At 44.0% G+C, this 54728-nt stretch overlaps 1 protein-coding gene across 2 annotated transcripts; it reads right to left on the bottom strand.

Moving 5' to 3' along the window:
• Nucleotides 1–2868: 2868 nt before the first annotated feature.
• LIMS1 (LIM zinc finger domain containing 1) lies at nucleotides 2869–23512 on the bottom strand. Of its 2 annotated transcripts, XM_082485514.1 has the most exons (11): nucleotides 23200–23512; nucleotides 20753–20912; nucleotides 14448–14514; nucleotides 12314–12434; nucleotides 11287–11436; nucleotides 9942–10092; nucleotides 9028–9120; nucleotides 7591–7639; nucleotides 5321–5396; nucleotides 4876–5067; nucleotides 4359–4484 (listed from the first exon to the last, which is right to left on the bottom strand). In XM_082485514.1, exons 1-10 carry the CDS (start codon nucleotides 23379–23381, stop codon nucleotides 4920–4922), a joined length of 1197 nt encoding a protein of 398 aa, XP_082341640.1. In that variant the 5' UTR covers nucleotides 23382–23512; the 3' UTR covers nucleotides 4359–4484; nucleotides 4876–4919. The 2 variants fall into 2 exon arrangements, with proteins under 2 accessions (XP_082341641.1, XP_082341640.1); XM_082485515.1 differs by lacking the exon at nucleotides 4876–5067 and having other exon boundaries at nucleotides 2869–4484.
• Nucleotides 23513–54728: the final 31216 nt, after the last annotated feature.

Raw genomic sequence — 54728 nt, 5'->3', positions numbered from 1 at the left:
GCGAGCGGGGCCGGGGCCGGGGCCGGGGCCGAGGTAAGGGCTTCGGGCTGCCTTGTCTTTGGATCCCCCTCAGCTTTAAGCGGCGACTGATGTTCGCTCCGTTGTTACTAGACCGGCTTCCCTTCGTGCGTGGGCCTTAACTGCCACAGGAGATCTTTGCCTGTATGGAACCGAGCTTCAGTGTTGTCTCACCTGAAACTGCATCTTGCGGCCAACCACAACTATAAATTTAAGTTTAATCCATAACCATGGGCCTCATCGCTGAGATCCAGTGCTCTAGAAAATGAGTTTCCAAATATTCTAGTAGTTAATGGTGAGAAACTTTTGTTTTCCAGGCACTGCAAATAGCATAATTACACTCTTTGTTATCGTCCTGAAGCATAGCTGGGAATGTGGATCAGAAGATAATGAGATCAGCAGCCCTCGAGACAGGAGAAATTTGCAAGTGGCAGCTGTGAGAGTTTGGTGGTGCTGAGCACCGGTGGTGCAATTCCCAGCTGGCAGCATCAGATTCTGCTCGCTGGAATTGCCCATCTCATCTCTCCTCTGCCAGTTCACACACTTTGGTCAAAATGAGGCCACTGGGCTCTGTCTCTGGAGAGATCTGTCCCATTCTCAATCTGAAGCAACCCATTGACAGCCATACGATTCCTGCTACACCTAAAAAATATTGACATCACCAAAGCTCTTGCCATCTTTGCCAGAAAAATAAACATAACCCAACTTGTTTCCTGTAAGGAGACCAGCAGCATCCATGTAACACCCTGGCTGAAAGGATTAACCTTCTTTTTTATTGTTTGCTCTATTAATGGTGATTTATTTAGATGTTGGATTTAATTCCCTAAGAAGAAAGATCTTTTTTCTCTGTACCTTTTTGAATAGTGTTTCTACAGCTGGCGTTACCAAATAATTTATCAGCACCTTCCAGGCTAAGTAATGAAAGTCTTGGTGCTAGTGCCGAGGAGAATGCTGATTTGGCTCCACTGGGTCACTGGAGGAAATCTCTTCAGCTGATGGGAAGGCATGGGAAATTGCCTTCACACAGACAAGGTCCAGTGCCTTGACACTGGTCACCATCTCTTGCCCATCCCTGTGGAAAGTGGCATGCCCCGTGTTGTCCCTGGTGGTTGCAACACCAGGAAGGCAGCTCATATGGTAAGACAGCAGTTGACTTTAGTGCTGTCCGTGCAACCCGACTGTGCTCAGCTTGGCTCGCTGTCTAGCCATTGGAACAGGGCACAGGGCCTGCCACTGCCAGCAGCAGAAGGGCTTTAGGCTCAGCTTCTTCCACCTATAGCTACATCCATTGTGATTTCTGAAGTGTTCCTGACTTATTCTAAGCAGGGGCTTCAAAAGGAATCTTGCCCATGTGTGACTGATCCCACGCAGCAGAAAGGGGCAAAGCTTCTGAGGCATCCATTCCCCCATCCCAGGCTCACAGCCACCTTTGAGAGACCTAGAAGGGGTCATGGGTAGAAAACCAATAATAAACTCTGCCTCTTTCAGAAGTATGTCCAGCTATGCAAAACATTTGTAATACTGACAGGCCAGGAAGTCAGCTTCAACACCAGACTAGTAATTTTCCAGGCTGCCTAATTGCTAGCTTGCTCCCTGACTCTGTTTTGCAACTGCTTTTAATTAATCCTCTTCATAACAATGTCCAGGGGTAATATTTCAATGACAGTTCACTCCAAACACAGCTCCTAAGAGAGCAGTGTGGATTTGGGGAGCCCGCCACTCGAGATAGGACTCCAATAATAAAAAAAATTCACCATGAGGGTGACTAAGCACTGGAACATATTGCCCACAAAGGTCTGGGAAATCTCCCTCCGTGGAGATGCTCACAGCTTGGCTGAGCAAGACCTTCAGTACTGATCCAGCACTGAAGTTAGACCTGCTTTGAGCAGATGGTTGGGCTAGCCGACCTCTAGCGGTCCCTTCCAACCAACATTTTTCTGTGATTCCTCAGGCTTTGAACTCTCAAGTACCCTCAGATGCTCTCAGCCCTACATTGCAGGGTCTGAGATACGCATGCTCATGTTCGTGAAATAGAAACCGCTGCCTTGGTGAACTGCAGGACAGTGTTCACCATCAGGAACTTGGAAACAGAAAACAACCCCATCCTGTGTTAGGGCCACACGGCTACTGCAGAGTCAAGAGGAGACCTGCGGCTGCACAGCACAAACGAGGCGGCTGTGTTGTAGATGGATGTAACCCCAAGCAATGTGGACGTAAGCCAAGTCTTGCTGTTCAGCCTCAGGGTCAGGGACCCTTCCCAACTCCTTGAGCAGTAAGGCTGTGCATGCATAGAGTGAAGGAAAAGGTGTACAGTCAGTGTAACATGAAAAACCTAGAACAAGAAGGTACAATTTCAAGGAAGCATGGCTGAGTATGGTCTACTGCATCCATGGCATGGTCCAAAATCCCAACAGTGCTACCATGCTAGTTATGTAAACGTTTTTTGGGGACATTTTAAGCTTTTCCAGTCTTTAACACAGTCAGGACTGCATTCAGTTACTGAACTGTTATGACATTCAATAACTACGTAGGATAAAATAGTTGAAAAATACCCTACCTAGCACTACACTGGAAGTTTACAATGACAGTTTCATTACGATGAAAGGAGGAGAGGAAAAATTGATAGGAAAGTGTACATTTTAAACTCAGTCAAGATCTTTTCTTTAGGAAAACCTAGTGACCATGCCAATTCAGAAAACATCCAGAAGAATCAAGCTATTCTTTACAAAACAAACTGCCATTTCTTTCATGAACCTAAGAATTACAGAGGGATATTTAGGATAAGAATTACAGAGGGATATTTAGGAAAGGCATATGTCTCCTTTAAATCAGGATAATAAGGAAGTATTTACATAAAGTCACAGGTAAAAGCATAAGGAGCCAAGATAGCCTAGTTGCTTTCCCACCCTTCACAGCACTCATTTAAGAGAGGTGATACAAGGTTTAATAACATAGCCTTTATTGATGACACTGGAAAGCAGATGTTTTAAAGCAACTAATTTTTCATAAACAGGAAAGAAAATTTTACTTCCTATGAGGTAATTACATAAAATCTGTTTAAGTCACTAATATAAAAAAAAATAAAAAAATGTTTGCGTACTTCATAATGTAGTACCATCAAGAAGCCCTAAGTAACTGTATTTTCTATAAGAAAGGGAAAAACAAAACAGATTTGCATGGACAGAAGTCAAGAGTATAAAACAATTACATGTATGTTATAAGGAATTCTGATGATTTGTGAGCTCAGTTCTTGAGGATGGCTAAAGAAACAGATCCTAGCAGGATCAAACCTTTTATATTTACACTCATAGGTGTAAAAGTAATATCACCAGTTAATTGTAATAGGCATTTTCAGTATTATTCTGAAAATTAAGGAAGTCTAGAAGCTGTATTTTAAGCTCAGGTGTTCACATTTGAAATAAAATACTTCTCACATCCTTTATAATTAAGGCAAAGTATGTTATCTTTTGAAAATACCTTGTATATAGTTTCTGCATAAAAATATGAAATAAAAAATAAAACTATATATATATTTAATGGAACACTGTTATGTATGGTCCAGCAGAGTAAGGCACAAAAAGTAAATAGAATGCAAAAGCATATATAAAAGTTAATGTGTTATTTTGAGTGGAATATAGCAAAATTCAAGTAGTTCTGAGTATGCTCATTTCTTGCAATGGGAATATACATTTCATATAGGTATTTCATGCTAAGCCTGATGTACAAAGATTCACCATGTAAGCGTAATCATTCAGAAGTAGGTCATTTGTACAGTGACTGTACTTAGAAATCTGATACTTTTCAAACCATCTGAAACAAAGCTCCTTTAATGAGATGACTTGGCCTGAAATCCAAGTGTGAATTTTTCCGTGAGGCAAAGTATGTTGGTTTCTTGCCCAAGTCACTTGACTTGGGCAATTTTTGTGTGCATGCTTAATTTGAAGGTTAATACTTTCAGTAATATAAATGACAATACATGCCCCTAAAGTTGAACACATTTGCACAGTTTGTTTTCGCAGGTATTCATTCACAAGCAAATTTTCTGTCTGTAAATTTCTGCAGAGATTACTGTGCAGAATGGGCCACTTGCATCAGTTCAACTGTATTATCAGGGTCAGAAACCTTTCAGGTGAGCTACTATTTAATTTAGTTTGGAAATAAGGTCTGTTTATCAACAAATGTTGATAAATGTTGATACATGTATAGAAAGCAGAGAATCTCACAATATTTCAATTTGATCTCCTTCTGGCATACTCATTATTTGTTGTCTGATTGCAGCGTCAAAGCAGCCCCTCTCCCCAAGTAATATATATAAGATTTTCACAAAGGAAGGGGAGAGCAGATGAAGTCTTTACTTCCTTCCCAAAGTTTCAGCTAGTTTCTTCAGTCTTTTCTTCAGCTCTAGAGGAAACTTCTCATAACACTTTTTGCAGACAGGCTTCATATCAAACTCAACAAATTTATTCCTAAAATGACAAGGCAAAAAGCAGAAAAAGTTTTAGCAGCAGGGATAGTGAAAAAAATTTTTAAAAGTATCCTATTAAATGTGCACAGGCAAAACATTACAACTGCAATTTATACACATATATGGAGTTACTTTCACAAGGTTATACAAAGTTAGACAGTAGTTAAAATACCCTGTTGAGTGAGTTATGCAGTTTTTACCCAAATGTCCATTTTTATTAACCATGTCATTTAAAAAGCCTTTCAAACCTAATTGTAGAGCTAAACAGAATAAATGCAAGATAACGAAATAACAAGTTAATATTTCAAGTTGCAATTGTGTGAAAAATATTTAAGGTTTGCTTGCCATAAATTCATGCAAAAACTTAAAAAAAAAGCATCCTTAGCACTGACCAAAGAAGAAAGGAGCAGAGGTGGTGGTGAGAAGGAAAAAAAGTTTACAAACAGATTGGCTTTTTCTTTTTCTGCTTCTCTTTATCCTTTGCTTCACGTTCCCGTTTGGCAAGTCGTCGCTTAAATTCATCTGGCATTTTCTCATAACAGTGTTTGCAGACAGGTTTTAGATCAATTTCAACAAACTTATCCCTTTAGAGTTAAACGCAGGAAAAATAAAGGACAGAAAAGAAGAAGAGTTAAGAAGACCAACTGAAAGAAGACCTGAACAGACAGCTAAAAGAGATGTACATTAGTAAGTGGAGCAAGAGGAAGAAAGGTAAACATATTTTTTCTCAATGCTTATATGGTTTTCATACTGTAACAGTTACAGGATAGCAACATCTACACTTCAAAGATAACCACTGATATGTTTTGAAGGCATCACACTTATTGATAAACTTACTTGAGAGTTAACTTAGTGTTGCAAGTTGAACAAGCAAAACAGTTCACACACCATGCCTTATTCAGAGCAGACACAACTAGAAGAAACAAAAAGAAATAATTAGCATTACAGAAAAGAAAAAAAAGGTATTACAAAAATGTTAAGCTTACATGTTCACGAGGCATGAAGAACAGTCATTTGATTCTTGTAACAAGTATTAAGGAGCGTAACAATAATGTGGCACGGCGAGGAAGGTACACGTGAGTGTAGTGTAGCAGGACAGTGAAGCATTGATAAAGCTGTCTCTGAGGGTACATACAACTGTGTTCACCAGCAAGACCAGTTTAGCCTATTTCTGCCTCCTGTTGCCTGCTTCCACCTCATCTCATAGCATGCTGACCTCAGGCAACTGTTTCATGAGGCTGTGTTTCCAACTTTATCAGGAGACTTTTTCAGCTGAAAAGCAATCCAGCAAGAAGGTGCTTATGTTTTCATTCAGTTTAATTTCCCAGCTCCTGTTCCGACTGCAGTGCCATCAACATTAGCACTCACCTGAAAATAACTCGAAGCCAACAGTCAGGACACTGCTGGTAACTCAGCACTACCAAGGTGAAAAAATTATAGACCCATGGGATAAATTACTTGATCAAGACAAACTTAGATATATTTTTATTCTTTGCTTTGGCGAGAAAGTAACTATTTTCTCTTTGTTGTATATCTCAATCCGTTTTCTGTTGTTCCTCTTTCTCAATGTACCTTTCCACTTTTCCCTGCCAAAATTTGCCTCTTTTCTTAATCTAAGTTAGAAGATGCAGGAGAATGGCTTTCTCATAAAATACAGCATTTTGTCAACAACAAATAGAGCCAGAGCATTGTCATGTAGAGCTTTTCTTCCTGCACCATGGGGCCACATCCACAGAAGCATAGTTATTCCACTGCTTGCGAAAATAATACTAGTCAGACAAAAGCTCCCAAGCAACCTCTGTAATAGTCATAGACACCCTCCTGAAAAACTGCTGCCACAGATGTTTGTTTGACCCGAGAGAGAACAATACCAGATACTCATCATTTCTGACAGCAGTGTCAAATTTGTGTGCAGAAATGAAAGAAGAAATGTAAACTAATTGACAACGTACATTGAAAATAAAGAAATTACTGCATTACACCACGTTCTGTTCAGTTCAGAGACTGAAACATACAATATGCGTGTCAGATTATGTGGTGTAATATTAGAAACATACAGAAATGCAGTTATCAGACATGGATGAATTTATTCATTCACCTTAAGATCCAGTTCTACTCATTCTAGTAGGATTTTAATGAAAAGGAGGACACTGTTTCCTCCAAGGCATTCTGGATTGTTGTTCTGCAGGTATAGTCCAGTCCAGAATATGTGGGGAAAGCACATCTCTGGAATGTACGTCCCACCCTATATTTACATGACTGTAAACTACTTTATGTCTTTTTTTACATGCTAGAGGCTTCCTCCCACTTTGCTAATGGCTTCGGCTTAGGTGAGGCTAACGCTAGTATTACAGTATTTACTTCAGGCAGGGGTAAATAGGCACATAATAATGTTGCATTATTTCAGGTAGAATAATTTGCTTTTTGGCATTTAATCATAGCTGGTTGTCCAAAAAAAAAACCAAACCCAACCTTCAAAACACTTCCTCCACCCCCAAAATAAAACCCCAAACTTAAAACAGTTGCATCCAGTTCTCTCTCTTTATAGGACACATCTTTCCTGGTTTTGTGACATTACCATCAGCCTAGATTTTCAAAAGACAGGTGCCTGTGATAGACAGGTAGATATCTCTAGGATCCAAACTGAAATAATGGAAACTAGGCACTTTAAAAGTATCCCTTAGACTGCCCACCCACATCTTTCAATATTGAAATACTTTTTCAAATTTGGTTCATAATCTCTAAATTTGTTGAGGAGATGCCTGTGTGGTCATCCTCGCCTTCGCCCGTGTTCTCTTTTGAAGCTGGTGGGGCAGGAAGCTACCTCTGTGCATCTCCCAGCATCCCTGGCCTTTGCACGTTACTGAAGGGTTTCCAGTTGACCACAGTTCTCTTCCGTCGCTGGGTGGTCTTCCACACCATCATGAAACACCACTTGGTCTCTGACTAATCAGCTTTAACCTAATTTCCAATTGAGAGAATGGCTGGTTTTGTTTTAATGAGAACAATCAATGATTCAACAGGGAGCTGCTTTCCCCTTATTTCCACTTTTAAAGAGAACTTCCATCAGAAAGGAAAATTAAGGAAACAGTTAGAACAGTGCTTACCATCTCCTTCAATCACACGGTTGCAATGGAAACAAACATCACCAAACAGCTGAAGATGAAAGAGAATTAATGTAATTATTTTATCGAGGGTAGATTCTCAAATTAACAAAATAACTGTATTTCAGCTGATGAGAGTAATAGCTTTCCTATTTATTTCAGTAAAAAGAATGCTGGAAAGTCTGGTTTAGTTTGCCAAGTATGTTTTGCATCATCTCATCACAAAAGATCGTTAAAATATTAAAGATTTGTTTACATCTGTTTGATCCTCTGTAAATAGAATATTGTTTTGTTTTAACATTTCTTTAATCCTGAATATTTGAAACACAGCAGTCGGTGTCACATACACATCATTACTAATCAGCCAATTTAACATTTGGACTTGCCTGCATGACTAGAACAAAATATTGCTGTTTCTGGCAAAAACTGTAAATAAATGTTATTTTTAATTAAAAAAAAAAAAAAGGAAATTTAGGCCAAAAATTATTCATTCTATTTCCAGGATTAACATTTGTCCACAATGTAACAGTTAAATGTTCCCAAAACTTCATGTATTTTTTCCAGTCTACACACAGCTCTTGTCTGGTATATGTACTTGCCCCATGACAGCTGCAACACTATTACTACTAATGTCATGGCATTTATTGTCTACGAGTATGCCGGCAACATTTCAATCATCTGCCCTTAATCAGTGACAAATTAAGAATCCATCTGTAATTAGCAGATGCCTTACAACTCCCCAGTGTAACCCCTAGTCTTGTGTTTATACAAGCAAAGAGGTGGACGTGGCACAAGGCAGATGGCTTCCAAACAAAAAGGTCTATACATCGTGGTGCTGGACAACACAAGCAAGGGAGTCTGGAGAGAGATGGTATATAACTCCTATATGAATGCAAGTGGTCACTAGGTGGTGTTCTCTGACAAAGGTAGTCTTCACAGTCTTCAGCAACCTCATGAATGAGCTGGGTGATGCAGCCTATGTTAACACGCGGTCATCTTAGAGGAGCAGCTGTAGGGAAAACCACACTACTCACGAGGACCTCGTCTTAAACTGCATCTACTGAGCGGCAAATCTTTAGCTTCTCGGGAAAGACTGGGTGTCATTAACTGCTCTGATCCCACAGACATGTAGAAGCTCGTAAAAGCTCTACTTAAGTACTACTAAGCTTGAAGAACAACTTGATACTGATTGTCCTGGCTAGCCTTTGTGGAATACCTGCAGTTCTCTTTCTCAATACCAGAATGATGTATAGAGAAACCCACATAAATTATAAATTAACTGCAACAGAACAGTTGCAGAACAGTTGCAGAACATCTGCATCTACACCCACAGGGGCCTATAAGAAAACAGAAGAATGTCCACGGGTTTTGATCTCTATCTAATAAAACCAATTACCGAGTTTACCAATTAACACTGCTTTAAAAAACATACAACCTTACCTGATTGTAGTGGGTTTCACAATACGCCAAGCCTTTTCTCTCGTAATGACGATGACCCAGGAATGGCTTTTCACATTTTGCACAAACGAAATGCTACAAAGAAAATTACATACATTTTCTTTTTTTTTGTTTATTTGGAAGTAATGGTATTTTTTTCTGGAAAGCAAACCAACCAAGCCCAGTACTGAACATGACTGAAGTCTACTGAGCTAGCTGTGCCATCTTGAAAATGAAAAGTAAAACTTTGTACATTTTAAACCACTGAAATAACGCTCCTTTTAATGTATTCAACATTTCAATCCAAAAGTTACCAAAACCAAAAATCAAGTAAAGGGATTCTTGTATGTTATTAATGAACAAAACGATGAGATTTTACAGAATTTGCACCAACATTACTCTCTCATGAAGAAAGCATTTGCTGGAGGAGATTTTCAAAACCACAGAAAGAACAGGCTGTTTATTTTCCTAATTATATGGAAGATGTGGAACTGAATCTTGTACATGGCCTCGAAATACAAACTCTCACATGAAGTGCTTTAGAGATATTTACATGGTAGGTGAATATGGGAGACATAAGGGTATTATGACGCTCAGTAACATTATGGTTGCCACAGAATTTACTGCCTTTCCACATATACTGCTTTGCACTCTGAAATTTTCTTTTGTAAGGATCTCACAGTGCTTCCTTTGATTACTGATTTTAGTTTCACAGTCAAAGCTCTCTGTAAGGTAAGAAATAACTCCTATTTCACAGCGGAAGATCAGCCACAAGAAGGCTGAAGATGGGATTAGGAGAAGGCATTTACTAACCATTGCTGCATGCTTTGCTAATCCTTTCATTGAAATTGATCAGCAAAACCTCAGGTAAGTATGTTTACATTTGTAAAAGACAATATAAATCATCTGATGTTTACCTCCACGTGCCATTGTTTGCCCATGGCATTCACCACACGGCCTTCAATTGGTCTTCTACATGCCCCACAGATGGGGACACCCATTTTGTCATGGCAGGGTAAGCAGTACAATTCTCCCTTCAACTCACGAGCATCAGCAGTCAGCTCCTTCCTGTTCAAAAGTTAATGAATTGAAAGCATGAATAAAGGCACTGAATGATGTCAACTCTTGAGAGTTTCTGAAAAGAAAAAAAAGAAATTTTAGCATTTGTTTTAGAAATTGCGTTTGTACTACAGTAATGCAGCAGCAGCAAATATGAGATAGTTCAACATAGTTCAAGACCGATCAAATCCACAGTAACCTGAGAAGAGGCTGCTAAGCGAGATGGACTAAGGCTCTCTGAAAACAGCTACTGAGCTATTGTCATTTTGCATTCTGCTTATGTAGCACAAATGTGTGTGTGCAAGCTGCAGACATGTTTGGCTTATATTCTGGCAGCACTCACCACCGGTTTCTTTTAGATTTGCTTAACTGTAACTGAAAGTAAACGGTAGTCCTCTACATCTAGGTACATTTTCCCCGTTGCATCAAACATCAGAGAAAGAAAACTATGGACCCACATGAGCTAGCGATGTTTATTCACTGCGAATTGCAGAATCTCATGTACTCCTTAGTAATTTGCATGGTTAGAATACTGAGAACAAAGCGTGACTGCACTCACTAATGCTCTCAACTGGTTGCCACTGACACAATACCGCGTTGTTATTCAAATCAGCCTTTGCTACGGCACTGAAACAATAGCTTCCTTTGCACCAGATCTAAACGACTAATAATCTGTGCTATATCCTACTATGCCCCCGGATCTCTGCATCAGGGCAGGATGTAGAAATGTGCAGCTTCACGTACTGCAGTTGCAGAAGCCGATAAAATGAGGTGGCAGAAAGCTTCTAAGGAAAAGAGGGGCCTTAAAAGGAGAGAACAAAGTTTGCATGCCACTCAACTAAAAAGAAATAACATAGGCAAGATGGTAACTCCAGCAGCCAAAGAGGACCGCTTTTTTTCCTCTCAGAGCAGAATAACAAGCTGTCATTTCACTGCTACAGAAACTGTTATGTGCATCCGTACTTCGTGTTTTGTAAGGTACCACTTTTTCCTGCAGAGTCCAACCTTTCTTTACACCCCAGGCAGTCAGCTGGTGTTGGAACTAAAGGCCCAACTCCACCATCCCAAAAGCAGTAACACACATCTGGCCCAAACCCCATCCCTCCTGCTGGTTCTACAGGACAGGTTTTCACTTTAAAATGTAAATTGATAAAGCAAATAAACCCAGCATTTTCCTGTCTTCTTTTGCAGAACTCAAGTTACCCGCAGTTTGCACAGTTGAAATGATCAGGGTGATAAGGATCATTTTTGAATATGAGAGGCTGTTCGTCAATAATGGCATGACACTTCTGGCAAATGTACTTTCCCAGGCCTCTGGCTTTTTCCCTGTTATGGCAAGGACGGCAGAGATGTCTGAAACAGCACAAAAAAGAGAGATAAGTAAGGTAAGTACTGGTACCACATACTGCAGTGCAAAATATAAACAAAAAAATCTATTAGAATCTCATTTCAATCAGCCCTTTTTGGAGGGAAAACAGTCTTTAAAACAATTTCCTTGTTAGGGAAACCAAGTTCAGGAGAGGGAGGGCTATAATTTTGTTTTCTGTCACCCCAGGGATATAATTTCTTCAGCTTATTTGAGTTTAAGATGTGTTGAAACACAGAAAACAAAGTTTATGATAAGTTCTCATAGCTGAATGTTTTACTCTCAAAATCTTAAAAATTTAGATTGGGAGCTGCATGACCACACAGGTTCTAATTCTGTAATTAACTATGTATATCATATTATACATTTGAAGCCAATGGCCATAGAATCCACTTATAAAACATTCTTGTGATCATCACAGCTGGTAAAAATATCCTACTCTGTGAAGTGTCCCACTGAACTTAAAGCAATTATTAATAAATAAGGTGCTAGACTAGATCAAAAATTGGAAACCCAAGTTGGAAAGAGAAAGTAAAAATTGATATTAAAAAAATGAAGACAATGCTTCTGCATCTGAATATTTTCTCTCATACTGTGTATCACAATGGCCCCAAAATGTTACTAGGTAGAGAACATGTTTGCTGAGAAATCTGGTGTTGAAGTAGGCAAACTGTTACTATTTTAAGTGTATATTTTACAATACCTATTCTTAGTTTTGCAATGCACTCTTAGACCTTTTCCCCACAAAAGATGCTTCAGTTTTGTCCAACTCAGCTGCAAAGCTTCAGGAACCAAAACCTCTCAGTCCCCACTCTTAGTTAATTTTATTCATGACCAGTAACAGAAGGAAGGGTGAAGATCTACCTGCCAGCATTCTTGACAAATCCAATATCGGCCAATACTTGTTGGCAGATATCACAGCAGAAGCAGTTTGGATGCCAACTATTGTTCATCGCTTTAATAACACGACCAATAATGAACTCACCTGTAAGAAACACAACACCAGGATGTAAAAAACCATGCTAGACAAAAGTTAAAAGCAACCCACAACTGACATTCCTCCCCCCAAATATTGTAGGATACATTGCTTTCCATATCCCAGTTTTGGTTCTAAATTCTGTAATCTGGGTTTTTTTGCTATGGGTCAGAAGAAAACGTCCTTGCTGATGTATGTAAAGAACCTTCTGTTCTTTACCTACAAGCCCTTCTACACTCACACTCCACCTTCTCTCTGCAATCATTCTTTTTCAGTCCCTTCCCTGTTTTTACTCATCTGTTCTCAAGCTGTAAAGAAATATATGTAGTTCTTCATATAATATAGCTTTCTTGTGTCCTAGTCATATTTCTCCTTCTTTTATTTTAGAAGATGACAATTTTAACTTGTCATGTACATAGTAGTGGTTTCTACTCCACTAGGACCAAGCCTTGAAGGGGCTCTATACTCAAAGCACAACAGAACTGAGCTTGGGTTGCTGTGGACCTCCTGCCAAAAAAAACCTCCATGGAGTCAAAACACAAAGCCACGGTGAAGCTGCAGAACAGTCAATCCAACACACATAAATTCTGGTGTACCATGAGGACCCCTGTCCTGCGAAGCATTAAAAAAATAGTGAGACAACTACTGTTTTGCATGCGCGGTGTGACTGTAGCACGCAGGCAGCCGAGCCACGGCCACCACACGTGATTTAGTCATTCTCTATGAGGACGATGTAGCTAAGGCCCCTGTTCAGGGCAAAGGCTCTGCCTAAAATGTGTCGGGAGCTCAGCTTCCCAGTGCTGCGGGAGGCTGATTCCTGGCTTTGGAGAACGTACAACTCAAACAGCTGTCAAAGGCCAGAGATGGGGCAGGTAACCGATGTCGACTCTGTGGTGCTCCCACGCAGTCACACCTTTTCAAGAACACGACTCACTGGACCCCAGAAATGTCAGGAATGCTCAAGGCCTCATCACTGACAACAGCCCCATCGATTTTGGCTGCGCTTACTAAATCCAAGCAGTGGCAAAGCCCAGCTCTGCACAGGACCTTGATGAGGTTTTAAGAGAGATGGTGCTACATACAAGGAGCCAGGGCAGGAGCGGTGGGAGCTGTGTCGGCTGGGCAGGAGAAATCCTCGAGATAGGCAGAGCATAGCTCCTCAGAAATCACCACTGACCCCTTTCTTCTTCTTCCCCTTCCCCAGCTTGTTCGCATCCACAGCTTTAAATTCAAAAGTCCGTAACATCTGCTTCCCCCTCCCTTGGTGCTCAACCCCTCCCTCCACACGGGGAAAGGCCTCACTGAGGTAGGTGAAAGCTGTAGCACCTTCCCAAGCTGCCTCAGAAACACAAGAGCTTCCAGACCAGTTTAAGCAATAGTCAAGTAATGACTTCCCAGCCCTGCCCGAGCACGACATGTCACACACAGGGGTAAAAAAAAAAACATACAAATGATCACAGCGCGGCGGACGTGCAAGCATTTACATCCACGGTGGCAAATAAAACGCGGCCCTCAGTGTTACATAGGGTTGACTTCAGACGCTGAAGTCTTATACATATTTGTTTCAAAAATATAAAGGGGGACCATGTGGCCCATCAGTTATTATAACATTGGATGGTAAAGACTGTCGCCGCTTCTGTGGAGCAGGACAGCACAGGTGGGTTACAATAGTCAAAGCGGATGACAAAGACTTGTTGCAGAGTTTCAGCTGCATGAGCACATGCACGTAGATGTATATAACCAGGAGTCATGAATGGGCTGTTCATTGGATCACTGGATCAACAGCTAAACTACTCACTCAAATAATGCAAACTTTTTTTTTTTTTTTTAAATCCCATTGTTTGATGAACTATAGGAAAAGCAGCTGCCCAAATTCTCTGAAGCCAAGTTCATTCTGGAAGTTCACATACTCAGCCGTACAGGGCCACCTCTCAGAGAAGATACACAAGGGCTGCACATCTTCCCCAGTGACGTTCCTATTTGGGATCAGTGTGAAGTGCTTCACCTCGATGGAAAACTTACCACATTGATGGCAGCAAGGGGCAAAAAGCATTTGAAAATCATGTTCGCAGTACTTCCTCCCTTCAAACTGCAAATGGAAAAAAATCTGAGCGTTAGAGGGATGAGGAGCATGCCCTTAACATAAATGCAGCAACATACCTGTTTGTTTCCAGATGCAATTAGATAGTAAAACATGAGGGGCTGCACAAAAAAACAGACCATGTGCTAGGCATTAAATCTACCCACCTTAATTCAGCTACTCGTTAGCATGCAGTGTTAATAGCTCACCATTCCTCTCATACTGCTGAGAGTGTAAGGCATGTTTTGTCACCCACTTACATCACAAGAGACGTCTGAATTTTTACAGACTGCTGACACTCTGATGAAACTGAGCAAATTCTGGGCAGGAAATTAGCTTACAAAAACGTTTCCTGGGGGGGAAGTGTTTTCCCTGAACCCATTTGATCCCTTCCCCACTCTACATTTCCTGTAGGAACGGCCCAGTATGGCAGAGGAAGAAAGTATGAGGGAGGAAGAACACCCAGGGACAGAAATCTTTGCAATTTATGGAGCAATACAGCCAAAACGTAAAGGGAAATAAGGCTTTCCCTTCATGATGCTTATTTCACAGAATCATTTAGGTTGGAAAAGACCCTTAAGCTCATTGAGTCCAGATTTTAAGGATCAAAGTTCACTACGTTGACCAGATGAAATAGGGAACCAGTCTTAAGGGATTTGGATTTGAATCTGAATTTTCTCACAGCTTAGAGTAAGTTCAGCTGCAGTTCAAGCTCACATAGAAAAAAAAAAAACATGGTAACAAAAAAAAGTTCTACAGCATTGCATTAGCAACTTAGCTGGAGAATATGTAAAAACATGTAGGCAAGTATGTCCTGAAATGAGGGGAAATGTTTAGATACCTTTAGGCACATCATTACTAGACACACATGCCAACTAGCATGTCAAAACCAGACAGACAATATTAGGTATGCTATGAAATGTTTGGATTTGAATGTCTCAGTTTAAAACACTGGAAAAAGGGGGATAGCAGGAAATCCCACTCCTTTCTTTTTACTGGGTCTAACACAAAACAAAGCGAATAGCATAAAATAACTACCCACAAATACAGGTTTTGTGCATGGACAGAAAATACAGCAATGTGCTTCAAGATAGCCTGTTTTATACTATGAAATTCTAAGGATTAAATACAATATAAGTATAGTAATTACTCATGCAATATACAGAGCCACTGGCAGGATGGGAATCTAATGAAACACTCTAGAAGTCACTGGATACTTGAGATCAGAAACTTAATTCCTGTGCCCAACCTGAATTGCACCTACTAGGAACAGAAAGACAAGAGATCAATACAGACTCTTCCAGAAGTCTCTACTAGCAATTTATCAAGTGTTTTTCTGGTGTGATACTCTAAAATAATTACTTTTTTAATTGGAGATTTTGATTTTTTTAAAATTGACACAGAGAGGGCTATTACTGTCTCAAAGAGTACCGGAAATTACTGGTTCATTGAGAATTGTGCTTGCTTCCTGCTGGATAAAATCCTTTTTAAACTGAAAAAAAAAAATCCAAAAGCTTCCTGTTTTCTGTAAACAGGTGGTCCAGTGGGAGATGCTTAGGTTTGCTTGGATTTCAGAGACACTACAGGTTGATCTGGGCAGACCAAACAGGTTTTCTTCTCCTCTGGTTTGCATCAGGCAGGTTGGTTACCAGTCTTGTTTATATTTTCAACCTTCTTGGCTCGTTTGTGCTGCCTTTTGTGGATGACCCAGCAGTTCATCCGTCAGAGAGAGCCTTGAGCTTCTATGACAAATCCCACAGCACATATTTTAAAAGCAAGGTCATTTGACTGTTGTTTGCCGAAGGTCCATGAGTTAAATGGCTCTGCATAGAACGTTTCACCATGACAAAGCCTCCAGCTGATCTCCACCGTTTCAGCTAACCTAGTGGAAAGACACGCTCAAAAACTGAGTCTTTAAAGACCTCTCCTCTAAGGCGGTTTCTGGTAAAGTCCATTTTAAGAAAACACTCCAGGTGCAACTGGAATAGAAACAAATCTGACAAGTGCATTGCAGCTGCACCTTCCTTTAATCTTCCCATAAGTTATTACAAACATCTTAGAAAAACCCCAAAACTGAAAGGACCTCCATCTCATTCGTGAGACAAAAGTCCTGATGTAATAACAACAACAACAACAAAAACAACAACAATAATAATAGTAACAGTAATAGTAATGATAATAATAACAATAATAAAAAAATAATTAACAACAATAGTGATACAGATTCCCCAATTATAGCTCTTGCGAGTACTCCATAAGGATTTTGCTGTTTTTCTTCTATTGTGGGATGCACACCTCTAAGCCCTTCCATCTCCCCCACCTCAGCACAGTGCAGACAGAACAGGTTGGGCTTCTTCTGAAAGCACCCAGCAAGAGGCTCTTAACTAACAGCTGGACCAGGGGTAGGAGTTACCTCTCCTAACCTCCCCTGTCTGAAGGTGAGGTGCCCACACTCCCCAGTGGGAGCAACAGGCAGCCTCTAGTAGGAAGAAGCCATTCTTGGACCCAAGAGTAATGTGGGTTGGAGGAAATGCCTGCTGATTGATTACAGTGTGGCCAACCTGTCCCTCTGGGTGCGCTGCCGCTGAAGCTCTCCATTTAAGCCGGCTGTTCTGCTGCTGTTAGCACAGGACTGTGCGCTGCTACCCTGTTCTAAGACTGCAACAGCAACTCTAGGGAATGCACAGCTCCTGGGCGATGGAGTAAAATCAGGCCAGAACTGCTGTCACTTCACACCTGATGGCAAAGCATGGTGAGTTCGGAAGTTCTGCTGGCATGTGCTTGTGCAATTTCTGTTTAGGATGAGTGCGTAAGAAAACAGGCTAAACTGATAATACCAAGCAAACTGGAACACAAATAAACCCTAGCAGGTCCCATGCAACGTTAGGCACAGAGCTCTTGCTTACACCCTTATGCAACAGGGCCAACACTGGCTGGTTACAAATCCATATTATCATTTCTAACATAGGCTCATGAGGACCCCAACAAAGTCCCCGCTACCCGGTGCAAACTCCCAGCTGTGGATGGGCGCTGCTCCAGCGGGGCACTGCTAGTGCCTGCAAGCAGCTTGGCTCCAATGCCAGACCATGGGGTTATGTGCTGACGGGAGTCCCTGCAGGCAGCCTGGAGAAATATCCTGCGGCGCAGGAGACCGGCATTGGCATTTCTTCCTGCATAGCCTGACCAGTTCAGTCCCTACCCATGGAACAGAGTGTGAAAGCTTATCACAGCAGCGTTTGACAGCAAATGTGATAAGCAGCTTAATGACTAACTGGGGGAACTCAGCAAGGCTTGCGATAGGCAGAGGAAGAATATTTGACTTTCCGATTCCTAAGAGCTGGAAATCATTTTCAAGAAACACTAGCTTAGCTAAACCGGACACAGAATAAACATGAAGTCATGCTGAGCGACCAACAATGCCCGTGTTTACCCATGGGGAGCCTGCTCAGAAAGACACATTACTTGGCCACACCTCCAAACATATCCATCTTTTCAGAGTGCATTAAGCCAGCCAGAGGAAGATATCCTTTCTGCCCATCCTCTCCAGTCACTTTTTCTTGACAGTGACACAGATGATCTCAAGTCCTCAGAGCACTGTCAGCCATCTCCTGGGCATCAGCCAACCTGAGCCCATGCTCTACTTGCTGAGGGCTGTCCCTTCCTCTCCCTCAAACCTTGCCACCCTGTATGTTCCTAACGCTCATGCCAAGGTGTCAAATGAAAGAAGAGCAAGCCGTACCCTTGTCACCCTTTCTCCCTGAGCAGCACCACCAGGAAAAATGCTGAGGTTTCCACTGCAATCACCTTACTGACCACTTCAGTACTAGGTCAGAGCCATTCTGGCAGCATGGGACGTGTGGATACCCTAAAGGATGCAGAGATAGAGGAGAACGCCCTGCTGCAGATTTCCCTGCTCAAACAGCCTTAAAGGCACGAGGGCTGGGACAGCAGGGATATCCAGTGGCCTCTCCACTCTCTAAAAGATGCTCAGGACAGGCCAGTTATAGATGGGGGAGGAAGGCTGGGTAAAATTTTATGAGCCATCACCTGAAGGCTGTCAGAGGGCTTAAAACAGGCCAAAAAGTACCTCTCTTCAACAGCAGCAGACAGACTTGCTGGTGCAGAGAGAAACTGAGAGATCTTGTGGTGGACACTGGAAAGGCTAGAGGCAGAAGGGTGATATGAATTCAAGCAACACACGAGTCTTTACGTATTTATTTAATCCTCGGCACAATTATTTTACCTCTAATAGCTGTGGCAAAAAGTGTCTATTCTTAACTGAAACTTTCCACTTTCTATGTAACATTTCTCAAGAACAAAGCGCCTACCCAGCCGGAAAAAAACCTCTAGCAATGTTAACCAAAACACGTTTAGTACATAAGGCTATTTTCATTCCCAAGACAATGTATTAGCACTCACTTCTGACTTACTGTCTTTAACAGGGAGCATTGCTTTGCAGTAAGAGAATGCTCGAAGACCAATATGAATATGAATGTTAACAAGGTCGCACTAGGAAACAAAATGCCCACATCCAATATATCTAAACACTACCAGGATACTTGCCCCCGCCAAGGACATTCAGATATGGCCACTGTGAGCAACAGAGACATTGTAATATTCCTGGATTCGGTGTAAACTTAAGACTTTATTTCCATGGTGGTCCTCCTCCACCCCGTAGGAGATACAGACTGCCTAGAGCATGATTTCTCAAACTTTTATCTCAAACAAAGGACCATTCAGCCTTCCGAAAGAGGTCCCTGGATTGTCCCACTGTTTTTTGAGTCAGAAAAAGCATGAATAAAGTACTCATTATGTAGAGAAAATATACATTATTGCTTTAAGACAATTTTATTAACACAGTTACAAATATTTTAGTTTTAAACCTATATCACTTTATGTTTGCCTCGGGTCTTAACACGTCAGGGCTCACCACCACACCTGCAAGCAGGCAGCAGCTCAGTATATACTAACAATCGTAATGTAATGTATAAGTATCTAGGGGGTGTTTTGTTTTGTTGGTTTTTAATTGCTACTGCCTTGCAGCTTACCTTTTGATGTCTTCTGGAACACTAGTGCCTCATTTACCACAATTTGTGCAACACTATGCCTACAGCACTGAAAAGCCTTTTGATCCTCAAACAAGGTGAGAGAAAGCAAACCCCAGGAATCCCCTTTGCCAGTCTCTTTTCCAATCCACACTCCTCGCTCAGCCTCTCCTCGTCAACATGGTAAAATGAGAAGTACTACTGTGGAAGATAAGACTGCTGTGCTCTTGCCACAAGGATGGCAAGAATGTATGTGAAAGCACAGCACTGTGCTTTTAGCACACTGCTAGCACGCTGCTTACTTACCTTCCTTTTCAGATCACAGTATGACATAAATCCTGTAACCACTACTGTAAGCATGCTGGAGTATAAGCTACTTGAGCAGGACCTTATCTCTCCGACAATGATTCCCTGTCTCGCATTATCTACCCTTCCTTATACCAGTCACTTCGTATTTTATGAACTAGTCTAAAGCTTTCACTAAAGTCACTTTGTGCTTGAGATATATTATGAATACCCACAATAGAGGAAGGCAAAAGAAAATGACATCGATATCAAAAAACCCATCTGACTTGGGGGCAATCTACCTGGGGCTGACAAATATGAGTGAGAGCAGGCTTAAAGCCTTGAAAGCGTGTAAGAACTGCCCATTTTCAATGCTCCAGTTTGTTTAACCTGGAGTTGACTCTAGATAGGCCCCGTCTGGTTTGGGCTGTCTGCACACCCCAATCTCAGCATGCTGACTTACAGGTCATCTCTACCAGCAACTTTTCACATTCCGTGCTGGCCTCACTCAACTCAGCAATAAGCTTCCTATGAACGGCAGGATGCTGGGGTTTCCTTCTATATGACTGTTCTTCTCCAAGAAGTATGCTTTCTCTGTATTTCTGGTATGATACACAGATTGTCCGCACAGATTTTGGCGGGGAAAAGGCTGCACGGAGGCAGACAGCTCCAGCAGCTCTTTCTCAGCTCTGATAACATGAAGCTACACGTTTAAATAAGGTTATACACACTGATGTCCTCCAAATTGGCATAGAAACATTTCTGCTTTTTTCTCCCTCTATTGGGCTCCTCTCTTTCTCCTCTCTTTTGGAGACCCATTCTTACCATGGAAGTGATCACTGCTGATCTGCCTGTAGTTGCTTCTTCTATGAGAAGGAGGGCACAAAGCAAAGGCTAGAGACGAGACAGGGGCTTACCTCGTAGAAGAGCCCTTCGGGGAACTGCTGAAAGCACTGGGCGCAGACGAAGCACTGCTCGTGGTACAGCTCACCGTTGCTGTTGACAATTTTCTCAGCAGGGGCGAAGCCACCTCTGCAGCGCTCGCAGATCGCATTTGCAAGTGCGTTCGCCATGTTGCTGAAAAAAAGAAACAGAAAGAAAATTAGACCAAATAGGCAACACCACTGGTTGTGGGGCTCTTTTTTTTCTTTTCCAAAGCTAACTGCATCAGCCTAATGTTAGGCTGCTCAACACAAGTTTTTCAAAGGACTTAACAACTCGCGGCATTGCCTCAGAAATAAAATTGCCATTTCTCCCTGCTTCTTAACTCTTCAGAAACAACCCCCCTGCAACGTTCTCTAATAACTATTAATTCAAAAAAACAGAGGCGTCATTACTACAGATACATTTACAGGCTTTTTATGGTAAGAAAAGGCAGGCAATTCAAAGAAGTACTACAAAAATGATGAAATACATTAGAATTACAGAAAACAGGGACAAATATTAACAAGAACTGAGGACCGGCATCACATGGGAAAACATAAATGGTACTTCCAAAATAATTCCTAATTCTAAAACAACATTCTAATTCTAATTAAATTCTAATTCTAAAACAACAAGCTCTAAATAAGCAATGTGTATGGTACCGGCAGATAGAACTGAAAACCAGAGCAGGTAAGCAATTATTCCTCATATAAGCTTCGCATAGCTTGAAGTAATTTTACAGATTTAGTTTGAAGTCATGGAATTTTTTGTTGGTTTGTTAGGGTTCATCTCAGGGAGGTCAGCTCACGGCACGCCAGTGTCGGTCCCGGGCAAAGGGGGAAGGTGGGAATGCTCTGGCTGCCCCACTGCAAGCCACATGCAAGCCAAGACAAGCTGGCAACCCCATGCCAGAAAGGCAAAAACTACTCAAATTGCAACCTTGGTTACTTCTCAAAGGCTTGTGACCATAAAATGACAGTGCAGTAGCTGCAAAATATCAGAGGAATTAACTACTTCATTAGGATCATGTCTACCTCTGCAACAGCAGTTTTTAAGTTAACGAAGGCTCCTGAGACAGAAGAAAGCTCACTCGATTTTTCCTTTGCAAGCATTTTCTTACTCGTATCTAGACTCTCAAAGCTATGCCTTTCAGGATCACCTCTCTGCCCCGCTGCAGAGAGCAAATACAGGGCAATGGTCTAGTTTCATTACAATCTGATCACAGCTGACAAAACCACTGACTCCAAATTCTATCTGGAAGCTTATTAAACAACTGACATCATTTTAAACGCATGTGCACGCATGTACACATTTCAACACAGAAAAGAGCTATCATGCTGAGCCTGTCCCTGCAGGAGCCCTCAGTCCTCTGCAAGAGGCCAAGCCTTGTCCCCCCAAGGGGTAAGGACTCTTGGATCCCACCAGGTTCAATAGGAACCGAATTCCTTCCTTGCCCAGCATCCGAGGCAGCAAGCAAACACCTAGCATGTGGTTCAAAAAGGAATGTGCTTTATCTATTTCTTACGCTGTCTCACAGAAGAGCCCTATGCAAGGTCACATCTGACCAGTTATTATTAGCTGGCTTCCACCCCCCCCCCAACATCTTTGCAGAAGAGGAAAACAGTAACTGCTATCCAAATATTCATGACAAGTGGGCAAGTTCCACAAAGGAGATCAGATGGAGAATGGTCTACCCGCTACTATCCCAACAGACAAGCCTACAAACTGCAGTGATTATATGTATAAACTGTGGTTAAGTATAAACCTCGCTGATGGTCTCCATGGATTTTGTATGCATTCAGGGGGGTGTGGAGTGTGGTGTGGTGTGGAAACCTCAGACACTTCACCCATCCTCCTTATCAATCTAAATGAAGAATAATCAGAACAGAAACTGGAATCTTTCATCATCACCTCAATATCTCTAAAGCACTAAGGATATTAAACTTAAAACATTATTTAATGCTAAGAGCTGTCAGACACAAGGTGTAATCCAAACAAAAACATGAAACAAAGTTCAAAACCAAATGAAAGCATAAAGATTTCCTCCTTAGTATGCAAAAGTACTTCACTCCAATCTGAAACACATCATATTCGTAAAAACAGCCAGGTACATAATGCTTCTGCATTAATGAAGCAGTTTATCCATTTGCCCAAAATAACAGGCAAATAACCCAAAGTCAGAGAGACTACTTGACAAATTTCAACCCCGTTTCAACTGCTGATAAAAACTTCTGATGCAACTAATGATGAAATTTAAAGCAACAGCTCTAATTTTAGCTGATGATTACAAATGGCAAAGTATCAAGCAGAACAGTGGCAAAGGCTGCATTACAGAATGGCTTACACAGCCTACCTGGAGCTCAGATAATAAAATAAATATGTACAATACGCCAATAATGTCACCATAGTTACACCCGGAAGCCAAAGAGAATGAACTTACAATTTTGCATAAAAGTCACAAAACTCTTTGTAGAGTTTTATGTCACTGTGCCTACGTTGCAATTTTGACACCGGTTTCTCGCCTTCATTTCCTGCGGAGTTGTGGGCATCAGGAGCGACCTTGTGCGCAACCTCTTCATCCTCCGGGATGGGGTAAGGGTGAGCTCTGCGCTGGAAGTCCATCCCTCTCCAACTGCCTTCCCAGGTGGATATATTCTACGCTTATACTGGAAAGAAGCTGTAAGCAAGGTCTGCAAAACAATATGCTGGACTTCCCCTTGTTCCCAGCGAAGTGATTTACTTTCACAGCTCCGTGTCATGTAGCCGGAGCTACTCAGCGCCCTGCTAGAGCTTCAAGTTAAAAGTTCAGCGGCGGGGCGGTGAGCCCGTCACGCTGTGATTTACTGATGCTGGCTGCGAGCGCAGGAGCACATTCCCCTGCCAGGCCCTCATGCAAACTCGGATGCTGGAAAGGGGCTTCGCTGCTGCCAGCTGCTCATAGAAGCCACCCAGTAGAGTCGTGGTGTGAGTAACCTCTGTGAGCAAACGTGTTCACCACCAACCTTGTCCGCAGCTACTTTCTGCTGAGGGGGGGTGGGTGGAGGCGGATTCCAATAACATTTTATCGTGGGCAAACCAGCAGTGGAAAGGACGAAGAGAAGACTTCTGCCATGAGGTAAATATTGCTTTAATGATACAGTATACTAATTACATTGTAAAAAGGGCCTATAATGTTCCACTGTGACTTCTAGGTCACATGTGCTGAATTTATCTATAGGCATCTATCTTCTTGTCAGCACTTCAGAGAGGGGGTAGGTACAGACGCATAGTTTCGTTTCTGTTGTGCTTCACAGGCCGTTAACTGAACTGTCAGGTATGCTGTAATGGGCAATATATGAAGGAGGAAAAATGAAGCTTGATTTGCAGTGGTGTGCTGCGTTTATAACGATTATCTAATGTAAGGACACTTACCGAAGTAATTTACTGTGGATATTAGGGAACTGAGAGGGCGGGCGAGACCAGGAAGAATGAATAAAATTAATCATTCCTTCACCACAGAATGCCTTCCTAATGTTGCAATTATTTCATGGCTATATCCTATTTAAAAAGCCCTTTGTGCACCACTTACTCGGGAAGGCAGGGTCGATTAGCTGCAGATCTGCAGCTAATAATTACAGTCCTGCAAGCTCTCCCCGCTGGAAGCACCATGCTGGTGGCAGACGTGGGCTGCTCGGCTTCTGGTGACTGGTAACTGCAGATAACACCAGGTTTTTGGGAAGCTGTCCTTGAGTAACTATCATCTCTTGCGCTGAACTGACTCAGCCCTCTGAGCAACCGACTGAACTGCGAAAACGCGTGAACTTTGTGCTCGTGACACATGGAGTCTTGGTATCTCAAGAATCTGCCAGTCTGCAAGGCAGCGTGAGAAGGCAGAGGAGGACAGGAAGGCAACAACTAGAGGGGACAAGTAGAGAAATTAGGACTAGACAACAACAAAGGATGTGACAGGGAGCCCAGTCAAGGCTACCACTTCTTCATATGCCTTCACCGCCCTAGGACCTACTGCAGAGGGTCTGGTTTATGCCAGTTTTGGGGCACATCTCTCACCACAAGTTGGGATCACGTGCACGGTAGGCATACAGCGGTGCAGACGCCGCTCTCCGGGCGCGCAGGCCTGGGCTCGCACGCCGTCCCGCAGCCTGGCCAGCTACACATCTGCTGCTGCACAGCAATGCCAAACGGGCCAAATTTCTGGGATGGGTTTGGTCAGGTTTCCTTCACCTCCCCTGGGTAGGAAGCAACCTCTGGGCAAGCTACTCTCCTGCACTACAGGACATCATGGTAGGTGGGACCCCAGCAGCACGACCCTGTTAATTCACCCATCCGGAGGTGTCATTATCCCTCTTGCACCAGAGCTACCGGGAGTCACAAGCTGTAACAGGCTGTGGAGGCTGCACCCTCACCACTGACAGGGCTTGGCGGGAGCTCAAGCCCTATTTTTATCTGTCACGGAGCAAGCTCCAGACCAAGCAATGCTCAGGCTGTAGCCCTAGGCCATGATGATCTTGCCAGAGCACTGTGGCAGGAAACAGCGCTGGAGGAAAAGGCTTCTGAGTCTGCCGGAGCACCAACGATGAAACCGAGCGCTGTTTGCTAATGGAGATGCAGGCATGGCGATGCCGGCTCTTCTTCTCCATCCTGCTTCCCAACTTCTCCTGCACAAGTCAGTGCTGGGTTTTTGTGGATATGAGAAACTCCAGGGAGACTGCAACAAACCATACAGATCCATCCAGGCTTAGTACAGGTGCACCAAGCTACTCAGATGAGAAGCAGCAGGCTAGTCTGCCTCTTCCCCTTATCACTGATGTCTCCTCGCTTGTTTTCTTGTCATTTTGTCCCAGATCGCAGGCAATTCTCTTGGGAGGCTACTGCTGCAAATCAGAGAGCCCTTTAAGTGTTTCCTTCTCCCAGTGGACTACTTCAGTCCTTGCAGTAACCTGAAATCCAGAAGCTACCAATGTGGCTGGAAACCATCTCTGCTGCCTTGTGTTTTCTCTTGTCAACAGGAAAATAGCCACCCAGGGGCTTGGTTTTTTGGCTTGCTACTGCACAGTCTTTTGCAGGGCTGTAGCAAAGCAAGTAGTACAGTAAGTCAGTGCAATAAGATGTCCACACAAGCAGCCTGTTTTAATCTTCCTGAATTTTTGGGAGCAGTCCTCCAAGGTAACGGGACTCCATATGTGCAATAAGTAGAAGCTGCCTGGTTCTTGAGGCCTACTGCCATTTCTGCTGGTGGCATTACTCTCAATTTGTTTTCCATTAAGCAAGAAAGGAGCTTGTCAGGAGTTAAAAAGGCCTTTCTGCTACTGAAGCAAAACATAGTTTCTACTGTGAAACTATGGTAGTCCACAAATCCAGGGCAGCTGACAACCTTTCTCTTTTCTGTCATTTTGCTGGAGGCATGCTGCCAAGATCTGAAATGCGCTGTTAAAAATACACGGCATTTTCATTAGGGAATTCTAGGTTACTCTGAGGTGAAGCCATCCACAGGGAGCGAGAAGCTTGTAGGGAGTTTTTGATTTGCAGCAGCAGCTTCCCAAGGGCATTCCCTGGGATCTGGGACAAAACCTACCAGCCTGCTGTTAAGGAGGCAGCGATAAGGAGAAGAGTGAAGGGAGAAGTTGAGTGCTTAACTGGAAAAGGTATGTAGGAAGGAAGAAGACAGAGAGGCTGCTCATGGCACATGGAGGCTCTTATCAGAAGCCAAAGCTGATGGCAGGGAAGGCGCTAAAGGAAACGGCAGAAGAGGGGGGTGGAAGGGTCCCAGTGCAGCTACGGAGAAGGGCTTTGGAAAACAACAGCAAAAATAGCTGCATTGCTTTATCGTCCCTGACGGACAACTGCCGCCCTGCTCACACGCCGCTTTCTCTGGAGAGCTTTCAAATCCGGCTACCCGCGCCAGTGGCTGCCAGAGGCAGACGGGGACTCTTACAGAGAAGGCTCGGTGGCCGGCCAGCCCCGCTGAGCGTTTTGCTCCATGCCACAAATAGACGTGCCGAGCAGTCACGGCTCCAAACAAGGTGCTTGGCAAAAGCAGCTGCTGCTTGGCAACCTACTCATGCCACCGTGAAATATCACTGCGTCACCGGAGCTGTCGGGAGGCCACGTGCCCCGTCGGGTTACGTGGGAGGGGGTGGGGTGGGGTAAGTGATCACAGTGCATCCTTCCCCTTCCCACATAGGTAAGGGTGATTTCATTTTAATTATGTTTAACACAGATGCTACTCAACGGCTCTCACACGCAAAATGCAGAACAACTAGAACAGAAGTTTTGCTGCAAAATTTGCATGAACTTGCAGTGCCCTGCACTGATTTCTGCACCAACCTTTTAAAGCGCTCATTGACCTTTTGCCTCTTTTTTTATTGAAATTAGAAACACTCTTGGGTTCTGGTTGCTGCAGTTGTTTATCTCTTAAGCAACAAAATACTTGGCATGTTAAGCTGGTCTCCTAAGGCAATTTGAAAGAAGGTATAAATCTTTTCCACAATAAAGATGCACATTAATGGTAGGATTTTCACATGTGCCCAGCACTGCTCTGACTTCTGTTTCTGTTAAAAAGGATGGAAAACCATCTCGAAACCACTGCAATAAAGACCAGTTGAATTCTCTATGCTCCTAAAAGTTTCATCCTTTAGTCTTTGCCACAAAAAGCACGATTAAGCTTATGCGGTGGGAGTTTAAACGGGGCAAACAAAAAGGCAACTCTAGCTGTTTCATATACTTCGGTATAAATTTATGCTAGTATAAACATGTCCAAAAAATGCTTTGGTCTCCGCAAACAGAGAAGGTTCACATTCCATCTCTCCATAAGGAAATGAATATAACTGGAATAAACAGGTAAGCAGCACCTTCCCACACAATTTTTTATCGGCCATACAAGCACAGTGAAAAATCAGTGTCTGACAGAATTCATATAAAGAGAGTGCAATATCTAACTATAGCACTTTCTATTGCAAGTAATATTTAAAAAAATTACTGTATTTTCTTCCTGCTGGTTACAAACATTACCGAATGAACCCATGCTTCCTGTAAAACAAGAAACAACTTCTTCTGTGTACAGACACCTGATCCTCTTTACAACAGCCATCTTTTGAATCCTATACAGACAGGAGAAACAAAACAACAAAAAGACACGGTATCCCATATATGAAGCTCACAAGAGCTCTAGTGAATTTGTGTTACACGATATACAGCACACTATTGGTTATTCTTCAAATGTGTGCCCTGTGTAGTTGACTGCATATATACTTCACTAAGGTAAATATACCGCACCTAAACTCTTCCAACTCAATATATTAAAGATGCATTTGCACTAATGTATTTCATATAACAGCATTTATATTCCCATTTCTAATTTAGGTATATTAAAAAAGGTCAGCTACTCAATAGTAGGGGCTGCACACCTGCTACCTCTGAGAGACTCACTCTGAAAAGAACCATCTTTTCAAGACCGATGAGCCAATATCAGGCCTTCTATTTGGACATACGCATGGTGAACTTCACAACACCAAAGTCATCAGTTCTAAAATATGAAAGTGTTTGGGCAGAATAATATTTATCCTGCTGGAAATCAAGCCACTGGAAAGTCAAGGGATACACAATAGATTGTTATCAGGCAATTGCAAGCAAATCACAACTAAGTATACGTGTGCTCCTTGTCCACTGCTTAAGGAACGGATTTAAAGTTCAAATATGTAAAAATGTATGAGGTTGATCTTTGCTTTTTCTGACATTTCAGAAAAATAGCATCCTGGCTTGTATCAGGAATAGTGTGGCCAGCGGGACTAGGGCAGTGATCATCCCCCTGTACTCGGGACTGGTGAGGCCGCACCTCGAGTACTGTGTTCAGTTTTGGGCCCCTCACTTCAAGAAAGAGATTGAGGTGCTGGAGCAGGTCCAGAGAAGGGCAATGAAGCTGGTGAGGGGTCTGGAGTGGTGGTGGACTTGGCAGTGTTAGGTTTACGGTTGGACTCGATGATCATAAAGGTCCTTTCCAACCTAAATGATTCTATGATTCTAAAATGCTGCACTACCATATTTCTCTTCAGAGTAACAGTTTCCTAGCACCAATATTCAGTTCACAACATCTGCCACTGAAATCCACCAAAAATCTTTCACTGAATCCTTAGTATAAAGGCAAATGCCAGCCTTTGCTTCTGCCTTAGCCATATGCCCACGCTAGCTGGGACCAATGTTTTCACAAGCCAAACACCACGACCTGAGCGATTCATCCAGGAGCTATAATTAACACCATGACTCAACATAACACCCCGGCTACCAGGAGAGACTTCCAGTGCGTCCACGTAGTTCCTTGTAGGGCAGAGATAACTGCAACGCCAGGCTTCCCGGCTCACAGCGACATCCTCATTACAGTAACATCTCCACTGGAGACACCACGCTGAGGACTGACCTTCAGCCTTACTAACCAACATGCCACTTCCACACGTCTCCTCTCAAGTATTACTATTAATCTATAGCACCAGCAACATAGCCTCTTGAGCCATTTTTCACCTTCATGAAGTTTGTTTTCTCTATTTGAGAAAGGGCAAAGTTTTTCATTGCCTGAATTCATTTGTTTTGGGCAGAAGCAGAATGCGGTAAAGAAAACACCTCCTCAGCTGTTGCTCTTCTCTCACACGCATATTAAGTTGTAGTTATTAGTCACTCTACGTTTTGGTTTCACATTTTTCTCTTCCCACATTCACTGCAGCATCACCAGGCTTTAAAACCAGCAGAGGATGGCGGACAGCTTAGCCATCTGCAGTTAACATTGCAGAATTAAGTAATGGCCCTAATACTCAACCGCTGAAACAGAATACTCAGAGGCAATTTATGTTCCTAAGAGTTGAGCATGAGTAATGTATTGACATATAAAGCTAATATAAAATAGCATTGCTTTCATATTTCATTATGATGGTCTTAACATTTTGGGTAACACAAACTGAAGGTCTTCATCTTGTATTTTATATTTATTAGCTATTCAATACTAGTAGCAGACCTGTCAAGTAGGCACAAATTAATTTCAGTAGCATTTAGTGCAAAGCAAGACTTCCACGCATTTTACAAACCAAAGGCTTTGGTACCTATTTCAAGGGTTTTTTTTTAAAGTAATGGTTTCCACCCCAACAACTGACTAATCCTGAATGAGTACAGGAGGAGTGAACGGTTATAATATATATCATAAGACTTGTGAGGGAAGACATAGAAGTTAGCCCTTGGAGCAGCGTATTGCTGGGATTATCTGAAGGAGAGGCCTGGGGCAGAGAGCCCGGGTTATTTGCTTGACAGAATAGAAGCAAAGGGAAAAGGGAAGATGGCAGGGTTTTGTGTTTTGGATCAGAGTGGTGCCAAACCTCCTTCCCCTTTGCTGTGCATCACAGAGAAGTGGGTATACTTTCAAGATCAGCTTTAGAAAGGAATGAAGTTTAAAACTAAGCAATTACTGGTACACTTTGGGCAAAATTCATGACCTGCAACCTGGTAACTCATGGAGCTATCCTATCCCAAAGCTGCACAGCTGCTATGTCCTTAAAAAAAAAAAAAAAAAATATATATATATATCAGGAGCAGCTTTTTTAATATATCAGAAATATAATGTATGCTTCAGTTTCTGAAGTCAGCAAGGAGAAACGTACAAAACTAACTGAAAAGCCAAACATCAAGCAAGACAAACAGCTTTCAATGCAAACTTTCCGTCCTGGAACAACTAGCCAGGGCAGTTTTGAGTCATGCCTCTGAGTGGGTAACATTTCTCCAATAGCTGCATAGAAACAGAGTTCAAAAGGTAGACTCAACTTGGGATCCAGAACTTTATGGTCTATGAAGAGCACGGCATGCATGAATTTAACATGCTGGGAACGACAAACGCCATTTCACATTTGCTTCACTTTTGTCCGTTCATTGCTTGTTGGAACACCTTGAATCTTTTGAATCTTTCATTTTAAAATGTTCAGCTGAGAAATGCTGACAGGTACTGCTAGCTGTGTCTGCCAATATGTTACTTCCTTTGAGGCTAACAGCTAATAGGTTTTAATTAATTTTCTTCAAGCTCCCGTCATGGTCATTAGAGGAGACAGAAAAAGCAGAAAAGCTACAGGGAAGTATGTCATAAACCAAACCTCTCTTGTTGCAGAAAGACTCCAAAAGATCATGAAGCTTCATCTTGTTGATATATACAGACGAATCACAGGTTGACTTACAATCTGCTGGAAAAAGCTGAGCATATCATCCAGAACAACTGCTCACAGCGCGTTATATATGAAACCATGATTTCAGAATGCTACCAGGAACAACTTAAAATTGGAAGTTTCTACAAAGCTGGCAGATACAAAGATGAAAAATGAACAATGCCTAAAGCTGCTATGACAAATCAAGCAAAGAAAACATAACTACGCAACCATGTGCACTACGGCATCAGATAATACATGTGGAAACTCAAAAGCATCACTCATGTTTGGGAAATGCCCTGAGACTCCTGGGTGCGAGGTGAGACTGGAGGAGTTAACTGAAGGGAAAAACACTGAATGTCACAAACTCTGTAGGAAGTCCCTGAGCCACAGCCGGTGGCAAGCTGGGATTACTACCAAGGGAAATCCCATAAAAGGCCCACTTTTCCCTTACACCTCCCTCTGCAGGCATCAGCTTTTGGCCACCGTCAGAGCCAACATACTTGGTAAGCCAGAGCTGTTCCCATGCCTGGAGAGCATCATGTAAAAGGCTCATGGTCCTCTCGAGGACACTGTGTCTGTTAGCTTTGCATTTCCTACAACAGGTCAGAGACCACAGGAAAACAAAATAAACAGAAAGGGAACCCAAAGTTACAGCCTTTAAGCTTGTTCTCCCCCATGCCTGCAAGTTGGTAATTTTTATTAAGTGGTGACACTGACATAATTTTGTGGAGACCAGTGACGAGTGGTGTTCCTCAGGGGCCGGTACTGGCTCCAGTGCTGTTTAACATCTTTGTCAGCGACATGGACAGTGGGATGGAGTGCACCCTCAGCAAGTTTGCTGATGACACCAAGCTGTTTGGCGAGGTAGACACGCTGGAGGGGAGGGATGCCATCCAGAGGGACCTGCACAGGCTGCAGAGGTGGGCCCAAGCCAACCTCATACAGTTCAACAAGGCCAAGTGCAAGGTCCTACATTTGGGTCAGGGCAATCCCAAGCACAAATACAGGCTCAGCGGAGAATGGATCGAGAGCAGCCCTGATGAGAAGGATCGGTGGGTGCTGATTGACAAGAAGCTCAACATGAGCCAGCAATGTGCGATCACAGCTCAGAAAGCCAACCGCGTCCTGTGCTGCATCAAAAGAAGTGTGACCAGCAGGTCAAGGGAGGCGATTCTGCCCTTCTACTCTGCTCTCCTGAGACCCCACCTGGAGTACTCCGTCCAGCTCTGGAGCCCCCAGCATAGGAAAGACATGGACCTGTTGGAGGAGGGCCACAAATATGATCAGAGGTCTGGAGCACCTCTCCTCTGAGGAGAGGCTGAGAGAGTTGGGGTTGTTCAGCCTGGAGAAGAGAAGGCTCCTGGAGACCTTATAGCAGCTTTCCAGTACTTAAAGGGGGCCTACAGGAAAGATCGGGAGGGACTCTTTATCAGGGAGCACAGTGATAGGACAAGGGGTAACAGTTTTAAACTGAAAGAGGGTAGATTTAGATTAGATATTAGGAAGAAATTCTTTACTCTGAGAGTGGTGAGGCACTGGAACAGGTTGTCCAGGGAAGCTGTGGATGCCCCATCCCTGGAAGTGTTCAAGGACAGGTTAGATGAAGCTTTGAGCAATCTGGTCTAGTGGAAGGTGTCCCTGCCCATGGCAGGGGGGGTGGAACTAGATTATCTTTAAGGTTCCTTCCAACCCAAACCATACTATGATAATTTAGTCTTTCTCTCCTCTGCAGAATACTTCTGTGCGTAAATTCACTTCAGTGTGAGACTGCATTCAAAGGAGAACTTAATTATAATGAAAAATAATGAGCAATCATGGTACGTTTTCAGTAGAGAGCACCTCTGATGAGGTACTATCAAAACACATGAAAACAAAAGCAAAAAAGTAACCAACTTATCTTTAGCCAGCTAATCCTGTAAGACAGAGCAATAAAAATCCTAATTGCTATAATCATTGAATCTTAACCATTTACTGAAATCATAGATTATTACAATGAGAAAAGCATAAGAGGAACAGTAGTAATTGCCTGGGTTTCTGTTATGCAAGCCATTACCTCTGGTCATTTGGAGTCACGGGAAGTGATAGGGTGAGCAAGACAAACAAAATCGCTTAGGAGCTATTACGCAATGCAGGAGACAAGGGGTGAGAGAGAAGGCAGGAAAAAAGGGTGTGTTCCTCCTGTTATTTTAACCCCTAGAGCAATGAAAAGTACAGCGCAAATGAAAAGTAAAGCCTCTAGTCATTTGGATACCTCAAACCAAGTCTCAACACAAATTCTAAGTATAAATATTAAAATATAACCGTGAAGCACATTTTTGCTGGCTGGAAGTTACTATAATTAATAATAATAATTCAGTGCTGCGTTTACATGGACAAATCCTCTCTTCAAATTAGAGCACCTACCAGATGAGCCAAAGTGTTTTTAATCAAGAGTTCCCAAGCATCTGATTCAAATGAGTATTTCTAGATCCCAACTCTCTACTATTCCAGCAGAGTTCATAACCACAACAAATGAAGAAGCGTAATTTTTTTTTGTGGCTTAACATTTATTTTCAAGCTCTTCCTGGTTTAATAAATTAGTCTCTTTTTTTTTTTTTACCAATGTATTGAATAATTACTGTTTTACCTGCTGACACTGGCACTGTGAGCAAGTGAAATATCTACTTACAGAAAGCGGCTATATAAATATCAACATTTGTGATGCTATTAAGAAATGCTACCAGTGGAAATCAAATTTAAGAATGCTTCCAGGCGCAGACAGATCTTTTCTTTCCACCTTCCCCTGCCCTCCCTACCCTGAGGCGTCTGAAAGCCCAACAGGGTCCCTGGTTTCCCAGACAGTCCCTGAGCAGCATCTTCTTCTCTCCCTCCCAGTAAGAGCAGGAGATCTTCAGGGAGGACGTGCAGCTGGAAACAGATGCACACCTTGGCTGGCTGCTACACATGGGTTTTTGATGGCAGGCTGAGGAGATTTGTGACCTCGCACAACGCCCAAATGCTGTATCTCATAAAGAAAGGGAGGCACTCAGCCCTACCGCATTGCCGATGTTTTGGGAATTTTATTCATTTGGTTCTTTTTATACTCACCTACGAGCTTTGCTGCGCAGAGCCTATCCCCCCAAGGCTCAGTGGGACGTAAGAATGTGCTTATTTCTCCTACTTCATCTGCGAGGGAGTCTTTGTGCATGAAATTTTGGGGCACATCCACATGCCTTCCAGCCTGGAGTCAGTGCACAGAGGCAGGCGGGAGCCTGAACGGACCCAGCAGAAGATTGCCTGCACCTACTCACCCAGATGCACCCACCAGCTTGAGCAGCCAACTGAAGCTTGACACTGATTATTTGTTGCAAATGCTAAAATTTACTGTTTGGTAAAAGAAACTCTTCAAAAGTTGTTTACATTTTTAATCGCATTTGAGCCCACATGAACTTTAAAGGAGAGCTATGGACAACACTTTGATCAAATTTACTTTAAGTGTAGTTGTCAAAAAACAAAAAAGAGAATTGCCCCTGCTTTTCCCAGTAGCTTGTATTGAGCTTTGGAAATTAGTAGCATCATTTTTTTTTAGAGAAATGATTCTAATTCTATTTTTACAAAGGCCATGGGATGAGACGGGGAAAGAGCAAGAATAGCAAGCATACTACTACTGTTAAGTGACTCCTAATGATTAATCATAAATGTATGCATACGATTTCCTTTTCACCCTGTTTGCTGAGAAAAGCAAGAAAGGATAGCTCAGCATACAGTCAGAACTTTTCACATGCCATTTCTAAAGACAAGGCAAGGCAAGATTTATCAGAGATGTCATTTTTTTTCCACCAAATCAATATAGCTGGAAAAGAACAACTCTTCCCCTCTATTCTGAAAAGCGGGTTTCTCAGATTCCATTTACTTCAGTGACCGTTGCGTCTGGTGCAGAGAGTGGAGATGAAGGTGCCAGGCAGCCCCCTGCACTTTGAACTCTGCACCTGGGGAGCACCCCGCGTCGTTAAGGTCTATGCACTGGTAAGCCGAGCTCAAGCAGAGGAAGAGAGGACTGCATTCAGCATCCCTACCCTATCAGAGGTGAAAACCGAGCACGTTCTTGTACCATGCAAGCTCAAGAAAAGGATAAGCTATCCAGACCACCTTTTACATTGGTTGGGCAGCCTCCAGCTCCCTGTAAGGTCGGTAAAGCACCAGTACGCCTATAGCAGCAGATTAAAAGGCTCCCAGAGAAGTTATGAGGTTTGTGAAGTGATACATGGAGTGGGAGAGGTAGAAAGAGAAGCTGAAGTTGCCATCCCCCTCAATGCGCTGTGCTGTCAGGACAAGAGCTGGGGCTCCTTTCACCTCACCACAGCTGATGGGACAACCTGAGCATGGGTTAGGCCAAGAGGAGGTGGGGTGGAAGAGACAAGAGAGGGTCCCTGGGAGGGCAGCTCACTCATCCTACGACAGGTTTCTAAAACAAGGGGATGAATCCTACACTCCCATCCCAGTCCCAGTCTCAGTTGAGCTTAGGGCTTGGTATTTATAGGTATAGGTGGCTTCCCTTGAAACGCCCTTGCTCTCCTCAACTGGAAGGACTCCGGCAGTCCCCTCCAGCCCTCTCAGGCCCTCATCGCTGCTGGTGGGACAGCTCAGCTACTCAGCCACCGCACTGTACCACCTGCAACACCGAGGTGGCTGGGGCAGATGTTAAGCACCAGTCTGTAAGCGGCAGCGAAGCAGTAGCTGCGATGCAAGGCATCAAACCCCATCTGCAGTAGGATGAGGAATCACAGTGACTGGGTAGCCAAAATGAGCAAAACCATGCACTAAAGTAAGCTCTGCTGCTTGCGAATCAGGCCCTGCTGATAGCCACAGCTGCATGACATGAGTTCCCCTCAAGATGACCTGGCACCTACTCGCTAGAGCAAGAGATGTGGGGAAAGACTCTGTTAATTTTAAACATTTATTTAGGGGCTTCTACCATAAACAGATATCTGACAAGCTACTAAACTTAATGGAAACGGCCAAACTACATTCCTGCAGTCTTTGCTGCAAAAGACTGAGTGAAATGGGCATAGAGACTGACTCATCATAAACTGAATAGAAGATGTGGAAGACAATGATGGGGGGTCAAACCTCTGGGTGAAGTGACATCAGTGAACACAGATGCAGAAGCTAAAGCTCTCCTTCCTGTTGTGGAGCTCAGAGTCCCACGACACGCGACATATCGTGAAGTTATGTCAACATAGGAAATAATTTTTATACGGTAAAGGTAATCGTTTCAAGAAATTTTGGTTCCTGGAAAATAAAATGCATGTGATACACTATATGACAAACATATGCTCTGTACACATTTAGGAGTTCCAGCACACTGCTTCGCTGTGCCCTAACTTAGTAATCTCAGGTGGTTTAGGAACAAATGACTCTAACATTCCCAGGAAAGAGCAAAGGCAGAATTTCGGCACCAAGTCGTCCTCCCCCGCCCCAGCTCCTTTCCAGCATTGGCACTGCCAGCACTTGGCGAGGTCTGCACCGCAGTTTGCGGGCACACAAGCCCCCATCCTACTGAGCAGCGTCCGGCTCCTGCTGCGATGGCTGAGCCCGGCAGCCGCAGCTACAGCGGTGCGTGCAGCAGCAGAGCGGAGGCAGTCCAGGACACCCCGCAGCCAAGGCGAAAGGGTGTGAACGGCTGTCCGCTGAGTTTATTACTGCTGTTTTGAGCCTTACCAGGGGAACACCCCAGCCTGGATCCCAGGAAACTGCTACCGAAGGAGACACAGACCTCAAAAAGGGCAGGAGAGAGAAATGCCATACTGGAGTAAGATGCAAAAGGCTGTGAACTGAGAACTGGCATATATCATGTATGACTTTAACAAAGGGCGATTTTCATTTTCATTCTTTTAAACACAGAAATTCTCACAGGATACCCTGAGGACATTGGCATCTCGAGTACGTTTTGGCCCAGGATTAGAAAAATATGGTACTTGAACCAAGAAAGCAGCTTTTAGTAAACTGTTCCTCAAGGGCTGATATTATTTAACACATGTGGATTAATATGTATGTAAAACGAAATGCAAAGGCACTAGAACAAAGAACCGGAGAGAGAAACTACAGGAGGGCATTGCGAAGCCATGCAGGATGGCAAGCTATATTTAGCAGACATAAAAGAAACCTCTTGTCTTTCTTGTGGACTCTGGATATTCTGAAAGTATTCACGAAGAACAGGCACCTAAGTGTCACTGGGGAGAGCACATAAAAAAAGCTAGAGGTTTCCAGTTTTAAAAAACTAACAAACTTTTTCTCTTTGTTCCTGATTGCTCTTTGCCCTGTTGTTATGCTATTATTTTGTATTTACAATGCCACAGCCTTTTGTCATGCAGAATGCAGTGAAAATGACAAATAAGGCTGCCTGGCAACACACCGAAATATCACAAAATGGGTTAGGAAGGAGCAAGGTTTAGTTTGAGTAAGAACCAGCTTAAGCTGTTAGCAAATATAAGAGCAGCTCTGTCTCTGTCTGTTGGAACGGGTTGTCCCCCTGCTCTAGGAGCATCATCTCACCATGCTCTATTCACCTTCTTTCATCTCTAATACCCTGCTCTGAGTTGATTCCTAAGTCCCCCAATTTCCTATTTCCTCTGCTCACATTTTGCTGCTCACGACCCATCCCTGTTTCACATATTTCTTGACTTTAACCAGCAGAGGCTCAGGAAAGGATGAAAACACCTAGGCTTTTACTGGTACAGACAACCCCTTCGCCCCACACAGCCCTCAAAGGGCCTCATTCCCATCTTGGATGCGCACGTAAGTAAGAGAAACAACAAGACAACCAAAGAGAGCTAGCAATCATTTTTACGTATATGCTTTAAAAAGCAGCTTTCTCTTCCCTAACAACATCCATTCTTCCTCATTGCTAGTTTTGTATAAAAGCAACTAAACACAAAAAATGTCAAGAAACTCTGCACACCTCTACCTAGTCTGATTATTCTTCCATCTATAGTCATATGAGTATAATACATACTGCTAATGCTATTAGAAATCCATCTAGGAAATCAATGCAGAATTAATACTATAAATAGACACCAACCACACTCATCATACCTGCAAGTTAACACATTCCTAGAACTGATTCGATATAGCTGATATCTCATAGCAAATATTCTCAGTAGATTACAATCATACATTTTGCCACAATAATTTTTAATTAAGGTGCTTAGGTGTAACAAAAGGCAAAATACCCCAAATCTGAATACCCATCCTTCTGAAATCGGTAACTCAGGTAATGAAAGCGCAACAACAAAAACCCTTTCAATTGCACAGCACTCCAATCCCATGCACAAGCACCACCAACAAAAAGTAATCTAAAAATACAACCAGGGAACAGGCATTAGGATATAGGAAGTACTTCCTCTCCACTGAGGCTTTTGTTAGCATTTACACAGGGATCCTTTTCTGTGGAGCTTGAAGCGGGAACTGATTGCTTTAAGGCCAAGCACACTTAGGAAAAAACCTTTGCATTTTTCCTTTTTTTTGGTGTGTCTGCTCTTACTCAGGTTACAAACAATTCTTTAATCTTCCTGCTCCAAACAGAGGCTTTTTAAAAATTCACTGTTAACTCTTTCAAACGGCACATAGCATCAGGAAGATAACCCCAGCCATTTAATGTCTTTCCGATTTTTGGTCACCTTTCCTGGGTAAGGTCAGGCTAAGTGGTCCTGCTGCATTCTTTTGTCTAACCCCCTTTCCACAACAAAGAACACCCCCCCTGAAGAAAGCCAGAGCCCAGGAGCAGCCCCAGCCCCTCCGCAACAAAACCAGCCCCGCAGAGGGGCTGCCCCAAGACCCCCCGAGAAGCAGCACAACCCGCAGCGCCTGCGTCACCCCAAACCGATTTCAAACCAGACCGAGCAAAGCTGTCAGGCCGCGGAAAGTTATTTACCGCTGGTGTCAGAAGGGATCCAGAAGCAACCACTGGCTAACATTTGCCCTTCCCAGAGCCGGGGAAGGGAGTCACACCATCACCAAAACCCACAAGGTCACCATACGGCTCCCGTTATCCCTCCTTCGGGGGCTCTTTCCGTAGCGCTTTGGGACTGCTTCTCGATGCATGTGTTTTGCAGTGACTTTCCAGAGCCGGGTTTGCATTTTGTCTGCTGAAACCACCAAAGCAAGCAGGCTGCCGAGGCGGGCTCGGCGCCCCGGCGGTACCCGTCCATTCGCACTCACCTCAGCTTCTCCTCGTGCGAGCCGGGCAGTCCCACGCTATCAGGGCGATCCCGTCTCCTCCTGTACAGACCTGAATGTGACAACTCTTTCAGCTGCAAGGCCGTCATATTTCTCTACCTGGAGGGTTGGTTGTTGTTTTTTGGGGTTTTTTTTTGAAGGGGAAAGGAGGGGTTGGGGGGAGGGGGGGGGTTGTTGGCTATGGGTTGGGTTTCTCTTCCTCCCCTCTGCCTCTTCCAGATGTTGCTGCCAAGATGCCTGGAGAGAAGAGGCTGGGCGGCGTGTCGGCACACCTGCGCCCGCCCGAGCGACCAACCTCTGCAGGCAGGGCAGGCAGGGCAGGCAGGCGGCCGCTGCTGGGCTTCCTGTTTCTCAAAGGTACACACCCTCCCGAAGGGCACCACATTTCCTTTATCACTCCGTCACACCTAAAGGGATGTCTGCCACAAGCTCACCGGCTTTTCCCCCTTTCGGCTTTCGGCTAACTCCTGCCGCCCCGGAGAGGAGCCACGCTGGGGGTGTGCGATGGCTGAGAGGAGCTGCACATTTCCCAGGCTGACACGAGCTGTTAACTCTTTCCCACTATGATTTATGACGAAAAGAAAGTTATTAGCGCTATGAAAATGCAGAGCTGCATTTTCAGAGCTTGCATGCATCAAGCACGTCAGCAAACCCCGATAGGGAGACGAACGCGGCAAAGTGTACGGCAAAGTAACTTCAGCTGAAATACTCTTTCCCTTGTCAGAAATTGCTCTTTTCCACACATCTTGAGAATCAGAAGAAAACCGCAGTGTTTTTTTCTTCCTGCTCTCAGCTATCAAAACACAAGCACCCTGAGTATTTGTCACGTTTGGTAGTGATGGAGTGTCCTGCGTAATTGTAAAACAGGAATGAAAGCGCTTAAGGTTTCCTGTAAGACAGGAAGGTGACTAGCAGGGGATTCGCAAGCTCTGTGTCTCATCTCACTCAGTAATATTTTAGTAACAAAGCTCCCCATTTCAACTCAAAAGGGGGCTTCAAAAAAGCTTACCACTTTTTGAAATATTTTTATGACTTCTTTGACATTATCCTTGGCACATATAAACAAAAACTAAATTCAGAGTTTTTGCTTCTATGTTGAGACTTTGGGGGGGTGGGGAGGTGGCGTTTTTTAAATGAACTTGCATTTAATAAAAGACAAGAAATCTAACAATTTGTAAGGAGTTTTGACTAGGATAGGGAACAAGTTCTACATGGCATGAATTTCACAGTTCATTATTAAATTGTTTATTTTGTAGAGGAATACATACAAGAGAGCATTCGTGAATGCCTGTAACAGAGAAAAGCGCAGCATATGTAATACTGGTTATGTCACTTGACACCGATCTGGTCCGGATTACCAGACTGAACACAAGCAGAGTATTTTATATAATACTATCAAAGCGTTTCAGCCCGGAATGTCATCAACACATAATATAGAACACCACACAATGGAAAAATAACAGAAATTATTTTGGAAAAGGAATCACATAACATGCCAAACAGATAATGGTTGGAGAAATTCAAAGTGATTTATATGATGTTAGAAGGCTGCACACCCTGAAACATCATCAACAAGAGTTACGCATCTGAGCTCCTGTCCTCAGAAAATAAAAGAGAGAACGGTCACGATATTTGCCTAAACACGCTGCATTCCAGTTTCAAACGAAGTATTTTAAATTGTTTCTCAATACGCAGTAGGATAAGCTTAAACATAATTAAATGCCAATTCCCTGCAGTCAGTCAATCAGTGACTCAATGAAAAGTTAATGCTGTTACGAGTGGAGGTTAAAGACGGCAGATGACAGATGTCCACGGCACAGCAGCTTTTATACATTACCAACAGTTTTTACTGTGCTTTAAATATCAGCGTACCAATGATTTATCTTTGACCAAACAATCAGTTTTAGATAATAATAATCTAAAAAGTGAAGACAGAGTAGATTTTTTGCTGTAAAAAGCTCTGCAAACTAATGAAATTGAACTATTACTATTACTAATTGTTCATAAATTTTTATTCACTACAGTAGCAGTCTCTTCAGTGTATACTGAATACTTTTGTATTAATCATGACGCAAGTCTATCAAAAATTAAAGGACCACTCTTCACCCACTTTGCTGCAAGTTGCGTTAGTGTGAAGTACATAGCACTAAAATTCACATTTATCTGCACGAACAGCCACTGGGCTTGGACAGCCTATGGTACAACGGCTTTTTCTAAAATGTACTTGGAAACCACAGCTGCATCAAACCAGTAATAGTAAAATTTAAAATCAACGCCATCAGACAGAGCACGTAAATTTAAAGAATACAAGAAGTCCAGACAAAAAAATGCATTGTTTGTTGCAGGGATCAAATCCACCCCAATATAAAGGAGGGCAAGGTGCTCATTTTTTTTTTTAAATAGACCTGTGAGCCAGCTCCACAGCATCAATTTTTCACAGGCTTCTTCAGCAAACTCCAACAGGGGTCTAAGCTGAGTTAGAAAAGACTTTCTTGGAGGACTTGAGGACAAGCCAAAAGCTTTCTACATGAACAAATAGAAACCGGACTCCTTTTCTGACCTGTGGGACCCTCCGCCAATCCTCACGAGAGACGAGGTTTCAAATCTGAAATCACTCAAACAGCCGAAACTTGAGTTCTGAATATCAAACAAATGTTGTAGGGGCATTTTTTGGAGAGATGTTGGAGAATGCAAATGATATTTCTCCACTAACCCGCTTAAAGGTTGCCAGAAAGCAGCTCAGATAGGCCTCACTCTGCAGGTAGAAGGACTTCCCCAGCGAGTGCCTCCTGCTCCCCACACCCCCTTTTACCTTCCAGCCCCTATCTGCTGTTTATAATTCCTTTTATAAGAGATTACATTCTTCTCACGTGGGACGGGGCCGCTTGGACCTTTTGCATTCCGTCAGAATTTTTGAGGACTGGCCAAGTTACCACGGCTTTTCTCATTGCTGGTAACACGCAGCCTTCTTTTATGTCCTGTTCTTTGAAGGTTCACTCTTCATTTTCCAGTGCGTGCCTCTTCACTCGTGCAACCGACCTTCCTCCCGCCCCCAGACAAAGCTAACATTGCTACTGCAATCTGATGGATAGGTATGGTATTATCAGTATTTTATTAGAGGAAAAAATTCACCTATGTTTAAGCAGCAAAAGGTGGAACCTAGACAGATAGCAATAGAACCTAGACCCAAGCAATAAATAACTTTTTATTACGTGGGACAAGGCTCAGGCTTGAGTTTTCATTGAAGTCCTACAAAGCATTTATCTCGATACACCACGCCTGAAGTGCTCTCTCTTAAATTTCTGTGAAAGTACTGTTGTTCTGGTGACTGCAGGTATTCAGCAGAATTTTGCCATTTAAAAATCTCTTAAGACAGACAGGTTATATCTGGTCAGTTTTCACTATGTTCAAAGGGATGTGAAAGGTAATCCACGATGCTGGAAACCATGTTGCTGAACTTACAAATAACAAAAAACGCTAAGTACTTCAAATTCATTTCTTTATGATTCTGTATTTACAGAGAACGCACGTTAACTATAAAAACAGAAAAGACAAAGTTTTAGCTCTCTCATTCAACACAGAGAAGTCTTTATCGATGTGATTGATCTTTTTTTCCACTCCAGTGGCACATTCTTGTTATGTTTCTTTTTTTTTAACTTTGAGGAAACCACCAAATTTCAATTACATTTAGTTGAACATTTTCAAAGTGATAGAAAAAGCTGTTTTCAGGTCAGCATAAACGGTAAAAAAAAATTAATTCTGAAGAGCTTTATAGGAACAGTATAGGAGTGCTCGTAGCCTGCACACAGTTAAAAGGTGGCTGCCGTGAGGGAGCACATTTCCCCGTTCCCCATTGCTCGCCCACCTTATCACTGGGATGAGTGTCCAGAGGAACACGTCCAAGAGCGTTCATTTTCTGCTATTTCTCACAAGGTCTGGAACAAAAACACTCTTTAAAGCCAAGGAAAAGGCTTGTATGTCAGCAGGAATGCAGGGGACTAGCTGCAGCAAGTGAAGGAAGTTGGAAATAACCTGTCCAGCAGTTTTGCAAGAATCCCTGAAGCGCCCAACTGATGTGCCGACCGCAAATGAAGCTTTACGCTTCTCTGAATTAGGCTGCTGAGGTGAGTCCCCACAGACTGGTTTAGGCGGCAAGGAATAGGTCCCTGCTAGGGCAGGCGGTGATAAAATGAGCAGAGAGAAATCAAGCCACAAATCTAAGGACACGAACCTTGAAAAAAAAAAAAATAAAAATTATAAGCTTCATGGGAGCCTAAACTGTTGATTCAAGAAGGTAAATAATTAACTAATTACACGTTTCCTTCCTTGTCTAGTGTGACTCCAACATCTGTTTTGATGTTTCTTGCCCTGTTCCACTTAGCAATCAATCAGTCCTGAAGCATGCATATTTAATCTGGGGATTAGGCTAAGTATGGAGGCACTTGAACTATCCACATGCATGCTGCAAAGCAGCGCTAATGGATTTATGTCTGTGCCCCAGCTGACCAAGTGCTTTTGCTGCAATTTAACGGTAGTTGCTGGGTTTTTTTAAACCTCTTCTATGGATGCATGTCGCCGCCATACAATGTAAAGTAAAAAAACCTACACGACGGTGTGCTCAACACCCTTCAGAGCAGTGCCTACTCAACCCACCAAAGTCCTCCGGGATTTGAGGGGGCAGAGGGAAGGCGGGGGGCTGCTGTGGTGAGCGTGGGGGTCCCTCCTCGCCCTGGCGGAACCAAAGGCATCTCCACCTCCACCACAGGTGGCCCCTGGGGTTTCAGTGAGGCAAGGCAGAGATTCCTGCTCTCATTCCAATTATTCTATTCCAGTAACAACAACAAAATATAAAAGCAAGCATGGGAAAATCTGTCCACCTGAACGTGGAGCAAGGTCTTTCGGCTGCCTTCTCCGAGCTCTCTGCACACGCTGCCCCATGAATTCCTAAAACTTAGCAAAAAAAAAAAAAAAAAAAACCAAACAAAAAAAACCAAAACCGGAAAGGGCACGTTTTTCTCCAGCAAGTGGAATCCTACTTTGGCTGAGCTTTACAATACCTCCCTCTACTGGGAAAACGCTGCCTTATTTCTCAGTGCCAGTATTTCTCTCTACAGCCAGAGGGAGGTATGGATTAACCCGCATATGCTTTAATAATTCAGACCGGGGCCAAGTTGAGCGCAAAGAGGAATGACAGACCCGAGGCTGAAGATGCAGGTTAGCATTATAGCTAGAAATTTATTCTGTTAATCAGTTCAGGATCAATGTATGAGCAGGTGTGCAAAGAAGAAACCATGTCACACAGCATGAATCAGTTTTGTCCTGCCATTTCTACATAAGTGTCTTTAAAAATAGAGTGATAAACAAGTCGGCAAGCAGTTAAAGATGGGTACAATTACTCATATGGACACTGAGCTCCATGGGATAAACATCTTAAAAAAGAGAAAAGAAAAAAAAAAAACACCACACCAAAAAGATGGGGGAAGAGAGGATTTAAAACCAACAAACTCAGAGTTTAGATTAATCTTCACAGCCTAGAACATATGGAAAAATACAAGCAATTCCTGATCTCCATTTCTAGATACGGGACCTTCCCTTCAGAATGATTTTTACTGACTTGGAATTAAAAGCCTCTTCCCAAAAGAGATTTTCAAACCCATTCAGAAATATACTTTTTACATGTAAGCACTTTGTTTATGACACATGGAAAAAGTCTGAAAAAGAAGGCTGAAAAGTCTTACCTTTAAGCAAGTTCACTTCTGCTTGCACCCTACTACTGTACATATATCCAGGATGTTTACTTTACTCTACTGTAATAGAATAAAATGCCATTGGAAATGGGCATAAAAAGCACCTGGTGCCAGCTGGCTTACTGGGTGACTAACAGTTTCCCAGTAGATGTTACAAAAAACTGAGGAAGGCTCTAAGAAAAAAAAATAAATAAAAAAAGACAGAAGCAGAACCTGAAAATGGGTGGCAAGGGAAGGAAACTGCCCAGAGAGCTGCTGCCCCAGATTCCCAAGAGAATTACCTGCTCTGACGGCCAGGTTTGTGCCCTGAAAGCCAGCAAGTCCTTCCAGGGCTGCAGAAAGGTCAACTGAGCCGTTCCAGATGGGCAACTGCTGAGACCTGGTTTTGCTGGAGAGTTAGTGGGAGATCTCAAAACAGGTCCCAGACTGACCTTGTCCTTTCACTGAAGGAACAGGAGTATTAGGAAGTCTACATTTTTCTCCAAAACACCACTCACCAGCGTTAAATAAATGTGAACAAAAAACACAGCAGCCCATAAACTGCTTCCTCTGTTGACTGTCCAGAAATTATTCTCCTGGCCCCTTTGTCTTCCAGCTCAGAAATAATTTTCAAATGACTAATGCTACATTACAAGTAGAGAAAGACAAGCCTCTCATCAAGGTTTTGTGTTCTTTACACTGTAATGAAATAAAACTGCCAAGGACAGAAGATAGCACGCTCCCCTTGCGAAGGATGGAAGAGGTGCTGATGACCCTGACATGCTTGAAGGCCCCACCACCTCATGACACACAGCCAAATATGACCACCAAAGCAGTAGATGATGCTTCTTTATGGCTGCAAGTGCTGGGATTTTAGAAGGACAACCCACTCCTGGGCGCCAAGAGGGTACCGGAGCCTTTGAATGGTGCTGATCATAAGAAGAACAATGAGCTGAATGGCAAGGGATGGTGAATTTAGCAGCCAAGAAGAAGCAATGATCCTGGCTGTACGTTTGTAAACATACCATACAGCCACCTCTGCTGCCCAGAAAACAAGGCAGGGGAAATACGTTACAAAGGAAAGGAAAGGGCAATGGGGGCACAGAGAAAAGACTTGAGATAGCACAGGAGACCAGATATACTGAAAAGTGGTCCCATATGCTGACCCACATTTCCAAGAAAGGTAGAAAGCAGTGGTTCCCTAGAGATTATCACCTTTAAAAGGTCAGAGACTAGCAGTATGATGGGCTAAAGCAGAATATACATAGTAGCTCATGTGTCTAGAAAAATAAAGCTGAATACATGTAAACACTTAAGAAACACAGGCAAGGTGCAATTTTCAACCACTCAAAAAAATCTTAGTTTTTATGTGTATACATTTTGGTTTCAAAGGTATTAAATCTTGTAATCCGCATCCAGGCAGCAAAATCCATCCTGACAAAGAAATTCACAGTGTGAAGGAAATTAAACTAATTAATCCTGAAAATTCAGAGTAACGTAAAACAGAAGCACACATCCCCCTCCCCGTAACGCTACAAAAATTACTTTTGGATTCAGCTCAAAAAATAAAAATACTATCTATCTCATATGGATTTTTGATAATATTTTAAAGCACATGAAAAACACACTTAAAATTCTTAAATTAGAGCAAAAGCCTTAAACCAAAAAAGTACAGCTGCCCTACCATAAAAGGTTTGCTTTTCTGGAAAAGTGACTGACTTCTGAATATTAGACTCCCTCAAATCATACCAGAAGTGACACAATTTCTGTAACCGGTGCAACAAAACTGTCCCTTCCACTGGAATTACACTTTAGGGTTTAATTATTCCATCGCAGTATTCTCTTCATCAGCCACTGCCAATTATCACTTTACTCAAAAAAACCTGTCAGCAACGGGTTATCTTCAAACTGACCACAAATCCTCCACTCTAGGTGGGGACAAAATAGCGTCCCTAAAAACACTCCAGATGAGCAACGGGTAAAAAACTACTGAGAATATCAGCACACCTCTACACATTTCAAGAACAACAAAGGACCGCTTGAAGCTCTGTTACCGATGCTGCTTGCTTTTAGTAGCAATAAACCCCAGCACACAAAACTATGATCCATCCTCTTCCTAACTCCATTTCTCACCGTTCCCGTGGGTGGCTCCTGCTCGTAAGAATTTCCCCACAAAGGACTAGAAGACCGTACAATTTGTTGCCAGGCTGCCAGCTTGGAAAGCAGGGTGACGTGCACTCAGACAGAGGTGACAGCCAGACTCTCAGCCCAAGCAACCGGGTGCGTACTCACGGCCAGGGTGTAGCCTCGCTGGTGGCAAGTTTGCAATGAGCAGCCTTTCCCATATATAGCTTTACATTGAATACTCACTGTTTGCATGTTTTCCCCGTGGTTATTACTGGTAGTTGTGATAAAATTAAAAAAAAAAAAAAAAAGTGACTTAGCAAACCACTTCCTCCTTTCACCCTGTAAAAATTTGACACTGTAAAGAAGAGGACAAATCCATCAAAGTTCAGAGTTTGGCTCCACAGACTGTGTCACGTCAATTCTCCATCCCCAAACCATCAAGGAGAGAGAAGAAAACAAATCCTCCACCCACAGGGAAGCTTTAGATACACCATCGGAATTTTTGAAATTACAAAAGTACAAAAACCTGGAGAGGGAGCTGTAGATTTGCTTATCGGGTGTTTTCATTTTACAATTTTTCTGATATTCCATGGACTGAAGACGATTGTGACAACTTCAGTCCCTCCAGAGCTAGAGCATAACTTGTGGCTTTTTACACTGTTATTCTGGGGACAAAGAGAGAAGGAACAGGCAACAGCTCTGTGCATAACCTCAGATATCCCATCGAGCATGACAGAGCAACCCCTGGAGTCACCGGTGAGCAGTGCCAGGTGTTGAGGGCCACCCTACCCCACCGCAAGCACCTCTGCCAATGCCAAGGGGAGAGGGAAGACCCTCTCTCCCCCCCCTCTCACCTGCTGAGAAAGGAGGAATACCCTCTGATTTTCTTCTTTTCTGAGACAAAGGCAGCCACTTTCACTCTCCATCTCCTGGAAGATCACTGCTGTCTCTGGCAACCTCAGTACTAGTACAAGGACTAACCAGGAACAGAAAATAACCACCACTTTCTAGAGCAGGTTAGGGTGATCAACCTGCATGACCAAACAATAGTTGAGCTGCATCTCTTTTGTGTGGACAGAGGCCCAAACTCAGTTTTCCAAAAGTAACCTGAATCCCTTGCACGTCTCTTCAAAGGCCCCAGGCAGTCCTTTGCAGGTTTAAAGCAGCAATATCCACAAGACCAACAATGTTCCCCCAGCCACTTGCTACACAATCAGAGCTCTATCAAGGGGAGCCTAAAACCTTGCTCACCGCCAGTGGTGGGGACAGAGAAACGGTGCAAATCTGCCCACCAGCATTTTCCACTGTGCACTCTTAATAATGTGCCTTTTGGCCTGCTACTGGTTACAGAGAAAAAATTATGAAGGTGCGGTTTTCATATACTGTGCAATCCATTTAGAGGTAAATTTCTTCCACTGAACTATTAGCCTGGACAGAGCCAAACAATTTTTTAAGGTTTAATATTTTCTAAGCACAAGTATCTAACCCTTCTAACACTACTTTACCACTCATTGACAATACCAGTTAAAAAGTATGCTTGTAGAGTTTATAAAGGAGTTCAAGAAAATGGATATTTTTTCCTTGGTCACTCAGAAGGGTGTTTATTAATTTGTCTGTTTATGGACAAATGTAACTTAAAAACAATTACATCAAGTGAAAACATGACTACTTGCCCTCCAAGCTCCCAAGCTGTGAAACTGAGTAAAGACAGCCCTAGACCTACAGCAGCATTTAATGGAGAAACTGGCGTGCTGCTTTCAGACATGGCATTTGTGCTGGCATTTGACAGCAACCCTAAAGGCAATGCAGAAATCTTCTCTATTCAGAAATTTAAAATTGTACTTAGTGCACTGTAGTGTATTTATCTGCAATATTCAGTGCATCTTGGTGATGCCTGGTGCACAATACCTTGCCTTCTTACAAGAGTTTTGGCAGACAATGCACATGCTTTCACCATATACACCAATGCTGTACCAACAGAGCCTCGTTTTGCTTACCCTTCTCCACCATGTCTCTCTACATCCTGCTTCTTGCTCCTTCTATTTCTGTCATCAGGCCACTTAACATTATCGCTAACCTTTTTCTTGTGGACAAATTAACAATGTAAGTTATCTTTCCAAGCTGCTGTTTCCCATACTGCTGCATAGTGCTTCCTCATTCGAACTTCTTATCTCTTCCTGAGAAGGCCCTTCAAGTACAAAAACAGCAGCAAAGTTGTATTGCACTTATCACTGGACAGTTACTAACCTAGGAGAAAGAATGCACTACAGCTTTGCCTCTCAAAATAACATGGCAAATGTCAAGGTAAGAGCAGTTTGTTCTCGAGGATGAAGAAAATCACAATAAACCAGTTGCCGTACAGAATGAAGAAAGGCCTCACTTGGTATTGCAATGCATGTTATTTCATATATTGCTCATATGCCAGCAGTTCCACTTGTATAGGAAGGAAGGACAGTTGGTTGATTCATGATGACTGTAAAAGCTGCAAGACTTCAAAGAGAATGCCAATAAGCATGTGTTAAAGGGGAACTGGGAAAATAAGCATTAACTCTTCAATTAACACTTTTTAAAGCACGTTTGAGACATTTATTAACCAGTCTGGCCTGGCTAAACTATGTTTTTCAGTTTTGTTCACTTCGCAGTAGTTGGTCCTATTGCACTACCAACACATTTTCCAAAAGAATCAAGAATAGTTTAGGTTGGAAAGTACCTTGAAGATCATCAAGTTCCAACCCTCCTGCCATAGGCAGGGACACCTCCCACTAGACCAGGTTGCCCAAGGCCACATCCAGCCTGGCCTTGAGCACCTCCAGGGATGGGCCTCAACAACCTCTCTGGGCAACCTGTGCCAGTGCCTTACCACCCTCAAAGTGAAAAACTTCTTCCTAATGTTTAATCTGAACCTGCCCTCTTCCAGTTTAAAGCCATTCCCCCTCATCCTATCACTACATGCCCTAGTAAAAAGTCCTTCCCCAGCTCTCCTGTAGGCCCCCTTTAGGTACTGGAAGGCTGCAATAAGGTGTCCCTGGAGCCTTCTCTTCTCCAGGCTGAACAGCCCCAACTCTCTCAGCCTCTCTTCACAGGAGAGGCGCTCCAGCCCTTGGATCTTCCTCGTGGCTCTCCTCTGGACACGCTCCAGCAAGTTCATGTCCTTCTTATGTTATGGACTCCAGAGCTGGATGCAGTACTCCAGGTGGGGTCTCACAAGAGTAGAGTAGAGGGGCAGAATCACCTCCTTTGACCTGCTGGTCACACTTCCGATGCAGCCCAGGATACAGTTGGCCTTCTGGGCTGCGGTCGCACGTTGCTGGCTCATGTTGAGTTTCTCATCAGTCAGCACCCCCAGGTCCTTCTCCTCAGGGCTGCTCTCCAGCCGTTCCCCGCTGAGCCTGTATTTGTGCTTGGGATTGCCCCGACCCAGATGTAGGACCTTGCACTTGGCCTTGTTGAACTGCATGAGGTTGGCTTGGGCCCACCTCTGCAGCCTGTCCAGGTCCCTCTGGATGGCATCCCTCCCCTCCAGTGTGTCTGCCTCTCCAAACAGCTTGGTATCATCAGCAAACTTGCTGAGTGCACTCGACCCCACTGTCCATGTTGCTGACAAAGATGCTGAACAGTACAGGTCCCGAGCTGTGCTAGAAGAAAACTGGTGAGCAGAATTACAGGAGAGCAGGGCATGGCCAATCCCACGGAGACCATGCTCATAGGCACTGCCAGATCGCTGCGGTCTGCGGTCGCCCAGACCAGGCGTTAGGGGAAGTGCAACACCGAGCCACATGAATAGCTCTAGACAAAGTCACACGGTCCAGCCAAGCCCATCAGCTTGGTCCTGGTGCCAGGGCTTCCAGCACCAGCCGAAGATGGGATCGGCAGCCATGACTCTGCAGTGATGATGAAGCTCTCAAGGTAGAGGGGAGGGGCTGGACCTGGGCTAGGCATGAAATTAGACCAGTGTTGTCAAGGCAAAGGTTGACTATGAGAGGGAACCATCACTTCAGACCCACATTTCCCATACCATTTTTCTCTGCTCCTCTAGCAGGCCACCACAAACCAGAGCATAGCACATGGGTGGAGACAGATCCCTAGGGCTGCTCCAGGATGCTCAATGCCCTGCAGCTCCTGGCCAGGTTTGTGTCCTTCTCCCTGCTTCAGGCAGCTTGGGTCACCCTCGGCAAGATCTGCATTGCCAGGAGCTGGCAGAGAAGCCAGACAGTCACACCCTGCAGCTGTCTGCCCCGCCACCCCCTGAGATCACCATTCCTGCAGCAAAATAAGCAGAAGGAAACACGTACTCATGCCTCAGCCGTTCCAGTTTGCTGAGGGTGTATACACGGGGTGACCGAGCTTGATGGAGGAACTCACCGCCACTGAAAGGGCGAAGTCTAGTTCCTTTTCTCTCTTTCCACTGTTCTTCCCTCCCCCCCCCTCTTCCTCCCCACACCTCCACTTCAGCTGCAAGGAGCTGCACCCTCCTCCAGGCCATCTCTTGCTCTCACGAGAGCCCTCCTCTCCCAGCCACCACAGCCTGCCACTCCAGCAGAAGACTGGCAGTATTTTTGGGGGGGTGGGTTGGTGAATTCAGCCAGTCCAGAGCACGGGACCAGCAAGCGCCAAACCCAGCACATGGGAGCAAGATGCCAGAAGCCCCTCTCCATTTCAGCAAAGGGGAGATGTTCCCTCAGTGTGGGTGCCCCACACTGGAACAAGGGGTGGGGGACTGGACAGCACATCCTCTCCAGCTGGGTTTGCGGCAGGAGGTAACACGGTGCGCTGGGAACCGGGGCAGGCCACCACCATGGGTGCCCTGGAACGAAAGGGCAACTTTATGAAAACTTTATTTTATCGCCATTTCAGGACCTTGTGACCCCAGCCCTCTCAAGGCTTGCAACCACCTCTCCCAACTAATCGGCATCAGCAAAGCGCTTGTAATGAGAGGGCGGCATTCATACATTTCAGAAATACCTGCACCCAAGCTGCGTGCTTCCCCCCTGCAGGTACCAAGCTAATTAAAACCCTTGGCTCAGGAGAGACCAGACTCCCATCTGAGCCACTGCTTCTCGCCGCCTTCCCTTCTTCACACCAAACGCTCCCAGAAGCTTCAACAGCTGACGCCCCCACAGCGATCCCCACCCCATGGCCCCACAGCACCCACCCAGACGGAGGAGCCCCCTGCCTGCCCGCCCACGGGCCAGGGGGTCAGCCCCGACCCAGGCCCCGGCACTCTCTGGTCAGCAGGTGGAGCTGGACAGCCGCCATCTCCCCCGGCCCTCAAGTGCTCCTTCAACAACACCCCTCCTGAAATGGCGGGGTGGCTGCCGCCCGCCCAGCCAGGCCACCCTCCTGGCCGGCTGAGCCCTGCCCACCGCTCTCCCCACAAATCCCCACAAGCTGTGAAGGCACCGCCTGCTCAAAAAGAAGTAAAGGGGTCTGTGTGGGAAGCCCCCAGGGTTTTCCTTGCAGTCTGTCCTTCCATGGTCATCAAGGCAGCTAAGCCCAGCACAGCAAAGGGTAACAGCAAATTCACAGACATCAGCGCCGGACCTCCGAACCAGCCTGATGACCCGGGCTCTGGCAAGAAGTCAAAATCACAGGAAGAAATTTTTTAAGCTGAAGGTGGTGAGACACTGGAACAGGCTGCCCAGAGAGGTGGTAGATGCCCCATCCCTGGAAACATTCAAGGTCAGGTTGGATGGGGCTCTGAGCAACCTGATATAGTTGAAAACATCCCTACTTATTGCAGGGGGACTGGACTAGATGACCTTTAAAGGTCCCTTCCAACCCAGACCATTCCATGATTCTATGAAATGGCACCAATTAAAAAAATCTCCTGCCCTCAAGTGGCAGAAGGACAGACAGGCATTTTTCTCCTCTTGAGCTCACCACAACTGCTGAAACAGTGTTACTGCCACACCTGAGACAGGCCTGCAGCCATGCTCTGGGATGAGCTGTGCCGCCAGGCTGAGGTGGCTCACCCTTGCCACTAAGTGATGGGAAAAACCAGCTCCATGGCTAGACCCGCTCTCCTGGCCCGGTGTCCTCTCCGGGACCCAGTGGCACCTGCAGGCCGAGCGGAGTGGGAGCAGGCGGTGGGAGCTGGAGTGCCTGGCAGAAGCAGACGGCACAGCTACAGCGCTCTGGGACTGGAGCTGCAGCAGCTGATCGGAGGAAGTATTCCTCAAACCAGGACAACACTACTCACCAGTTACTTTTTGAATCCCCAGGGCATTAATGTTCACCTAGCTACCTACTTTGAATCTGCCCATGGTCCTGGTTACCATTATAATTTCATCTGCAGACTCCAAAGCCGCATCAACCACACCCTAACACCAGGATCCTCATGGCCAGAAAGCAAAGAAATCACCCCTGCCGTTCTCCCTGGCCTCCTCCTCTGCTGTTCCCATGAGGCTGGAAAAAAAACAGGAGTGCTACATATTGCCCAGCGTGGCTGGGTGGCTCCTCGCGGTCTGCGTCTTGACGTGTGGGGAGATGTGCATGCCCTTTTGGAGGCACACAGCACAGCCATGTGTGGGCACTTCTCACCCCAAACTGACACACACTCATCAAGGATGTGCCAGGGCAGGGGTCCCAATTTGGGAGCTCTGACTTCACCCACCTACCCTGCTGTACCCATCTCCTTTCTGGCAGAAGAGCACACGGCAGGAGGAAATGCTGTTTTGGAGAGAAAAGTGATCTGAATTCCCTGGCTATCATATTCCTCCTCTTTCACTTACAGAGACTGCAGACACATTAACTCACAACCAAAATAGATTTGCCATCCATGGACGCAACCCCATTCCGAGATTTCAGTAAAGCAGCATGCACCAGCTAGCGGCTGCCGCTCTCTTTTCAGTCTTCTTCAAGTACTTTGGCTTTAACAAGGCCTCTCTGTTATCCTCCTCGGGCAGGACAACAGCTCTCAGGCTTTTTCAGTAATGAATATGCAGTTTCTTCAAAAAAATGTAGGTCGACCCTCCTTTATATTTTACATATAACGTTTCCAAAACAAGAGCTGTTTTTCTGTGCAAGCACATGATAAGACATGCCAAGTCTTTTCAATACATCCCCCAAATGGACCAGCCCACCACCACTTGAATTCTCCTTCATGAGTACAATTCTTAGCACTTCTCTTTGTGAAATTTCAGCTTCTTCATCGTGAACCCTCTCCAGCCTGACAAGATCATTCTGAATTCACCTCCTGTGACCCCCAAGTTTCCTCCAAGTCAAGGACACTCACAAACTTCATAAGCCAACTTTCAGCTCCAGCATCCAGGTCACTGATCAAGTTACTGAATGCAAGTGGGAAAGGAGGAACTCCTGCAAGGGGCTGTCAGGAAGGTCCTGGCAGAGGGAGGTCCTGCTGGTTGCTCAGTATCAAACCACGAATTCCTGCCCAAATGCTTCTTTTCAAGCAGCTGCACACCTCCCTTCTGGCAATTTCACCTAGACTATTATTTCCAAACTGCCACACGCTTCTCTACTAAACAAGGCCACTTGTTTAGGCCACTTGAAACCTAGCACTGAGCCCAAACTAACATCTCTTGCAAGGGGAAGATGAAGGAACGAGAGGAGGCAGCAGCAGCACTTCTGTGAATGGTTTAGGACAGCAACAAACCAGTGGCAAGAGCAGAGGGGTGAATACACAGAGGAAGAGAAGCTGCAAGGCGTATGCTCCAGCAAGGTTAATCACTGTGGCTCCAATTCTAGAGCCTCTGTCTTCTTTGCTTATGAAA

This window comes from Vanellus vanellus, assembly GCF_965231255.1.
Source record: "Vanellus vanellus genome assembly, chromosome: 1".
In the NCBI taxonomy this organism is placed as follows: Eukaryota; Metazoa; Chordata; class Aves; order Charadriiformes; family Charadriidae; genus Vanellus; species Vanellus vanellus.
The sequence above is the reverse complement of the archived record's forward strand: the minus strand, read 5'-3'. Positions and strand labels throughout refer to the sequence as shown.

What these genes read in the sequence shown, in the direction of transcription:
- LIMS1 (XM_082485514.1), bottom strand. Translation starts at nt 23,381, where the DNA reads ATGGACTTCCAGCGCAGAGCTCACCCTTACCCCATCCCGGAGGATGAA. An exon ending in CCGTGTGATTGAAGGAGATG is followed by an intron (nt 5,397 to 7,590) that starts GTAAGCACTGTT and finishes TGTTTCTTCTAG; the next exon opens with TTGTGTCTGCTCTGAATAAG. An exon ending in AACACTAAGTTAACTCTCAA is followed by an intron (nt 5,068 to 5,320) that starts GTAAGTTTATCA and finishes TTAACTCTAAAG; the next exon opens with GGATAAGTTTGTTGAAATTG.